The sequence below is a fragment of the Coregonus clupeaformis genome, unplaced genomic scaffold, assembly GCF_020615455.1.
Source record: "Coregonus clupeaformis isolate EN_2021a unplaced genomic scaffold, ASM2061545v1 scaf0107, whole genome shotgun sequence".
Lineage (NCBI taxonomy): Eukaryota > Metazoa > Chordata > Actinopteri > Salmoniformes > Salmonidae > Coregonus > Coregonus clupeaformis.
The window spans coordinates 525,992-596,937 of NW_025533562.1; the positions used below are offsets into that span (position 1 = coordinate 525,992).

General features: G+C 42.9%; 5 protein-coding genes and 1 pseudogene across 7 annotated transcripts; 4 read left to right on the forward strand and 2 right to left on the reverse strand.

Annotated features, from left to right (window-relative positions):
- The first annotated feature begins 5,229 nt into the window (after positions 1-5,229).
- LOC123483399 (protein PET117 homolog, mitochondrial-like) lies at positions 5,230-6,475 on the forward strand. 2 transcript variants are annotated; one of them, XM_045213379.1, is made up of 3 exons: positions 5,230-5,437; positions 5,761-5,913; positions 6,392-6,475. In XM_045213379.1, the coding sequence occupies exons 1-3, from the start codon at positions 5,342-5,344 to the stop codon at positions 6,392-6,394; spliced, it is 252 nt and encodes an 83-aa protein (XP_045069314.1). In that variant the 5' UTR covers positions 5,230-5,341; the 3' UTR covers positions 6,395-6,475. The 2 variants fall into 2 exon arrangements, with proteins under 2 accessions (XP_045069314.1, XP_045069313.1); XM_045213378.1 differs by having other exon boundaries at positions 6,389-6,472.
- On the forward strand, positions 6,416-13,448 carry LOC123480985 (cysteine-rich protein 2-binding protein-like). Of its 2 annotated transcripts, XM_045213370.1 has the most exons (10): positions 6,416-6,674; positions 7,042-7,163; positions 7,643-7,764; positions 8,011-8,192; positions 8,593-9,018; positions 9,408-10,015; positions 10,293-10,426; positions 10,919-11,094; positions 11,818-12,008; positions 12,861-13,448. In XM_045213370.1, exons 1-10 carry the CDS (start codon positions 6,416-6,418, stop codon positions 13,032-13,034), a joined length of 2,394 nt encoding a protein of 797 aa, XP_045069305.1. In that variant the 3' UTR covers positions 13,035-13,448. The 2 variants fall into 2 exon arrangements, with proteins under 2 accessions (XP_045069305.1, XP_045069306.1); XM_045213371.1 differs by lacking the exon at positions 6,416-6,674 and having other exon boundaries at positions 7,078-7,163; positions 8,573-9,018.
- Positions 13,449-15,961: 2,513 nt separating this feature from the next.
- On the reverse strand, positions 15,962-29,271 carry LOC123483402 (annotated as a pseudogene).
- Positions 29,272-29,820: 549 nt separating this feature from the next.
- Positions 29,821-37,541, forward strand: LOC123483397 (DNA-directed RNA polymerase III subunit RPC6-like). The gene is made up of 9 exons (XM_045213376.1): positions 29,821-29,966; positions 30,431-30,548; positions 31,223-31,290; positions 31,410-31,477; positions 31,826-31,938; positions 32,105-32,248; positions 32,625-32,732; positions 33,147-33,338; positions 37,330-37,541. Exons 1-9 carry the CDS (start codon positions 29,911-29,913, stop codon positions 37,405-37,407), a joined length of 945 nt encoding a protein of 314 aa, XP_045069311.1. The 5' UTR covers positions 29,821-29,910; the 3' UTR covers positions 37,408-37,541.
- LOC123483398 (serine hydrolase RBBP9-like) lies at positions 36,646-43,310 on the reverse strand. Its single transcript, XM_045213377.1, has 5 exons — positions 43,132-43,310; positions 40,901-40,943; positions 40,701-40,806; positions 40,513-40,598; positions 36,646-39,496 (listed from the first exon to the last, which is right to left on the reverse strand). The coding sequence occupies exons 1-5, from the start codon at positions 43,225-43,227 to the stop codon at positions 39,273-39,275; spliced, it is 555 nt and encodes a 184-aa protein (XP_045069312.1). The 5' UTR covers positions 43,228-43,310; the 3' UTR covers positions 36,646-39,272.
- A 2,011-nt stretch (positions 43,311-45,321) lies between these two features.
- LOC123483395 (gastrula zinc finger protein XlCGF57.1-like) lies at positions 45,322-59,142 on the forward strand. Its single transcript, XM_045213374.1, has 2 exons — positions 45,322-45,856; positions 56,935-59,142. Exons 1-2 carry the CDS (start codon positions 45,574-45,576, stop codon positions 58,527-58,529), a joined length of 1,878 nt encoding a protein of 625 aa, XP_045069309.1. The 5' UTR covers positions 45,322-45,573; the 3' UTR covers positions 58,530-59,142.
- Positions 59,143-70,946: the final 11,804 nt, after the last annotated feature.

A 70,946-nucleotide genomic window follows, 5' to 3' on the forward strand; every position in this document is an offset into this window, starting at 1 on the left:
GCAGTGAAACGCGTACTCTGAAGTGATGAATCGTGCTTCACCATCTGTCAGTCCGACGGACGAATCTGGGTTTGGCGGATGCCAGGAGAACGCTAGCTTTCCCAATGCATAGTGCCAACTGTAAAGTTTGGTGGAGGAGGAATAATGGTCTGGGACTGTTTTTCATGGTTCGGGCTAGGCCCCTTAGTTCCAAAGAAGGGGGGATAGGTATACAATGACATTCTAGACGATTCTGTTCTTCCAACTTTGTGGCAAAGGCTTGGGGAAGGCCCTTTCCTGTTTCAGCAAGACAATGCCCCTGTGCACAAAGCAAGGTCCACACAGAAATGGTTTGTCGAGATCGGTGTGGAAGAACTTGATTGGCCTGCACAGAGCCCTGACCTCAACCCCATCTAACACCTTTGGGATGAATTGGAACACCGACTGCGAGCCAGGCCTAATCGCCCATAATCAGTGCCCGACCTCAATAGAGTTCTTGTTTCTGAATGGAAGCAAGTCCCCGCAGCAATGTTCCAACATTTAGTGGAAATCTTTCCCAGAAGAGTGGAGGCTGTTATAGCAGCAAAGGGGGGACCAACTTCATATTAATGCCCATGATTTTGGAAATGAGATGTTCGACAAGCAGGTGTCGACATACATTTGGTCATGTAGTGTATGTAAGGTAAAGTTGTGGGTAAGAAGTTAAAGTTTTTAAATAGTTAAATTGAAGTGAAACTAAATTAAAACAGGCAATGCAGGGACTTGGGTGGATGTACATTAGTAAAATATGTCTAGTGAGATCTATCTATCTTCAACATCAGACTCGCAACTTTTCTGTTCACAATCTAGATCCGTCTCTTCACACTACACAAGTATCTCTCCTGGACCTAGTTTGTGTCGTCAAAGTAGTGTAGTGTAAAGAGGCACTTACTATACAGGCAGCAGGCCCGTCATACAGACCTACCTTTGTGCTGAGTACATTGACACAGCCTAGCTCCCTCCACGGGCCTCTCTGGGGCCATGGTGTGGACGACATGCCAGTGCCCTACTGGGGTAGATATGATGTTCAGGGGGGTGAAAAAACAAACATGTTTGTGGGTCATTTCCACCCTCCCTCTCTCGCGCTCTCTCTCTCTTTTCTCCTCCATGCAGAACTGGTAAACCTTTGCACCTCAGACTGTCATTCCACTTTAGAAGAGGATCTGTATTTACACTGATAAAGAGGTCGATTTTCAATGTTGTTCAAATGAACCTGGAGGAGAGAGGCAGAGGGAGAAATATGAGGGACTGTGGGTAATCAAAAGGTTTTCAATAGGTGTTTTATAGTAAACATCCTGGGAAAAACTTGATGAAAACAGTTCAATCTAAATGTTTATGCAATAATTATGAACTGATTCGGCACGTAGACCTCACATACTCAGGAATAGACCCAACACTCCACATTTATCTGATAGAACCTGGGAAAACTGATCATTGGGAAGATAATTTCTATTGGAGTTCTGAGGAGGACAAAGTACTTTTTTTTATTTGCCCAGAAGCTACACCATGGGAAATTAAGTGTTTGCTCAGCACGTTTGCTTGAAAACCATATTAGAGACTCCTACTAGTTTCTATAATTGTTGGTGGGTGCAGATGGATGCCAAAGATACACATGCCAAGAAAGTGACAGAAATTGCTATTTTGGGTTAGCATTGAATGGAATCATGAGAAAATAAGTAGGCCTATTTTGTAGTGTGTCATTATTTTAAAAAAAGATATGCAACAGTGAACATTTGGAGTAGGTTTGTTTGTAATCAAGTTCGCCCACTCCTAAGTGATATCCTGCCAAAAGAGCAGAGGTTTGCACAGTGCAAACGTGTGCCAAGAACACAATTATCAAATACTGCTGATTAACTGGTGAAACCTCTGCCAAAAATCCCAAATATGAGGCAGGATTTTGACTCGGTTTAGAGTACACTACATGGCATGCAGACCTGGGTCATGTTCATTAGGCACCAAATGGGAGAAAACGGACCCAAACAGGGAGGGGCTACTTGCCCTTGTCCAATAAGAAACGCTCATTCTCATTTTCTGTTGCAAAAACGTTTTAAAGAGCATTCCATTGCATGCCCTCATAAACATGACCCAAATCCCTGAGGCTCATGGGAAATGTGACATCTGGTAATTGCACTTTTAGGAAGTTAAACAGAAGAGGGGCATAGTTGGGGGCGGTCAAATATATTTGGGGAGTCTGACTGTTTGCTTTAGCTGTCACAGGCGTTGATAATGCCAGGGAAAAGTGCCCCCCCCCCAACACACTAGTGCAGCGAGAGGCTGGACAACAAAAGCAAAGGTTAGAAAACCTCTGGTACATAAATGACTCTAACATGCAAAAGGTTTGTCAAGACAAGATAAAGTTTAAGGTCTGGTGTCATCTTAGTAAAGCATGAACTTAGTGACTGCTTCGTGATCCTTTTCGAATATCAGATCAAACTTAATATTTCACCAACAACAAATGCAACAATGGCAGAGAGAACGGTTAATTTAGTTTCTGTATGAAGCACTTCGGCAATGATCAGTTCCTATTTCTGAGAAGCTTTCTTATTTTTTATGAACTTAAGTAGTACACTCAAAGTGTGATTCAGTTATTCCATCATTCAATTGAGCTACATCCAAAATGCTAAAAACAATATTTACCAAAGTCAACATGAAGCAACAAAAAAAATCTAACTAAAAAAATCAATTTCTGATAAATAATTCTTAGATGATGCAACACATCAGTCTTTGCAAGCAAAACGTATACTCTTTCAGGAAAATGCTGAGTTCCTGTAGCAGTGGGATTTGGAACATTGTGTACTGTGCTGAAACGTCCACTTAGGTTTTTAGCTCAAGACACATTGAGGGGAGGGAGGGGGATGTGGGATACATTAAAGAGTACAGACACATTCATGCATAAACTGAAACAAAAACTCTCAGACCGATCCTTTCAAAATTCAGTCAGAGCAGTGTTGCATATTCGGGACGTCTGAGTGCATGAATGAACATTGTTAGATAGGAGAGGGGAGGTGCTGTACATTTTTCAGCTTTTCATCCGAAAGTGAGTTGCCACGGCTGTGTTTTATGTACATTATTATGTAATGTTACATAATGTGCAGAAAGGGGAGCTCCTGTGGTTACATGTACCAGTAGAAGATCATGGGATAGGGACAGTGATAGACAAGAGCCATGTTCCCTCTACTTTTTTGGGGCCCTGAGCAAATTTTTGGTCTTGTGAGCAGAAACTTGAACATTGTGAGAACTTTGTGCAACTTCTGACACGCGTTTACACTGAGGCTGTACCCTTACAGTTTTAGACAGTAGCCAATAGGATATTGTGGCTATTTGAGTATAAGGTAGGCCTACCAACAAAACCAATGGAGCAAATCCCATAACATTTTCACATGGAAATAGCATGTAAGAAATGTTTACATTATGAAGGGCTTGACATTAATGAATGATTTTTACTTGGCCAAATAGGTGACTGTCAATTGCATTGTATTGTGTTGTATGATGTAAGAAACCACTTTACCAAAAAAAATGAATTATTATTACCATACAGAGAATTAGACAATGTACAGTAGGCTACCCCTCTGTCTATTGGCTTATTTGCATATTCAAGCCTGCTTGAAAATATAACACTGCCCCTTTAATTAAGACATAAGCTTTTTACCTGACTGCCTTTTGTGCACACGCGCGGCTTCTGCGCTATGATCTGAAGTGATCTGAAAAGCGAATTCACTCGCGGGTGATTGAGAGACGTGGGCTACCCCTGCCTATATAATTCTACTCCGGCTCTGCCTACAACAGAATCACAGACTCAATCTTGCAAAGTTAGATTTGGTTTGGTTTGTTGCATTGAAAGGGGGCTGGTATAATGTTGGTTCGATCACAGAAAAAACGTTGATCTAATGATCTCAACTAATGGTGTGAAGTCAGTGAAGTTCTATCTCTTGAGTCTCTGCGCGGCAGTCCTGGAGGAAGTGCGCGGCCACGAGTGCAAGACATGTCTTTAGTTTCACAAGGCTTTCTTCTAACTGCTTACTGTAGTTCTTCAGCAAGTCGAACTGAGTTTAATTTACTGAATGCTGCCTGTCCCTGGCTTTGTATGTTTTTTGGTTGTATGAATGAGCCAACAAATGTTTGAGATCCCAATATCACAACCAGCCCAGGATTGCCACCGTTTGTCATTGACAAATGAGTGGGGTGCAGTGTTGCCAACTCCTCAGTAAGGAAAGTAGCTATTGGCTGTCCTAAAAGTCGCTAAATGACGTCATCACCTAATTTGCCATGTGCATGTAATTGTGATGGACGCTGTAGGAGAGAGGAATAACGTGTAGGAGACAAAAAGTGAGCCCTTCCAGCAGCACATTGAGAAGAGTAAGAACGATAGGTGTTTTCACGTCAGTCTCCTAAAGTCTCCAATAACACCAGAAAAAGTCGCTAGATTTGTCGCTAGTCGCTTTTTTGAAAATGTGTCGCTAGAGGGGTCTGAATACTCGCTAAATATAGCGACAAAGTCGCTAAATTGGCAATACTGGGGGGTGGCAGTTGCATGACATGACTATCATAGCAAAAATCAATTAACCAAAACTAGCAATATAATTTTAGCGGATTTCAACTATATCTCAGGATATGTGTCTCAAAGTTTCTTTTTAAGTGACAGAATGATAGCAAGGCAGATACCTTTCATCTGTGTTATCACCTTCTGTACCCTGAAAGTGTCAAAGAGCACAATTATCAAATATGAACAATTTGCCTTGCATCAAATATTTACAACTACAAAGATTACAGTTAAATTACATTTAAGTCATTTAGCAGATTTACAGGAGCAATTAGGGTTAAGTGCCTTGCTCAAGGGCACATCGACATATTTTTCACCTAGTCGGCTCGGGGATTAGAACCAGCGACCTTTCAGTTACTGGCACAACGCTCTTAACCACTAAGCTACCTGCCACCTCATGGTCGAGAACATTTTCCTTTAATAAAAGATTTTGGATATGCATCAGTGTCCAGTGTGGATCACATCTAAACACTTATATTGAAGACTTTAAACACATTTTGTATGTTATTTCACATGATTTAATTCGTGTTTTATGTCCAGAATATTTGCATATAATAATAATAATAATAATAATAATTATTATTATTATTATTTGGATAATTGTTTAGAAAGTCGATTAAATCGATTTGTACGACTGTCTCCAGAGTCGGTACTCTACTCTACAGCCTAAAATCATCGACCTCGACACATTTCTGAGATGTCCTGTGCTGTGCTGACGTTATCCAACTCTAGTTTAGCAATTCCCTGTGTCTCCAAACTACATGCAATACTAGATAGCTAGCTATGTCTACAATCTCTAAAGTTGTTCTAGGCGTTTCTGTGATACTTACAGTGAGCACCATTGCAGGAGTGCATCTCAAGCAAAACTGGGACCAAGAGGTAAACAATTAGATAGCTAGCCTGCGGACCAACTCAATTACTGTACACTCCAATTCCTAGATAACGTTAGCTAGCCATATGTCATAGTATGGTGTCATAGTATGGTGCAAGGTTTCCCATGCAAAAGTCCGTTGTAATTTAGCTAGCTAGCTACATTGAGAAAGTTGTAAGCAGAAACATTACCTTTAGCCTAGCTAACTAGAGTTAGCATCTGCATGCTTTTCTGCTAGCAGACAGCTAACGGAAGCTAGCTAGCAACAACACCTCTAGCCATAATTTTAGACAGAGCAGCTCTTACAGTGGCCTTTTTGTTTGTCCATCAGAGACTTCATGAGGGAGTACTTAGAGACATTGAACGTTTGGAGAGGAAGAGCGAGAACCTGCGAGTGCTCGAACAACAAAGAAGTCTGACCAAGGAGCTCAAGGCAGAGCGCGACAGGAGAGAATCGGGGCGACAGGGCTCCGACCAACCCCAGGCATAACAACAACTACTTTGACAGCCTTCACAATTCTTATGTAGTGCAGCTATGGCTAATGTTCGTGTTGAAATATTGATAAAGCAATGTAGTACACCGTAGTTTGCTTTCAAACTGGGCTGGGCTGTCTTTATGCAAATGTTGCATATGTCTTTATGCAAATGTTGCACTGGGCTGGGCTGTCTTTATGCAATTACGGGTTTGGAGGAAAAGTAAACTAGCTGACACTGCAGAAGCCATTGCCACCCTTCTGGATAGCTATTGATTGTCACTGGTTTTGAAAAACATGTAGGCCTATGTGTGGCATGCAGTTAGTTCCCTAAAGGTAGGCTATACATAGTGTGTAGTTAGGTAGTAGGTAACGTCATGATTTCTCTGACAGAATAAGGAATCCCTGAATCATACTGCTTTCATTTTAAAATGTCCTTACACAATTGTGACTGGTAAAACTAAAACTAAACCTCTCTCTGCACAGCAGTAGACTGCCTCACTCCACCTGGTGATGATGGAAAGCGGTGGTGAGCAGAGGGGCCAAGTGGAAGATGAGGCCATGTGCACCTCGGCCTCGGAGGGGCTGGAGGAGGGTGAGGTGGAGGGCGAGACGCTGCTCATCGTGGAGTCGGAAGACCAGGCCTCGGTGGACCTCTCGCACGACCAGAGCGGTGACTCGCTCAACAGCGACCTGGGGGAGGACGCCGAGGGTGGCTGGAACGAGGACATGGCCTTCTACTGCGACAAGTGCCACAAGTGGATCCCCACCGGTGAGAAGCCGGCCAGGCAGCCCCTGGGGGCGCACCGACAGCAGGGAGGGAGAGCAACCTCTCCCTGCGACGGGGCATCGTTCTTTCTCAATATCACTTAACACTTGCAAATTTGCCAGTACGATTTGGACAAAGTATGTTTTGCGCAGTTATTTCCTCAGTGATTTCAGTGGGGTTGGCCTTATCTGTCCATCCATAGATATTAAAAAGTGCTGCTGCTTTTCTCTATAAATTCGCACAAGTCAATATTTGGATGTCATGTCGTGTCCTGTTGCACCGTACATGCTTTTCAAATAAAGAATGAGAATGAAATGAACAGAATGCCTTGTCTCTTAGCAGTCTTTTTATTCTCCTCCCCACCATTCAGCACAGCTGCATGGAGAGCAACCCAGCTACCTGAAAGGAGATAACTTCTTCAAGTTCACCTGCTATGACTGTACAGAAGATGGCAAGGAGACCTTTGAGAGGATGAGACTCACCTGGCAACAGGTACATGTGCCACAATGAAGCACTTTGGCAGTTTACAATAAAGAACTGATTTGCAGTGCAGTTTACATAAGCTAAGAACATGAACAGGTTTAAGAGGAACACCATTAAAAAAACGGGGCTTTACGTGAAAAGTAAATATAATTTAATTGTTCCATTGCATCTATTGGCTAAATATATGGGGCAAGATCCTTATCTACAGTATGGACAAGTATAAAATTGCAAAGTACTATATATTGTATATTGCTGTATTTTTTACATTTACATTTTAGTCATTTAGCAGACGCTCTTATCCAGAGCGACATACAGTTAGTGAGTGCATACATTATTTTCATACTGGCCCCCGTGGGAAGACAGTAGACTTTATTGCTTTGATTATATTTGTTCTCGGCAACAGCCCTCTGAAATGAGTACTGAAAGAATGTCATATTTTATTTTCCTGGTTTTCATTGCAGTTCGGTGTGTTTTCTGTTTTATTTCAGGTAGTTATGTTGGCCATGTACAACCTTTCGTTGGAGGGCACGGGGCGCCAAGGCTACTTCAGATGGAAGGAGGACATCTGTGCCTTCATTGGGAGACACTGGACCTTCCTACTGGGCACCAGGTTAGAAAGAAAACAACATTCATTTGGTTGTCAGTTGGTAAGGTTTTGATAACAATTTGCAATCAACCCTAAAAATATAAACAGAAAACCTGATAATCGTTCAGTCACTTATCAGAATATCAAGAGCGGACAGATTTGGAACTTGACCCAACCTTTGTGGAAAGAAGAGCTATGTTTTAATTTTTCTTTACAAGTCTAGTATTTTGTAAATGGATAGAGTTTTTGACGCCTCACCTTCACCTGCAGAAAGAAGACTTCCACGTGGTGGAGCACGGTGGCGGGCTGTTTGTCGGTGGGGAGCCCCACATTCTTCCGCTCAGGGGCCCAGGAGTTTGGCGAGCCGGGCTGGTGGAAGCTGGTGCAGAACCGTCCACCCACCCTGCGCCCAGATGGGGACAAGTCCTCTGTGGCCTCCCTAAAGTCGAAAGGTGAACTGCGGAACACTCATAACTAACCTTACGGTTTTTACATTTCAGACACAACCAAAGGATTATTTTGTGAAATTGAAATTAGAACAATGTCAGTGTTAAATAGACTTATTTAGGAAAAGTGAAGGAAGGAGGGGGACCTTGACTTTAAAAATGACAGGAATATTACAAATTAAAATTTGTGCTTGGTAGAGGTAGTTAACCCTAAGCAGTTTGCAGAATTGTGCAAAGTCTGTTGTGCAAATCAATTACATGTTTTTGAGGGATAACCAGCTACTGTTGAAGTGGAGTCCAAAATAAATTCACCCTTCCAGGCGACTGTAAATGCATGTGTTTTTGATTGAGCATTTAGAGCCCTTTTTGTTTAACCATTTGCTTAGCTGGTGTTTTACTTTCTCAGCCGCCTCCAAGCCAACCCTGGACCCCATCATCACGGTGGAAGGCTTACGGAAGCGCGCAGGCCGGAATCCGGTGGAGAGCGCCATGCAGCTGAAAGAAAAGCGCTCACGCACCCACGAGGCCAAGGACATCCGGCGGGCGCAGAAGGAGGCGGCGGGGTACATGGATCGCAGCGCCTCCTCCACACCCGTGAAGTTCAGCGGCCGTGGCGGCGGGCGGCGACCCGACTTGGTCCTGGAGAAAGGCGAAGTGGTGGACTTCTCCTCAATGAGCTCCTCGGACCGAACGCCACTCACCAGCCCCTCGCCGTCGCCCTCTCCGGACTTCTCTGCGCCCGGCACCCCTGCCTCCCACTCGGCCACGCCCAGCCTGCTGTCGGAGGCTGACCTCATCCCTGACGTCATGCCACCGATGGCGCTCTTTCACGGTAAGAAGTCAGGGTCCCCTTGATCTCTGAGTTTTTTGTCTAGATAGAAAATTCAAAATAGTCATTGTTTTAGTGGTAAGCAGTCCAAATTTGGCCCACAGGGGCAAGATGAGAAATGGTGTCTGATAGCATTTAATGCCACAATGTAAGATTTGTGGGTGGGCCCACCAACAAAAAAATGTCAACAATGGAGCAATATCTCAAGGTGCATTCCATGCCAATATCAATTGATTTCTATGATATACAGTATCAGTCTGTAGTGCTATAGGAATTAATGACTTTCCATGAGAGTATCATATCATATTCCTCAAAAACCAAGTGGTATATAATTAGTTGAAATGATCAGTGAATGGCTGGAAACCGTTAATATTTCTGATTTGGAACTCCAGATGATGAGGAGCTGGACGGCGAAGGCGTCATCGATCCCGGCATCGAGTACATCCCCTCACCCAGCATGTCCCTGGGCACTGGCGCCCTTGTCGTTCGCAAGAAGATGCAGCCAGGGGTGGCAGGGGCGCACATCAAGCAGGAAGCAGAGAGTGATGATGAGGAGGGCTGCGGCCAGGACGATGAAGACGACGAGAGGCGGGGGCGCGGCGAAGGTCAATCCAACGTGGCCAGGGGGGCGCGGGGTGGCGGGGAGAGGAGGAGGGGGGCCCTAACAGAGAAGGGGGAGGGTTCGTCTCCCTCAGAGCCCCGGTTTGCCCCCCTCAGCCTGTATGAGGAGCGCGTGCTGCTGCGGCGCCTGGAGGCCTGTCCGCAGGCGCTGGCGGTGACTGCGCAGGCCAAGCGGCTGCACAGGAAGCTACTGGTGAGGCAGGCCAAGCGCCAGAGAGGGCTCCCCCTGCTGGACATCGACCAGGCGGTCAGCGCCACCCTAAGTCTGGTGGGAGGGGTGTACGGGGCTCAGGAGGGGGGACAGGGCCGATACGGGGGCTCCGGCGTGGGGAAGTACCACACCACCAGCCACGACCTCCGAATCCTCGACCGCTTCCAGGTACGCCTTCACTACCACGAGCACAGATGTCAAATTCGTGCACAGATCACACACACAAATGTATGCACTCTCTGTACTGTTGATCGCTTTGGATAAAAAGTCTGCTATGTGGCATTTATTATTATTATGATTAAATTCCGATTTGTTATGAGCGGTCACGAACTAGAAGAACGAGAACGAGAGGAATGGTTGGAATATTTCCAAACACATTCCATCACATGCGTGATACATCTTTTGCTTCGATCACACGTCTATGGAATGCTTTTGATCCCTTTAGACGACGGTGTCCAGCAGAAGAGGGTACCACCAGCCCACAGTGTCCTTCTGGCACCGGCTCATGGGCTCCGACGCCAGCGTAGACCAGGGCATCAAGAGCCCGTACACCTCCCGCACCCTCAAACCCTTCATAAGGTATGCCACACCCTGTTACCTCCACATGCAGCCTTACACCCCTAATATGGGAAGAGACATTTGTGACCACCTGACCTATGACATTAACCTGTAATTAAACCCTGATACTCAAGGTGAGGTATAACAATCACAGCATGGAATATTATTTAGGCTCTATTCATCCCGTTTTTATCTGTAACGTGCAGTATGTAGCCCTCCTGAACGTGCCCCTGAACGTACCCAATATTTTTGTTACATTCAGATTGAAATACATTGTGAAGAATAGTCATTCCTCTCTGACACATACATTAAATAATCATGTTGGCTCTATTCATGGCATTTCTTTTCTATCCAATCTCCTGGGTCGTATTCACTAGACACCAAATCAAAACAAATGGACTGAAACGGAGAGTTACTACATGAACTTCTTCAATAAGAAACTTGTTTTTGTTACGAAATGTTTTCCATTGCAAAACGTTTTGCTACGGTGTGCACTAATGAATCCATCACCAGGAGGGACTATGAGAACAAGCCTATGAAGCTGAAGCTGTTGGCGGAGATCCGTGCCTACCCCCACAGGAAGGAGCCCCGCTGGGTCCCCGAGCCAGAGGCCCCCATTGACTACTGTTACGTCCGGCCCAACCACATCCCCTCTGTTAACTCCATGTGCCACGACATCTTCTGGCCAGGTAGGAGACTGAACAGGGCCATACTATCAAGTTTGGATTTTTATTTTTATTTTACTAGATAATTTGTACACGTCAGACAGGGAACTGAAAAGGGACATTTAATTAAAAAATGTAATAATAATAATAATATGCCATTTAGCAGACGCTTTTATCCAAAGTGACTTACAGTCATGCGTGCATACATTTTTACGTATGGGTGGTCCCGGGGATCGAACCCACTACCCTGGCGTTACAAGCGCCATGCTCTACCAATTGAGCTACAGAGGACCACAAGTCTGTCAGATGTTTCCAGACCTCAAAAGTAGACTAGTGTCGTTCCAGGCTATCTGTAGACACGTTCCAGGTCATCTGTGGTGTAGATCAAGCTATATGCCTCAATTCCAAATGAATGGAAAAGATGAGCACCATCTAATTTCCTGATTTTAGTCCATGCTTTTCTCTTCCATTCATTTGGGGTTGAGGCATATTGCTGCATTTACACAACCCATGTTGTGGGACATGGAGTCATCTTGACATTAGAATACTTATAAAACATCTGACAAACGTTGATTTAAAGTGTAATGTCCCTTTTAAATATGTACCTGTTAATGCAGATGGAAACATTGTCCTTGTAAAATAAATCACATGGAAGCATACAACAGTCTGCATATTTATTCTAGTTTTTAAATATTTCCCTCAAAGTTTTAGATTGACGGCTGATTTTCTCTCTGGCTCCCTTATCAGGCGTGGATCTCTCCGAGTGTCTCCAGTACCCAGACTTCAGCGTAGTGGTCCTTTATAAGAAGGTGGTGATCGGCTTTGGGTTCATGGTGCCGGACGTGAAGTACAACGAGGCCTACGTCTCCTTCCTGCTGGTGCATCCCGAGTGGAGGAGGGCTGGGATCGCTACATTCATGATCTACCATCTCATTCAGGTATGGTAACAAAATCATAAGAATGACTATTAAAAACAACAATACTAGAGTTGCAAGCAGCAATTAAAGGGGCACTATACTAGTGTCTACATAAAGTGGTGAAGTGCAGCTTTAATAGAGTCTCTAAGCCACATTGTATAGAGCTCTTTTCATGACAGACTGACCAGGTCAAAGCTACGATCCCTTAAGGGTGTTACCTGTTAAATCCACTTAAATCAGTGTAAATGAAGGGGAGGAGACAGGTTAAAGAAGTATTTTTAAGCCTTGAGACAATTGAGACATTGATTGTGTATGTGTGCCATTCAGAGGGTGAATGGGCAAGACAAAACATGTAAGTGCCTTTGAACGGGGTATGGTAGTAGGTGCCAGGTGCACCGGTTTCAGTGTATCAAGAACTGCAACGCTGCTGGGTTTTTCATGCTCAACAGTTTCCCCGTGTGTATCAAGGATGGTCCACCACCCAAAGGACATTCAGCCAACTTGACATAACATTGAAGCTTTGGAGTCAATATGGGCATCCCTGTGGAACGCTTTCGACACCTTGAAGAGTCCATGCCCAGACGAATTGAGGCTGTTCTGAGGGCAAAAGGGGGTGCAATTCAATATTAGGAATGTGTTTTGTACACTCAGTGTAAAGTCGCTGGACTGGCGGTTAGTGGTTTTTAGACCAGGGACTAACTTGACCCTACGGCTACATTATAATTAGTCAAGTCAGCTCGAGACTGCGAGAAATAACTATAAATAAATAACCATGAAATGCACTTAAATTTGGATCGATCTACAACAGCACAGGTTAAGTGGTCGAAAAAAGGGAAGATGTCTTTTCAGGCAAGGTTCTCTTTTCCCCCACAGACCTGCATGGGAAAAGACGTCACTCTACACGTATCGGCCAGTAACCCCGCCATGCTCCTATACCAGAAGTTTGGCTTTAAGACGGAGGAGTACATCTTGGACTTTTACGACAAATACTACCCGCTGGACTGCAAGGAGTGCCGACACGCATTTTCCCTGCGGCTACGGCGGTGAGACAGGAAACGGGACAGGCCAGTATCCAGGCCATAGAAATATAATTACTAGAATGGACATTCCCATGTAGGTTAACGTTCCATTGGTGAACTGGTAGCCATATTGAGTGTACTAGTCAAATTGTCATTGTCTGCGGAGCTTTGTCTGTTGTAGTATTTATATTTTTATAAAGGCAGCCAGTCAGAAGGAGGAAAGAAAACATCTGGAAGTGCCTGTGCTATTCAGTGTAGCCATTGTATGTTACACTGTTTCTTTGTGGTCATTATACTTGTGAGAACCTATGGTGAGGTGTTTTTTTGTTGATCCACAGAAGAGCCTGAAGGATGGTATTTTATTGTAATTTTGTACACTCACATTTTTGAACAATTCTGCAGCCCAAGTGGTAATTCTCATATAAAGACAAAATCACTCACATTCTGAATTCTGTCTTTATTTGCTTGCTGGAATAAGATAATGTCGATTTTTTTGCTGTTTTGGCTCTACTCCAGCACTGAGGTTAAAGTGCAGATTGTCAGCTTTAATTTGAGGGTTTTTTCATCCATGTCGGGTGAACCGTTTAGAAATGACAGTACTTTTATTTAGTACATAGTCCCCCCCATTTTTATGGAACCAAAAGTATTTGGACAAATGTACTTATGTGTATTAAAGTAGTCAAAAGTTTAGTATTTGTTCCCATATTCCTAGCACACAATGACTTCAAGCTTGTAACTCTACAGAATTGTTGGATGCATTTGCAGTTTGTTTTAGTTGCGTTTCAGATTATTTTGTGCCCAATATTAATGAATGGTAAATAATGTTCACTTTTATTGTAAATAAGAATAGAATGTTTCTAAACACTTCTACAGTAATGTGGATGCTACCAGGATTATGGATAGTCCTGAAAGTTAGAGGCATAAATATCATACCCCCGAAAAAATGCTAACCTCACCTGTTATTGTAATGGTGAGATGTTAGCATGTCTTGGGGGGTATGATATAAAATGCTAACCTCACCTGTTATTGTAATGGTGAGATGTTAGCATGTCTTGGGGGGTATGATCTTTGTGCCTCTAACTTTCTCACTCATCATTATTCACAATTATCCATAATCATGGTAGCATCCACATTAATGTCGAAGTGATCAGAAATGTTTCATATTCTTATTTACAATAAAAGTGACTCCAAAATGAAACAGTACATTACTTACCATTCATTTCAATTTGGCACAACATCATCTGAAACACAACCAAAACAAACTGCAAATGCATCCAACAAGTTTGTAGAGTCACAATCTGTAGGAATATGGGACCAAATACTACACTTCTTACTACTTTAATTAATACACATACAGTGCCTTCAGAAAGTATTCACACCCCTTGACTTTTTCCACATTGTGTTGTTACAGCCTGAATTTAAAATGTATTAAATTGAGATTGTTTGTTACTGGCCTACACACAATAGTCGATAATGTCAGCAGAATTAATTAGTTCAAAATGAAAAGCTGAAATGTCTTAAGTCAATAAGTAGTCAACCCCTTTGTACAGTGCCTTTGGAAAGTATTCCGACCCCATGACGTTTTCCACTTTGTTACGTTACAGCCTTATTCTAAAATTGATTAAATTAATGTCTTTCCTCATCAATCTACACACAATACCCTATAATGACAAAGCGAAAACAGGTTTTTTAGAAATTTTAGCAAATTTATTACAAATAAAAAAACGGAAATACCTTATTTACATAAGTATTCAGACCTTTTGCTATGAGACTCGAAATTGAGCTCAGGTGCATCCTGTTTCCATTGATCAGTTTGGAACCACCAAGATTCTTCCTAGAGCTGGCCGCCCGGCCAAACTGAGCAATCGGGGGAGAAGGGCCTTGGTCAGGGAGGTGACCATGAACCCAATGGTCACTGATAGAGCTCTGGAAATAGGAGAACCTTCCAGAAGGACAACCATCTCTGCAGCACTCCACCAATCAGGCCTTTATGATAGAGTGGCCAGACGGAAGCCACTCAGTAAAAGGCACATGACAGCCCGCTTGGAGTTTGCCAAAAGGCACATAAAGACTCAGACCATGAGAAACAAGATTCTCTGGTCTGATGAAACCAAGATTGAACTCTTTGGCCTGAATGCCAAGTGTCACGTCTGGAGGAAACCGGGCACCATCCCTAATTTGAAGCACGGTGGTGGCAGCATCATGCTGTGGGGATGTTTTTCAGAGGCAGGGACTGGGAGACTAGTCAGGATTGAGGGAAAGATGAATGGAGCAAAGTACAGAGAGATCCTTGATGAAAACCTGCTCCAGAGCGCTCAGGACCTCAGAATGGGGCCAAGGTTCACCTTCCAACAGGACAATGCCAAGACAACGCAGGAGTGGCTTCGGGACAAGTCTCTGAATGTCCTCGAGTGGCCCAGTCAGAGCCCGGACATCTCTGGAGATACCTGAAAATAGCTGTGCAGCGACGCTCCCCATCCAACCTGACAGAGCTTGAGAGGATCTGTAGAGAAGAATGGGAGAAGCTCCCCAAATATAGGTGTGCCAAGCTTGTAGCGTCATACCCAAGAAGACTCAAGGCTTTAATCGCTGCCAAATGTGCTTCAACAAAGTACTGAGTAAAGGGTTTGAATACGTATGTAAATGATATATTTCCATTTATTTTATTTTATACATTTGCAAAAATGTTTAAAAACCTGTTTTTGCTTTGTCATTATGGGGTATTGTGTGCAGATTGATTAGGGGGGGGGAAACAATTGAATCAATTTTAGAATAAGGCTGTAACGTAACAAAATGTGGAAAAAGTCAGGGGGTCTGAATACTTTCCGAATGCACTAATGGCAAGCCTAAATAAGTTCAGGAGTAAATGTGCTTAACAAGTCACAAGTTGCATGGACTCACAATAATAGTGTTTAACATGATTTCTGAATGACTACCTTATCTCTGTACCCCACATATACAATTACCTGTAAGGTCCCTCATTTGAGCAATGAATTTCAAACACAGATTCAACCACAAAGACGGGCACATGTTGGTACAGTAGATAGGTAAAAATAACAAAAAGCAGACATTGAATATCCCTTTGAGCATGGTGAAGTTATTAATTACACTTTGGATGGTGTATCAATACACCCGGTCACTACAAAGATACAGGCGTCCTTCCTAACTCAGTTGCCGGAGAGGAATATATATTTTCTGAATTGACCATTCAACAATTAAGGCCACCACGGAGGAAGTTTACATTCCAAATGTCACCCTATTGCCTATTTAGTGCACTACTTTTGAGCAGGGCTCATAGCAGTGCACTATAGGGAATATGGTGCCATTTAGGATGCAAACAGTTAATTATATGTGTCATCAGAATGCATCTAGGCTTGGGTGAGTCCTGGGTTTGACCAGTCTGTCTAGCATGCCCTGACCCATCTTAGCAGCTAGTAGAGACACCAAAGGGCTGCACTCTGACGTGACCGCCAAGTCATAGCCCGTCAGACCTCTGTCGTTCTTCTTCCGAATGCTGGCGTTGCATCTGAAAGGATTGGGATGGGATAAATGAATTGAGACTGGTTATGTACAGCAGGGTTTCCCAAACTCAGTCCTGGGGCCCAACCTGGGGGCACGTTTTGGTTTTTGCCCTATCACTACACAGCTGATTCAAATAACCAACTCATCATCAAGCTTTGATTATTTGAAACAGCTGCGTAGTGTTAGGGCAAAAAACTAAAGGTGCCCCCAGGACCGAGTTTGGGAAACCCTGATTTTGGAAATAGTCAATTCCTGACATGGGCTATGCAATGGCTAGGGGCTGTCCTAAGTGCGTGCACTAAACCGGAGCATACAGATATACAGCATATAGCTGGTAGTCTCTTACCCTAATAGTGTCTCTGCACACTGGAAGCCCTTACTCCCAAGAGCAGCAGCCTCGTGCAGAGCGGTGTTGTTCACCCTATGAAAGAAAGAGAGAAACGTAACCTTTTTTAAAGTGGGAAGAGTATTTTCAGCACAACATTTATACCGGTGCGATTAATGGTTGGATGCAGTGCATGCACATGTAAAGCCTAATACACACTACGCAGACGGAGCGTAGTTTGCATAGAGCTCTATGTACTTTTGTGCCGCTGAATTTTTCGGAACGGACCGTATACGGTGCTCCGTTTGCGTAGTGTATAGCAGGCTTAAAGTACTTTAACTTCCGACAAGATTCTCCGGGAGAATCTGAATAAAAATCTGAATTATGTAATTCACATATAAGAGACTGTCCGAAGTCATGATTTTATATTGGGTAGGTATAAACCAACCATTATTCCTCCTACCTATTTGTGTGCCCAATCCCAAATCGACTTTAATCCGTTAGCACTGTACTTACGGCCCAGACTGCTGGTTGACGTCAGCGCCCCTTTGTACCAAGCACAGGGAGGACCTCGTGGTGCTCGTGCAGCACAGCAACAACCAGGGCAGGGCGCCCGTCACACCCCTGGCATGAGGGATCTACACCCCTGGCATGAGGGATCTGCACCCTGGCACAACATCGCCATGTTAGGGACAATACAAGCAGAACCATTTTTACCCTACCATGCCGACCCGAACTATACAGTGCTGGCTCTGATATTCCTTTAACATGGATCTAACAAGATTCCAGCAACTCTGGTGAATGTACAACCAGGCCAGTGTAGTACAGTTCGGCTCGGCTCAGCTATATCAGCCGGTGTAGTTATTTCATGGTCCTAGCATCTCAATATGAACATTCCTTTCACCAGCTTTAATTAAAGTTACCTCATCAAGCAGTTGCTGGACCACAGAGATATGCCCCCTCCCGTCTGGGCCAACTTCCCTCAGAAGCAGACTGTCTTTGGATAGCTTGAAAATAGAAAGAAATGACTGTCATAACAAATGAAGGTCATTGGACATTAACACCATTCACTTACAGTCAGATATGCAGTGTCCTGGCACTATTGTGAATATGTGCATTGAAACAGATCATGGCCGTGAAATAATGCACTTGGATTGAACTGAACTGAACTGCACTTCAGAAAGTTTGCACTTATCCAAGACACAAATGACTGTAAACAAAAGAATGAAGCTATGGCTCTGTCCAGAAACAACCCCAATCCCTTCAACTCTCGGTACTTGTGGAGATCTGAAAGGATTTGACAGGCAAAAGCAATATGCCTAAAGTCTTACTAAGTCTATTGGAGGGCCGGGTGGCCCATATGTGATCCTCTCAGAGCTCCAAAAGGGCTTGGGGCTGTTTCTGGATTGTTCCGAGCCCGAGTCCGAGCCCACGCCCCAGCTAAGAAAAAGTCCAATTTACAGGCGGTTTCTGTGCAACGTCAGAGGTCCAACTCTGACTGAGGTTTTTCACTGTTTTCCTGGAAGCTCCAGACTTTGAGGTAGCGTTCTCACTCCCTACCAGCGTCATCACAGCCAGACAACATGAATATACATACAAATCTACCTCAAATAAATGAACATGAATAAAAAGAATGATCTAAAACAAATACAAAAACGAAACCAACACTTCTGAGACGTCAACGAATAACTAAGGGTAGTATTCTGACTTAAGAGTCAAGCATATAGTGCCGGAGTCTGGTGTAGCCATCTATGCTCCCGACTCCGGACCCCACATGCCCCCTGGCGACGGAAGTCAGGCATGTAACTTTAGTGAGTCTCGTAAAAAATCCTGATATGTGCCAAACTCTAGATACAGTAAAATAAATCAAATATTGCATAATTGCGTCAGATGCTTAATTAGGATCTGGGAGGAGAGGTTGAGAGAAAGATACTAACGCGACTAGCAAAGTCTCCAGTCTCCACCCCCCTAAACAGAAACGTAGTCTGTCCCCGAGAGATACAGTGGGGAGAACAAGTATTTGATACACTGCCGATTTTGCAGTTTTTCCTACTTACAAAGCATGTAGAGGTCTGTAATATTTATCATAGGTACACTTCAACTGTGAGAGACGGAATCTAAAACAAAAATCCAGAAAATCACATTGTATGATTTTTAAGTAATTAATTTGCATTTTATTGCATGACATAAGTATTTGATCACCTACCAACCAGTAAGAATTCCGGCTCTCACAGACCTGTTAGTTTTTCTTTAAGAAGCCCTCCTGTTCTCCACTCATTACCTGTATTAACTGCACCTGTTTGAACTCGTTACCTGTATAAAAGACACCTGTCCACACACTCAATCAAACAGACTCCAACCTCTCCACAATGGCCAAGACCAGAGAGCTGTGTAAGGACATCAGGGATAAAATTGTAGACCTGCACAAGGCTGGGATGGGCTACAGGACAATAGGCAAGCAGCTTGGTGAGAATTATTAGAAAATGGAAGAAGTTCAAGATGACGGTCAATCACCCTCGGTCTGGGGCTCCATGCAAGATCTCACTTCGTGGGGCATCAATGATCATGAGGAAGGTGAGGGATCAGCCCATAACTACACGGCAGGAGCTGGTCAATGACCTGAAGAGAGCTGGGACCACAGTCTCAAAGAAAACCATTAGTAACACACTACGCCATCATGGATAAAAATCCTGCAGCGCACGCAAGGTCCCCCTGCTCAAGCCAGTGCATGTCCAGGCCCGTCTGAAGTTTGCCAATGACCATCTGGATGATCCAGAGGAGGAATGGGAGAAGGTCATGTGGTCTGATGAGACAAAAATAGAGCTTTTTGGTCTAAACTCCCCTCGCCGTGTTTGGAGGAAGAAGAAGGATGAGTACAACTCCAAGAACACCATCCCAACTGTGAAGCATGGAGGTGGAAACATCATTCTTTGGAGATGCTTTTCTGCAAAGGGGATAGGACGACTGCACCGTATTGAGGGGAGGATGGATGGGGCCATGTATTGCGAGATCTTGGCCAACAACCTCCTTCCCTCAGTAAGAGCATTGAAGATGGGTCGTGGCTGGGTCTTCCAGCATGACAACGACCCGAAACACACAGCCAGGGCAACTAAGGAGTGGCTCCGTAAGAAGCATCTCAAGGTCCTGGAGTGGCCTAGCCAGTCTCCAGACCTGAACCCAATAGAAAATCTTTGGAGGGAGCTGAAAGTCCGTATTGCCCAGCGACAGCCCCGAAGGATCTGGAGAAGGTCTGTATGGAGGAATGGGCCAAAATCCCTGCTGCAGTGTGTGCAAACCTGGTCAAGACCTACAGGAAACATATGATCTCTGTAATTGCAAACAGGTTTCTGTACCAAATATTAAGTTCTGCTTTTCTGATGTATCAAATACTTATGTCATGCAATAAAATGCAAATTAATTACTTAAAAATCATACAATGTGATTTTCTGGATTTTTGTTTTAGATTCCGTCTCTCACAGTTGAAGTGTACCTATGATAAAAATTACAGACCTCTACATGCTTTGTAAGTAGGAAAACCTGCAAAATCGGCAGTGTATCAAATACTTGTTCTCCCCACTGTAAGTATAAGATAGACAGTAGATGGTATTAATATCTCAAATAAAAAGTAGGTAGGTTTACCTTTCTCACTTTCTCACCCAGGCTGGGTTGTCTGGCTGTTAGGCCGTTCATGCCTTCCGTCACACTGCTGAGGTTCCGGTTCTCTGATAGGATAAGGGGCTTCTCAATCCCGTCTACCTGACAGGAGTAAGAAAATATTTGTTGTGGGCCTTATGTTTGGCCTGAACTATGCTCCAGACAAGACAAAGGAGAATTGACTAAAGGCAATATTTTACACAGTACATAAGGAATTCCACAATATTTAGCAAATTAAAAGCGATTGACAGGTGACATGTTACAGTGTATAACAGAAATTTAAATTTAAATGCATCCATTTCAAAGTGTAATAGCATAGCAAAAATGAAAGACCTTGGTTTTTTCAAGTCCGGCGGAGACAAAGTTGATCCTCAAACTGACTTCGTAGTTGTCCTCAATCACATGAACATACATCAAAGATGATTTTTTCCCCATTGTCCTGGGGATAAAGAATACTTGTATGAATACCTTTGTTGGGGACATTTGCATGAATTGGAACCAATGCTACAGATAGTGTTTGGTTCCAGATAATGATAACACTTTACCTAATGCATTACGATACAGATATAATATGTTGTAAGACTTGTCAAACATCTGACACACTTTTTTAATGTCTTAGTCATCATGATGATCCGGTCTCACTTACAGTTATAGAAATACATAAAGGTTCATACAAGCTAATAAAACATTCTGTATCTGTTGGTTTTCAGTAAACTGTTACCAAGGTTACAGCCTGGATTAGTTAGAGAGGCTAGTCATGCGAGGCTCCCCTATGAGAGCTCGAAACTCGGTGTTGTTCTGAGTGTAGCTGCGCAGGTGAGCACACACATGGTCCAGCTGCTTCCTCCAGTACCCTAGAGAAGAGCGAGAGAGCGATAAAAGGGAGAACGAAAGTGTCAGAGACAGTTGCTAAAAAAAAAGAGTCCCCAGCATTTATCTTACTACTTCGTGGTGCAAGTGATAAAAAAAAGTTGAAGAGGTTCGGAAGGGCACTGGTCACCCCTCAGAGGCTGGTTCTTCTCTAGGTTTCTGCCTTTCTAGGGAGTTTTTCCTAGCCACTGTGCTTCTGCATCTGCATTGCTTGCTCGTTGGGGTTCTAGGCTGGGTATCTGTATAGTACTTTGTTACAACTGCTGATGTGAAAAGGGCTTTATAAAATAAATGGGATTGATTGAGAAAGTGGTCGGCTCTGTAGCGTTGCTTAGTGCTTGTGTAACCTCCATCTATGCAGGTGTCTTACTGACTCTGCCGGGAAGCCTGGGCTTTTGAGGCACAAAAAATTATCTCGCCCTGTGCTTTTGCCCTGTAACCACACGGTCGCCAGTTCAAGCTCCACTCCAGCTGTTCTCCCTCCATCGCTACATTAGGGTTAGTAGTGCTCTGGGATAACATTTCCCCTAGGATCAACTTCCTCTCCCCCAATCCTAACCTTAACCATTAGTGGGGAAAATGCTAAACTGACCCAAGATCTGTGTCTAGGGGCAACTTCACCCTACACCGGTTAGCAGTTATTTAGGCACTGGCGAGCGGTCACCTCTGCCTGGGCTTATAGCTGTGAGCAGTGGTCTGCGGTCCCTTATCTGCTCCTGTCTCCTCAGCTCCAGTGCCACCTGCTGGCCCTTCCTGTGGAGCTCAGTGCCCGATGGGTAGAACAAGCCCACAGTCTGAGTCTGCTGGTCCGCCCGTGCTGGTCCCGGGGACAACGCCACACCGGGGAAAACGGAGGAGGGCACAGCCTGCCAGGTGGCAGTGGCACCGTCAGAGGTGTGAGTGGACATCTGTTGATGCAGAGAAAAAGAGAGGGAGAGGGAGAAAAAGAAAGAAAGAAAGGGGAGGAAGCGTGATAGAGAGAGGAGGGGGCGAGAAATAAGGAGAGAGGGAGAAAGAGAAATGGAGAGAGAATTTTTTACGTTTAATTTGTGGGAAGGATGGCTCTAACAAAACACTCAGAGAATGTACCACTGTATCACATTTGGTGACTAAGAGTGTGTGCGCACACGTGCGCCCCTTTATACAAGGGTTGTTAGAATAAGGGTGGGGGTCAATTTCATTTCAATTCAGTCAATTCAGGAAGTAAGCTGAAATTCCAATTTTTCTCAATGATTCTCTGTGAGACGAATTTGTAATTGGAATTTAAGTTTATTCCTGAATTGACTGAATTTAAATGAAATTCATCCCCCAACCCTGTTTAGATATAAGTAAATATGGCAAGGCGAGGGACGTATTCGCTCCAACTCGCGACTCCCCCCTGGGCGGCCCCTCCAGAAACACCCCACAGGAGCCACAGAAGTTGGCATAGGGGTGGCTGCTCGCTCCGCACCGGGAGCAGATCAAACAGCTGACTGAATGGCCAGGCTGGCAGGGATGGGCACCAGTTAACAACAGAGAATGAAACGGACAGAGGATAAAAGGTACACTTTCGGAATAAAAGATGTGCGCTTGCTTCAGCTGTCTAAAAGTATGTTTATGGTAGTGGAAGAAGTTTAAATTGCTAGAGGCTAATGTTAACCTGGTGGAACCAGCCTCATCGCTGCTTTCAACATTCTGTTTTAGTGAAATGGATGGAAGGTTGAATGGATGGAGGAACAGTTGGTTGGGGCAAGTAGTATGCTTACCTTGGAACCGCACCAGTCACAGAAGCGCGCATCCGAGTGGTTGACCCGGCTGCACTTAGAACAGGACACCATCTTGCCTTCTCCAGATGGAAGCGGCGGGGCACTCTGACCACTCAAAACAGCCTAGAGAGAAAAATGTCAAAAAACCTATGGTAGCACCTTGACTTCTCAAGAAATGAAATCTAATGTGTACAATCACAACATGTAGGCCTACATCTGATAATGCACAAGACTCACAATGTCTTGTCTATCACAGTGTGGGTGCTGGAGAGCTACTGGATGTGCAGGCTTTTGTTCCAGCCCATCACTAACACCACTGATTCAAGTAGTCCAAACTGAAACCGTGACTAGATCATTATTTGAAACAGGTGTGTTAGTGCTGGGATGGAACAAAAGCCTGCAGACCCAGTGGCTATGTACTAGTAATAGTAGTAATAGTTTGACCGGAATGGGAGAAACCTGGTTGTATAAACTCCACATGGTAGTTCACGCTCTCAATATGTTGAGAGAGATACACCTCAGAAGGTAAGTGTGATATTCAACTATAAAATATTCGGAGTGTAGTTACATTAAGCTGGCTGTCTGTAGCATATTATACAATAACTAAAGTATATATGTACAGTATATATGTGTTATTGTCACACACCAGATAGGTGCAGTGAAATGTGTTGTTTTATAGGGTCAGCCATAGTACTACAGGGCCCCTGGAGCAAATTAGGGTTAAGTGCCTTGCTCAAGGGCACATCCACAGATTTTTCACCTTGTCGGCTCGGATATTCAAACCAGGCAGCAACCTTTCGGCCCTAACAGCTAGGCTTTCATCAAAATCCTATGTCTCGCAAACTAATGTGACCGCCCTCTTGAAACACCTTAGCCAGCTGCGCCACCGAAAGGCTAGCAAATATATGCTGCGGGTGGAGGTTTTTCAACTTGAGAAGTGAGTTTACCCAATTCAACTCGGTTACATATAGTTGTAGTTTGCTTGCTTTCTGACTAATTACATATCACAACAAAAACCTAGGCATTTATACAAGTCTAAACTAAGCCTAATAAGGATAATTTGGCTACTATAATACAATCAATGAGCTCTTACAGTGGGTGGCTGCAGTAGTTTAGATTCACAGGTGACACAATTTGAGATATGCGGAGGGTTTCCGGTTGGTTCCACATGACTGACAGATCACCCTGTTCTACAGCACAGAAAAAGAAAGCGAGAGGACAGGTGTACACACACACACACACACACACACACACACACACACACACACACACACACACACACACACACACACACACACACACAGACACACACACAGAGCAAGAGAGAAAACCAATCCATTTACACTGCTTTGGATTGATAAGGTAAATGTTAACACACCTGCAAATAAAGTATATGTCCAAAGTCACAAGGTGTTTGAAAGCGGAGTGTTTGTGGCAGTCAACTTCATATTTACCTGGAGTCTTAAGCTGGCTTTTGGCTGGAGCTGGGGGCTGATGGGGGCCTCACATACCACACATGTGGGGGTGTTGACAGGCACCATTGTTTTACAGTGGACACACAAGCCCATCTAAAGACAAAAGAGAAACCCAAACCTTTGAATTAAATTGAAATGCCAGAAAGAACACACAGGCCAAATTGAACATTGAATTGAAAGGCCTGAATGAACACAGGCCTGTTAGCCTTGGGTGACTTAGGGGGGGAAACTACTTAAAACACTGAATAACACTAAACTGTATTTCAATTTTGCAGCTATATAATGCAATATCTCCAAATCCTTTTCGTGATTTTTCTTGAAATCATATTATTTAGTGTTGGCATTTTTTTACATCTTAATAGGGTAAAATAAACACAGTAAGATGAACCTGTGTTAAATGCCACACTGTAAAATGTGCATACAATCAAAGAGTAGGCCATCAACTAAATGTTAACAACAGTAGCAGTTGTAAAAGGTGGTTTTAGGACTGGGGTGATACCTGTCCGCCCTCTGTGGGTGGCAGCCTCTGGCCTGGCACAGGCATCACAGCGGTGCCACACTGCAAAGGGGTCTGAGGGGCGATGGCTCAAGCACTTGGCACACCTGGGGAAAGGTAGAAGGTGCGAGAGATCATTCGCTTCTCCATTAGAAACAATCTCTCTGCATCTTTGTTTCATGCTTTTCCTCTTTCTTTCTCTCTGCTTCTGTTCACTCACCTCAGAAAGTCTGTCTCCCTTTGGATCCTTGACATTTGAGTGCTGGTCAGGTTTTTGAAGGGACTGTCTTCCAAGCTTGCATTCTGAAAGAGCATTTAACACCAAATAATTAATGTTCTGTGGCGTTCGAAGTAAGAAGCTGTATTTGCCTGTTTGTGCTGTTATGTTGATTGTCCATACAGAAAAAATATATTATTTTGGTATGCCAATGACCATAGGCTAACTTGGAACACCAGGGTTGTGGGTTGGATTCCCACATGGGTCACATTCATGTATTTGTTAACTCTTAGCGGATTGTGATAAATGACCATATTATAATCAGTCACCATCATCACCATAATAATGATATAATATAATCTATAATATAATTAAGCAATAAGGTCCAAGGGGGTGTTGTATATGGCCAATATACCATGGCTAAGGGCTGTTCTTATACCTGGATACAGCCCTTAGCCGTGGTATATTGGCCATATACCACAAACCCCCGAGGTGCCTTATTGCTTAAATAATATTCACAATATATTTTTTGTGAATGTACTAGTGTCTGAGAACGATGTGAAGACATGGGCTCCGGAGCAGGGGACACAAGCTCTAGACGGCTGCTGAGGAACCGTGGACCTTTAGGGGGCCTGTAGGAGTCTCCTCCCTTGGTCTTTGGCACTAAAGAGAACCCAGGACACACACAACTATTACCAAAACGTACACGCTCTTACACTGCATAAAATCCAGAAACTAGCAATAATCCTCTTTATATTATAAAGGGTATTACTGATAGCTTATGAATGTTATAAGGTTTATAAGTATTATGTGAATCTCCATATACAGTGAGGGAAAAAAGTATTTGATCCCCTGCTGATTTTGTACATTTGCCCACTGACAAAGAAATGATCAGTCTATAATTTTAATGGTAGGTTTATTTGAACAGTGAGAGACAGAATAACAACAAAAAGATCCAGAAAAAAGCATGTCAAAAATTTTAGAAATTCATTTGCATTTTAATGAGGGAAATAAGTATTTGACCCCCCCTCAATCAGAAAGATTTCTGGCTCCCAGGTGTCTTTTATACAGGTAACGAGCTGAGATTAGGAGCACACTCTTAAAGGGAGTGCTCCTAATCTCAGCTTGTTACCTGTATAAAAGACACCTGTCCACAGAAGCAATCAATCAATCAGATTCCAAACTCTCCACCATGGCCAAGACCAAAGAGCTCTCCAAGGATGTCAGGGACAAGATTGTATACCTACACAAGGCTGGAATGGGCTACAAGACCATCGCCAAGCAGCTTGGTGAGAAGGTGACAACAGTTGGTGCGATTATTCGCAAATGGAAGAAACACAAAAGACTTGTCAATCTCCCTCGGCCTGGGGCTCCATGCAAGATCTCACCTCGTGGAGTTGCAATGATCATGAGAACGGTGAGGAATCAGCCCAGAACTACACGGGAGGATCTTGTCAATGATCTCAAGGCAGCTGGGACCATAGTCACCAAGAAAACAATTGGTAACACATTACGCCGTGAAGGACTGAAATCCTGCAGTGCCCGCAAGGTCCCCCTGCTCAAGAAAGCACATATACATGCACGTCTGAAGTTTGCCAATGAACATCTGAATGATTCAGAGGAGAACTGGGTGAAAGTGTTGTGGTCAGATGAGACCAAAATGGAGCTCTTTGGAGGTGGAAACATTATGCTTTGGGGGTGTTTTTCTGCTAAGGGGACAGGACAACTTCACCGCAACAAAGGGACGATGGACGGGCCATGTACCGTCAAATCTTGGGTGAGAACCTCCTTCCCTCAGCCAGGGCATTGAAAATGGGTCGTGGATGGGTATTCCAGCATGACAATGACCCAAAACACACGGCCAAGGCAACAAAGCAGTGGCTCAAGAAGAAGCACATTAAGGTCCTGGAGTGGCCTAGCCGGTCTCCAGACCTTAATCCCATAGAAAATCTGTGGAGGGAGCTGAAGGTTCGAGTTGCCAAACGTCAGCCTCGAAACCTTAATGACTTGGAGAAGATCTGCAAAGAGGAGTGGGACAAAATCCCTCCTGAGATGTGTGCAAACCTGGTGGCCAACTACAAGAAACGTCTGACCTCTGTGATTGCCAACAAGGGTTTTGCCACCAAGTACTAAGTCATGTTTTGCAGAGGGGTCAAATACTTATTTCCCACATTAAAATGCAAATCAATTTATAACATTTTTTACATGCGTTTTTTTATTTTATTTTATTTTATTCTGTCTCTCACTGTTCAAATAAACCTACCATTAAAATGATAGACTGATAATTTCTTTGTCAGTGGGCAAACGTACAAAATCAGCAGGGGATCAAATACTTTTTTCCCTCACTGTATATATAGTAAATGTCAGTATGACAGTGTTTCACCATAGAGATCCTATTCTAATTCCTAATTCTATGGTATGCACTGACACAGAAGCTTGCACTTATTGAGACAAGCATTTAGAAACGCTGACATTGAGTTTATAACAGTCTTGTGCATTGCATATGAATATGATATTTAGTACTTACATTACAGTAATGACCACTGTATGGTCAAGTGTACACAAAAATGTTTGTGACACTAATACTTTTATAAGGCAGTGGGAAATAGCCCTTTAGGGAAATTAGGCTTGCGCTAACTTTGTAACGTTGTTTAGGCAGTATTGTTCATTAGTAAAAGTTATTAAATTAGACATACCTTGAAGCTTCAGTGACGCATCTCCAGAACCGTTCTCTGTCCCCATCTGTGAGAAACACAGTAACAGTATACTCGGCTTCACAGCTTGTTCAGAACACATATTGATGCAGATGGTAACACATTTGTTTGAATGCTCCATCATTGTAATGTCTACAGTTTTCATGAGAATGCCTTAGCGCTTGACGTAGCCTAACATGTAATAACAGTTATGTCAGTTATGTTACATGTAATTGCTAGACTTCCCCCAAAAAAATCAGTGAAGAAGCATGACGTTTTAGTAAAGTTTTAGAGCTTGATAGCAAATTTAAGGCAGACCGGCAATGTGACATATCTTGTCTAAAGCTGTCATTACATGTCAAACTTCAGACGACATTGAAATGAAGTGTTAGCATGCACATACTGTATACCTGTCTAGGGAGGTCTCGTTCATACTCCTTCAGAAAGTTCTCTTCATTGTCCTCAATGGAAGGTGGCTCGTTTGAGGGCACATTCTCCACCAGAAATAGCTTGGTGACAATGGCACTCTCTCGACCATCCCTAAGGCAAATAAACATAAGGTCAGTTTCAGTCATCAATTATCCATAATAGCAATTATTATAACATAACAGCACCAGACATCAGTCAAATAAGTCAAGTATTTAGGGTATCCTTGATTTTGCTTGGGGTTTGCACTTTTGGGACTATTATGTTGATTCCACTGTACAGGGAAAACTAAATCATATTTGACCCAGGACTGAATGGCAATGAAACAATAAATGTCTTTGTGTGATTTATTTTTGTAGAATCCTTTCACAATCCAACCTGGTGATGGCCAGAGTTTTGACTGACACTTTTCCTTCAGGTAAGCATATTGGTCTGCTATACTTCAAAGTGCTGTTCTCTCCAAACCCTGGTCTCTTCGTCACCTCTGGTTTAGTACCATTCAGAGTGTAGTAGATAGTGACATCTGGGGTATCTAGGAAGCAACATATGTTGTTTGTCAAAAAACGTTGAATCTAGGGCAGATGTTATCTACGAGTGCATGGTGGATATCATTGGAAAAACAGTGAACAATGTGAAAACAATGTTCAAACATAAATCTGCTACATAAGATATATTCATGTATGCACTAGCATCATCCACACATTATGGATACACGCATGTTTTCACCTGATTTGATCTCAACATGAGTTGTGGTGTCTATCTCGTGCATGGCTTTACCAGGAGGGGGGATTCGAATCGGTATGATGAGAGGCACCACAATGCAACCGGCTGTCATGTTCGGTCCTATAATAAAAATGCATTCAGCTATAAAAAACATGTTCATCAGTCCATTGCGAAAATGATATGTTTTATTATAAAGTCTTTAAGCGGGATAAAGGCGTTTTTTTTAACCTGATATAGCTGCGCTGATCAGTGACCGCAGACGTTACAATGCCTATGCGACGCAGCAACGGAGAAACATACTCCTTAGCAACCACCACAGCCAATGGCAGGATTCACAATGTTTTCTTTGTTTATTCTCAACTTTTATTATATTAGCTATTATTTTGCAATTCCTGAAATACTTGGAGCTTTGAATGCTCGCGCCATAGAAATGTAATCCATTGCGTTCTATGCATGTCTCGCACGCTCTTTCATTATAATCATGATCAAAGCATCTTTGTTATTGTTACAAAATGCACCGACTGCTTTGTAATCACTCACTAAATACAAAAATACTGATGACAATAGGCTGAATAAAGAAATCCAATTATAAATGAATTGAACTACAGTGAAAAGTATTTTCTACGTTTTTAACAGGCAATTTCCGGGCTTCTATATAGCCACCCAAATGCGACTTGGACCCAGAGTCGTATGTTCAAAATGTTGACGAATTGCATTGCTAGCTAGCTAACCAATACAACATTGTACAACTCTCCACGATGGCGGATGGGAAAGTAAAGAAAGAATCCACAGATGTTGTAGACATTGAAAACAGGTTTGTCGCTGTCAAGAAGTCCCTAGCATAGGCTAGCTCGCAACATAGTTAGCTGTCTATTTTCACTTGCTCAAATGGGCTACATTTGACCAACTAGCTAGCAACACTTAAATCAAGGGACTTAACGTTAGCTACTTTTAAATCTGCCTTATAAAACTAAACAAAGCTGCTCAAAAAGGCGTTTCAATTAATTCAGCCAATGTTTTCAATCCTAAACTCCTAATCCCACAAGTTTGACAATGACAGTTTGATGCATGTAGCTATAGTGAGCTAGTTAACTAACGTTACTTTATAGTACATGAACAAGCTAATGCTCTTCATCTACTAGTTAGACTAGCTATCTAGCTACATCAATCATAATTTATGAATAAGCAGTAAGACATTTATAGTTGAACTTATAGTAAACCTGATGTCCTGACTAGCTAGGTTGCTAACTAACGTTAATGTTCTCTTCTATTATAAAGGATAAAGGCGCTCTGTCAACAGTTTCCTCATGGAATAACAGACCAGGTGATCCAGAATGACATGCCTCAGATGGAGGCTCAACAGAGAGCCATGGCCATCAACCGACTACTGTCATTGGTAAGTGGCACAGGTGTAGCCTGGGTGCCAGTGTTTCTGCTCTCTTGGCGACTCCTTATGGAATTGTCATGCCAAACATGTTTGGCTTGACAATGACAATGGAGTTGACAAGATCAAACAGATCTAGCAGAGGTGTGGGTGGGTCTCTTTTATCCAGAATGCATAAAACTGAGAGTATATGTACACCTATAGCCCAAAGTCGTATTCCTATTGAATGGAAATAAAAGGGAAAATTAGGTTTTTAAAACGGTTAGACACAGGTTAGTTAAGGAGTGTGCATTAGCAAATAGGAATATAGGCAGTTTACTCAGAATGTCCACCGATGCGCTTCTCTGCTGAGCGCTGCCTGACTCTGTGCTTTACTGTCAGTCAAGTTGAAATAGGTTAGACTATCTTCTGTCACATCACGATGTCGTCACCAAAGACGATAGCTGTTAATCATCCTCAATAAATGATAATATCGTAATATCGCCCAACCTTAATATACATGCATTGGATGATCAAGTTGTTCATGTTGGTCAGTAACAAAAACATAATGCTAAAGAACATGATGCATGATAAATACATGTGTTCGTTAATGATCCGATTTTCAGAACATTGGCTCAATAGTTCTGGTTGATAGCGCAATGCTGAGGATAAGAATATTGTAACCAAGTTTGATTTTGTGCACACAGGGTCAGTTGGACCTTCTACGAAACAGCTCAGGACTTCTATACCGCATGAAGGATGCCCAGACAGCAAGGTAAATGTCAGCAACGTCATTAAACAATGTTCTTTAAATACATTTCTAAGGAAGCCATTAGGAAGGACTTTGATGTCTGGATGGTTGGGAACTTTAATTGTGTTTATTATGTCCCAAAGCAAAATGAAAGGCTCTGACAATCAAGAGAAGCTAGTGTATCAGGTCATTGAGGATGCAGGAAACAAAGGTAGGAATTTCAAGGCATCCTTTCCAGACAACCCCTTGCCCCTACCCCCTTACGTGGCCTACTTGGGTAGATCAGACAGAATTGGGTAGGTATAAGCAAATGCTTCACCTTTCCCTCTGATAGGTTACATTTCCCCCATATTGTTTACATCTATCCAATCCTCTCAGATCTACCCAAGTGCTAGGGGGTAAGAGATGGGTTTTGTCTTTGGATGGGGCCATCAAGTCCATTCAAACCTGGCCAACTCACAGTGTCCACCACCACAACATTATTTTCCTTGATTGTATTTCTTTGTGCTATGTTCTTTCCATTTGTATATTTATGAACTGTCCTCTTCCTTTCACAAAGGGATCTGGAGCAGGGACATTAGATATAAGAGCAACCTTCCACTGACAGAGATCAACAAGATCCTCAAGAACCTAGAGAGCAAGAAGCTGATCAAGGCTGTGAAATCAGTGGCTGTGAGTCGAGCTCCAAGCACTAAAATACATGTTTTAAAAACCAGAGATAAATAGTTGAATCAAGAAAGGTACCACTTAATAATATGAATGCATCAGCAGTCATGCTATCCAAAGTCTGTAATAAGTGTTTAGTCTCACCTATAATGAGTTATTGTTGTTTGTCCAGGCGTCAAAGAAGAAGGTTTACATGCTATACAACCTGCAGCCAGACCGCTCTGTGACTGGGGGAGCCTGGTATAGTGACCAGGACTTTGAGTCTGAGTTTGTGGAGGTTCTCAATCAGCAGTGTTTCAAATTCCTTCAGAGTAAGGTGAGGGTTCCACTGAATGGGAGTGGGACAAATGTCTTACAATGGACAAGTCACAGAAATTAAATGGGTATGTTCTGTACTGTAAATGTTTGGAAATAAGTTACTAATTACACTGATTTTATATGAGCACATCAACGTTGGGAACAGTGTGAAGCATGCTTCAATCTAATAGATTATGCCATAAAGAAAATCTTTCCGGCTTCTGGCCCACATGCATTTGGTTTGGATTGTACCCTACAATTCTTCCCATTCTAAATGCAGGGCTGGGTGACATAGCCAGAAACAACTCTGGCTCCTAGTTACAGGCGATCTGGCAACCAAGAGTTTACTAGAACATCATTTCTACGGTCATGTTGGTTTGTTTGTCACCCTCCAGGCCGAGGTGACGAGGGACAGCAAGCAGAACCCCATGGTGCAAAGAAACAGCTCCTTCGCCACCTCTCACGAAGTGTGGAAGTATATTTGTGAACTCGGCATCAGCAAGGTGAGACTGCAGCTGGCTACATTCTGTTTGGTTTTGACCGCAATTTTGCCACGTTTTTGCAGATAACGGACAAAGTTGTCAAGACCAGGGTGGAATCCTCCACTTGTTGGTCAGGACCGGGGCATATTTGCACACTTAGTACTCTTTTCACACTATTGACCAAACAGAGCTGTACTGTCTGCACTGGCCTGGTTATGAATCTGCCATAGTTGCAGGTAATGGGCTGGAAAGGTCCATGCGAAAATAAAATATCAGATTCAGGAAAGTATGGTCGGTACTCTATACAAATATGGTGAAAAGGGTACAATGTGAGTGGGTCAAATGTAACAACTGTAACAGTCTCACCTTTCAGCATACAGTTGCTATGTATTTCCTATGGAGGTTGTAAGTCTGAATATTGCACTTTGTGTACAGGTGGACCTGTCTATGGAGGACATTGAAACTATTCTGAACACGCTCATCTACGACGGCAAGGTGGAGATGACCATCATCGCGGCCAAGGAGGGCACTGTGGGCAGTGTGGACGGCCAGATGAAGCTGTACAGAGGGGTCAACCCCATCATTCAGCCTACGGGCCTGGTCAAGGCACCCTGTGGCCTCTGTCCGGTGAGCCCTCCTCTACAGGCAACAAGAGCCAAGTGGCTCCGTTTCAATATCCATACCAGCATGTCACTTGGTATTAAACATCGCATTGGGGATATACAGTGAGGGAAAAAAGTATTTGATCCCCTGCTGATTTTGTACGTTTGCCCACTGACAAAGAAATGATCAGTCTATAATTTTAATGGTAGGTTTATTTGAACAGTGAGAGACAGAATAACAACAAAAAAATCCAGAAAAACTCATGTCAAAAATGTTATAAATTGATTTGCATTTTAATGAGGGAAATAAGTATTTGACCCCCTCTCAATCAGAAAGATTTCTGGCTCCCAGGTGTCTTTTTATACAGGTAACGAACTGAGATTAGGAGCACACTCTTAAAGGGAGTGCTCCTAATATCAGCTTATTACCTGTATAAAAGACACCTGTCCACAGAAGCAATCAATCAGATTCCAAACTCTCCACCATGGCCAAGACCAAAGAGCTCTCCAAGGATGTCAGGGACAAGATTGTAGACCTACGCAAGGCTGGAATGGGCTACAAGACCATCGCCAAGCAGCTTGGTGAGAAGGTGACAACAGTTGGTGCGATTATTCACAAATGGAAGAAACACAAGATAACTGTCGATCTCCCTCGGCCTGGGGCTCCATGCAAGATCTCACCTCGTGGAGTTGCAATGATCATGAGAACGGTGAGGAATCAGCCCAGAACTACACAGGAGGATCATGTCAATTATTTCAAGGCAGCTGGGACCATAGTCACCAAGAAAACAATTGGTAACACACTACGCCGTGAAGGACTGAAATCCTGCAGCGCCCGCAAGGTCCCCCTGCTCAAGAAAGCACATATACAGGGCCGTCTGAAGTTTGCCAATGAACATCTGAATGATTCAGAGGAGAACTGGGTGAAAGTGTTGTGGTCATATGAGACCAAAATCGAGCTCTTTGGCATCAACTCAACTCGCCGTGTTTGGAGGAGGAGGAATGCTGCCTATGACCCCAAGAACACCATCCCCACCGTCAAACATGGAGGTGGAAACATTATGCTTTGGGGGTGTTTTTCTGCTAAGGGGACAGGACAACTTCACCGCATCAAAGGGACGATGGACGGGGCCATGTACCGTCAAATCTTGGGTGAGAACCTCCTTCCCTCAGCCAGGGCATTGAAAATGGGTCGTGGATGGATATTCCAGCATGACAATGACCCAAAACACACGGCCAAGGCAACAAAGGAGTGTCTCAAGAAGAAGCACATTAAGGTCCTGGAGTGGCCTAGCCAGTCTCCAGACCTTAATCCCATAGAAAATCTGTGGAGGGAGCTGAAGGTTCGAGTTGCCAAACGTCAGCCTCGAAACCTTAATGACTTGGAGAAGATCTGCAAAGAGGAGTGGAACAAAATCCCTCCTGAGATGTGTGCAAACCTGGTGGCCAACTACAAGAAAAGTCTGACCTCTGTGATTGCCAACAAGGGTTTTGCCACCAAGTACTAAGTCATGTTTTGCAGAGGGGTCAAATACTTATTTCCCTCATTAAAATGCAAATCAATTTATAACATTTTTGACATGCGTTTTCCTGGATTTTGTTGTTGTTATTCTGTCTCTCACTGTTCAAATAAACCTACCATTAAAATTATAGACTGATCATGTCTTTGTCAGTGGGCAAACATACAAAATCAGCAGGGGATCAAATACTTTTTTCCCTCACTGTATGTACACTGGGTGTACAAAACATTAGGAAAACCTTCTCTTTCCATGACTGACTGACCAGGTGAAAGCTATGATCCCTTACTGATGTCACTTGCTAAATCCACTTCAATCAGTGTAAATGAAGGGGAGGAGACAGGTTAAAGAAGGATTTTTAAGCCTTGAGACAATTGAGACATGGATTGTGTATGTGTGCCATTCAGAGGGTGAATGGGCAAGACAAAAGATTGAAGTGCCTTTGAACAGGGTATGGTAGTAGGTGCCAGGCGTACCGGTTTGTGTCAAGAACTGCAACGCTGCTGGGTTTTTCACGCTCAACAGTTTCCCGTGTGTATCAAGAATGGTCCACCACCCAAATGACATCCAGCGAACTTGACACAACTGTGGGAAGCATTGGAGTCAACATGGGCCAGCATCCCTGTGGAACGCTTTCGACACCTTGTAGAGTCCATGCCCGGACGAATTGAGGCGGTTCTGAGGGCAAAAGGGGATGTAAAGATATCAGAAAGGTGTTCCTAATGTTTTGTACACTGTGTATTCTAACACCAAAACTACATCACTAATGTTGCGTATTCCTTCGTTAGCGTTGTGTAGTCTGCTACACCAAAAGCAGCAAACGGAGGCACAAATCAAAAGCGCCAGCCACTTTATCAGTTGAGAATGCTTCAGAGGGACGTGTAGAAGACACGTAAACACACATGCCCAGTGTAGTTTGGCCGTAAGTGGTTTGCTAGTATGGACGTTGGAGTGCCCAGTCGCTCGTCAAATACTAGAAAGGCATGCTTTGACCTAGGGCTGCGCAGAAAGAAAGGAGTCCTGCAGACAGTTCTGATCCTAAATGTTTTACTATTTCTATTCAAAGTACTTCACCTGTAGCCAGATCAGAGCATGTGAGCGGAGTTGAGTGGTTGGAAATCCCGCTCGATGAGCGGTGCGCACTGCTCCTGCACTCCATGTCCTTTCCTACCGCCCTGCTAAAAACCGCTCAGCGCTCACAGGGAACAAAACTCCAGCTCCAAATTCGTTCCATTCATTAAAATCACAATTTAACCAATACCCATCTTTATTTTTGTGACTACCTAGATCTACCAATTGGTTTTTAAGTATTGAAACCAAACCATATGGATTTGAATGAAAAGTATTTGAATAAACATGAAAAGGTGAACATAATTTCAAATAGGCTACATGTCATATTAAACAGCCTATAAACACTAAATAGGTCAGGAGCCAGACAGGGAGCCTAAGAATAAATGGAAATTAATTATTTGGGCTATATTATTAGATTTATTTCAAGGCTATAGCCTACAAAGAAATACATTGTGAAGCATTTGCGAGTGCAACACCATAGACTGGTAGGAACATAAAGAGCTCAGCATTTAAACAACATTTTGTTGTATTCGATCATTATAGTCTATAAGTTTGCAAATAGAGGCTTTGACTTACTTAGAATTAAATACAAATTAAACAAAATATTACTTATTAGTGCCTTTTGAATTAATTTTTAGAAACACAAGTTTGGCCAGTCTGTGGCTTCCACTGGGGATCTTAAACACCATTTTGACCACTCTTCCTGGGCAGAGATGCAGAGTTGTTTTTTCATTTAAAAAAATGATAGGTAGGCCTAAAGGTTTTTAGGCAAAATAACCCAATCAAAACGAAAAGCTCCTTGAACGTGGGAATATGCCAGCCCTAATGGGTCAAAATCAATGATGTCCTATTGTATAGATAATAGAACGAAAAGTTTGAGATCTGATTTTTTGTTTATAAATACTTTGCTACAATGACACACTTAGTTATCTACCCACCTCCTTCCTTTCTTTTAGCATGTGCACGTAGTAAGTATATCGTCGTGCTTTTGGGATGAGTGTCTTTTCAGATTCCACAATTATTATTTAGTTGTGGACACTACATCACCGCACTCCCTCTCTTGGTCCTCATCTTTGTAAGTCACCTTGATTTAGCACCTGTGTGTTTTATCCGTTTTTTTATGAAGATATTTAGCGTACTCCAAAACAGTAGCTAAAGTAAGGGGCTATAGGAGCGCACAAGTAGACTACGAATGTGTACTGGGCATGCCCTGAGCTCGTGAAGTGAGCGATTATTGGAGTGGGCGAGAAGGCCGAGGCACCAGCCTTTGGGAATCTCCCTCCACGCTCTGCTCCAGCTCCGCTCACATACTCTGAGCCAGATAGCCATCAGGAAATGCTAGAAAAAGGGAAAGTAAGTCATGTAGGTTTGATGATGCACTATTCTTCCAGGAGTATACATAATTTTTTTCTGTCTCTCTTCTCTTAGGTGTTTGATGACTGTCATGAAGGAGGCGAGATATCCCCCTCAAACTGTGTGTATATGGCAGAGTGGCTGGACCTTTGACTGGTGTCTTGGCTTGTTTAGTTTTTTTTTCTCTGTGGAGAAAGTGTTTCATGTATATTTTTCTTCTAGCAATCTTTGATGGCATCTGAAGATACTTTTATTTATACACGGCTTAATAAATCCTTTAAGACTGACTGAGAACGCCGCCTCTCCTTGGGAATGTAACAAGCTCAATTGTATCCTGCCACTACATTTCCATCTAGCACGCATGAAAGTGTTGAAGATGGACAAGTTTTGCAAAAGCATTCCCTTTGCTCTGGAAATAAACATAGAAATTGTTTTACTTCTACAGCACACATGATATAACATAGCAATAGCCTAAAGCTTTTTGTGTGAGACATTTCTATACCCCTTCTGCCAATCTGAATATTACCTGTAGCAATAGCAGTCATACAGCCGCCTACATTGCAGTCATGTTGTGCTAAATCGTATTGATGGGATTCCTGGTATGTTCAACCATATTTCAGCATTGGCACAGATCTGATTGGTCTCAGATCTCTGCAGATGCGTACGGTGGTTTACATTACAGAAACCCAATCAATGAAGCAAAACTTGTCATGTTCTGTTCTGTTTAAGCATCAGACAGGAGCATTTCAAAATGGAAGAGATACCACCTGAACCTTTTTTAGCTTCAAAGGTCAAGTCAGTCATTTAGCAGACACTCTTATATATAGTGACTATAGGGCATTTAAGTAAAACTAAATCACAATTGCAGGTAAAACCTTGAATTATCTGCTAAATCTAACCCAGAACTAAAATCTTGCGTAATTGTCAGATGCTTGATTATTTTCTGGGGGGAGATGTATGAGAAAAGATATTAGCAAAGTCTCCACCCCCTTAAACGGAAACTCTCAGCCAAACACAGACAAATGTAATATCTCATAAACTAAAGCTGTTAGTGTAATGTGTTTGCAATCAAAATGTGTGTCTGCAAGAACAGATCACCCGAGGCAACTCTTAAATAGACTGAGCGTTATGATGTTGCTACAAAGCCCTTGCTTACAGATTGAAGGGTAGTGCTTCAGACAAACCCACACTTGCAATCTTGGAAGATTGTTGGGAATATGAAGTATCTCAACAGAGGGGTTTTGGCCGGGTGATTGGAAAAAGGGTGGAGGAGTATGCTACCAGAGATCTAGTAGGGCTGACTGGTATGTTCCTTCATGACTCTGAAGGCCTTATGTGGATCTCAATCTGATTGAAGAAAAGGAGTGGTATTATGTAGATCATTTGGGTACACTAGTAGATCACTAATCAGTTATATTCCTGTTTGGCAATGTTGGATTGAAGGGTCTCAATGGCATGTGTTTTTATACCGGAGTTCGATGTTAGCCTGTGCAAGCGATTACTCTAATGTATATTCTGTTCGAGCGCAAGCGCCAAGACCAGAGTGGGCTGTTAGTTGCAGACTTTTTGTGCTGAAAACCATCAACATAGTTAAGGAATGGAAACACATAGAACTTCTGTTTTTTATTAGTTATAAAAAGGTTATGACAGTTCTTTTTACTTGCACTACGTCATTACACACAGTATTTTATTCGCAAGAAGCCAGTTTGATGGAAACTCACGGCTGTCAGTAAAATGTGCACATGTGTGTGAATCAACAAACTGATAGAAACCCAGGGGAATCAAAACTGGCGAGTCTTCCATAGAGCACTCAAAGTAATGGCGCAAAAGATAAGCACATTGATGACATTGTGAACTACACTTGATGAATTGGAATATCCAGCATATCTTAATCATAAGGGTCCACATGAGGATTCCCCAGAGGGACACAGTGAAGGGAGCAACTGAACAGAGAATTGTAATTGGGCCATTGTCCTCATTGCTTGTCATATTCCAATGGCGGACAACTCTGCTGCTTTTTAAGCAGCTGTTCTCAGCTTTCGCACTGCGTCAATGAGCTCAGGGAATTGTGTGTTCTGGAAGTGTCCTCGCTCTGTGTACTTGTGCAGCTCCGCGCCCAGGCCCTCGGCCACAGCTTGCTGCTCCTTCCAAGGCAGGAAGGGGTCATCCGTGGAGCCAAACTGAACAATGTGCCCAACATTTCTTCTCATTTGCTCCCACTCCCATGGCCGGCTAAAATATCCTGAGTGAAGAGATACACAGGGAGACATAACGGGCGTATTCCATACTGCCTACATTGCAGTCGCAGATGATCAGATCATTAAATTATATTGATGGGGTCTCTGCAATGTCAAACACTACTTTCACATTTGCAGATCGGATACAAATCGGATTGGTCTCAGATCTCTACAAATTAGGAAATGGGGTTGTACATTAAACCAATTCAATATGATTTACGATATGATAATCGGCACAACGGGACTGCAATATAGGCAGCCTGGGATGTGGCCTCTGTTTCAGTGACTAGAGGTGGGGGATGGATAAACCACTGGTGAGTGGTGATTTACATTAAACTGGATTTAGGGACACTATTGACTGCAGCTTTTCTGTGGCGCTCTTGTATCCCAATTTAGAAATGAACACTAGGCTGGTCTAAACACCTGGGCCCAGTTTTTCCAAATCAGACTGATCTGGATTCTGTAACCCCCTATTTTGCAATCCAGGATCAGATCAATCTGGGTGACTTTGAGCCAGAAAATGGTTGGATAGGGTCATTCTGATCCAGACATTAAAATCTCATCACAGAATCTGTATTTTCAGTGCTTTGAATAGGCCTACACCTTGCCATGTACTGGACAGGTAATGTACAGATGACTAAACTACATTAATAAAGATATTCATATAAATTATGGAGCTTGCTTCTCTTATCACTTGTAAGTACATGCTTTTATTTAACACTTCTCAATACAACAACTGACACATTACCTATACTGCAGTCAATATAATATAATGGAAATATTTAATGATTAGTAATCTTTTTTAATTTCTCTGTTGTAATACCTTTCTAAATCCACCCTTCCAGTGGGATCAAGATTATCCCGATTTTCATCACTACACACCGAATGATCATAATCAAATTTTTCAGTTTTGAAATACCCAATTCCAAGATTGAATCCAACCCGAATGCTGGAATCCAATTAGAAAAGTGGGTGTTGCAGTTAATTGGAAGTGACACTGGTAAGAAATCAGTAAACTCACCACTCTCTCTCTCATTCTCATCTCCCAGGTCGGAAGTATAGGCACCCACCAGAATGAGGCCAAACACTTTGTGTGTTTCTGCATACCTGCATGGTACCACAAAGTTAGGTATAGTCACTTTCGACCAAACAAAAGGGAAGAATATTTTGCATGAGGAATATCCTCATTCTTTGTAATCACTATCCTACCGCATGGCTGCAGCTGCCCCAGAGCTGTGGCCAATGATAACAGTCTCCTCATCACATTGGAGCTCCTCCTGCATGAATGGCAGCCATATGCTCTCTCTGGCTGTCACTAGCAAAAGAAAAATACAGTACTAGCACTTCACAGTAATGAAATTGGAGGCCCAAAATGAATGGGTTTAAATACTTAACTTAATTCTACATACCTGGGTCAGGCATGTTTCTCAACAGGCAGGTCATATCCGGAATCTACAGGACAGCAAGTTAACTATTAATACCTAATGACGTATCAGTAAGTAAAGGTTGAAAATGGGCGATTCCACGCCAGGATAGCCCAAAGATATTTTGCGTATCTCAAATTGTTCTGGAAATTCTCACATAGAAACTTATTTGGGAGGAAGGATGTTTGATAGGCTTTTTACATTTGCATCACAAACCATTTCTGAGAAAAGCATGATGAAAGTGGCAATTTTAGGCCCTTTTTAGACCTATACCTCTTGTAAGACCCTATGATCTGTGAACCGCACATGATACAGCCATCTTGGTTTCATTATACTCCTTATAGTGTGCTCTAAAATATGGAGTATGTCGAAATTCTTAAATGCAATTTTTCACATTAATTTCTTCAACATTGAAAATGTTAATATGAATATCTCAAAAGTACCCTTTTTGATATAGTTTATTTTTAGACATTGTTTGGAACAATATACTCTTCAAACACATCACATTTCCAGATTGGGAGCTTTGCTACTTTTGAAGATATTACCCATTTTATACATAGAAATTGACATAGGTCATTAACCAATCATATTTCAGCAAATGACCAGCAGAGGAAGTTCCCTTTGAATCAATTTTCCCCATTCACTGTGTCATAACTTCAAAAGTAGCAGAGCACCCACTGGAAATGTGATGTACTTGATGAGTATATTGTTTAAAACATTTGTCTAAAAATTAACAAAATCAAAAAGGGTACTTTTGAGATATTCACATTACTATTTGTAATGTTGAATACATTAATGTGAAACATTTTATTTCAAAATCTAGACATACTCCATCATACTTGTCCGTCATATAATTCTCAGAAATGATTTGTGATACAAATGTAAAAAGTGTATCCAACATTCTTCCTTCCAATGAAGTTTCTATGGGATTATTGCCAGAACAATCACAGACCGTATCTCTTCCATGCATTGCACTTATCAATTAGAACCCTGTATGGAGGATATCCATCCATCCAAAATGCAGGGCTCTGTCTAGAGCTAGCTTATAACATGATATCTGAGGAATCTAGGCAAGTTTATAATGTGATATGTGAGGAATATAGGCTACATTTGTGGTAATCTGTCACTGAATATAATAATAATACATTATTTGGTGGGTATTAATACGCATGTGTGAATGTTTATTTTTATTTTTATCCCAACTCCCCAAGACACACTCAGAGAGTGGGGTCACGACCAGGGTCACCACCAGGGTCACCATTGTCCAGCGCCCCTGCAGCAATTAGGGTTATGGGCCTTGCTCAAGGGCACAGACAGACATTTTCGGCTCCAGGATTCAACCTGAGTGAGTCCAGGCAATTTATGCACATATTATCCCATTTTAAAGGGGCAGTCTGCAGTTCAAACAAAGCAAATTTTTTTTTAAATCAGGAATGGGGCTGGAGAAATTTTACCACTCAAATGTATAGATGAGCTATGGATGCAAGGACTGACCATCCATGAGATCAAAATGATAATTTTAACCATGTTTTTGAAGCTATACAGTGTTTACAATTACATTGTTTAGCCTACAAACATTGGAGTAAAACTTGCCAGAAGATACCAACCCTACAATTACGCTTATTTACACTGCGCTGCACTGGGGTCAGAACGCAATCATGGTTACATTAAGACACCGTGGAGCCGGGGCAAGATATGGGTCGGAAAACGTACCTCAATGCAGAGATGGGATATACCACTGTACTCCAAATTTGACCTTTATCCACACTGCTCCATCGAGAACATTAAAATAGTGCAAGTGTTCCCGGAAAACTGCAATTTTTGTCATCATGCTAGCTAGCAGTGTCAGCAAATCAGCTCCGTTGTTGTTCAAAGCCACCTTGCCATTCAATAATGGCTGCTGTGGCCACTGCTGGCTAGTATGAGGATGAAAAGGGCAGTTTTTCTGGAAAAAATATAAGTATTTAAATGTTCTTGAGGTACCATATACCATATATCGCACTGGCGCCATGCTTTCTTAATGTAACCATGATTGCGTTCCGACCCCATGTCAGCTCAGTGTAAAGGTAGGGTCGGTATCTTCTGGCAAAAGTAAAACAAGTGGTTCTTACAGTTTAAAGCTCATTTATGTAACAAGCAGAGTAACCAATACATGAAAACGTTTTCAACATCATAGGAGCCACATAACGCACATCTCGTTTGGGGAGCATGCGCACCTTATTTATCTGTTTTTTGGCCCAGCCATACCAATTGCACCGCTCTACATCTCCAGCTCCATTTCCTGGGACAATTATCGCTTTCGTCAATGGCATTTTCTCTTATCCACGTTGTCTTCTGTCGATGTTTGAAAACACTTCCCTAACAAATGCTGCCTGTGAGTAGTCATATGACTCTTATCAGTGCATGTTCGAGTGCGTCAATGTTGCGCATCGAATGGTTGCGTTCCAGATTGACCATAGACTCAACCTGTTTTAGCATGGACATTGCCATTGAGGGAGTTCGACTAAGTGAAGTGAACGGGCAAAAGCGATGAGGGAGGTGCACCCTTCTCAAATCAAACAACTTCGCCGTCGGCCAAAACGGGGAACCTGGCTCACGCCTGGGAGGCAGCCCGGTTCCGAAACCAATGTAACCCGGTTCACCAGGGGCAGGTCTGGGGCATTAATCGAATCCCTTCATTTTTTAAGTAGTCAACTGGGTGGGGATTCCTATGTGTTGGGAGCGATCAGCCATTGAGCAGAGTATTGTCTTCTTCTTCAAATAGGGTGCTATGGTTTGTAAATGGATTTAAGCTATATCACCGCTATCTTGTGGCCACAATAAATGAATGACACACAAGATTTGGTTGAGGACTACAGCACCGCAAGGGGCCCTTAAATCAACAATATTAGCTTTACACTTTTTTCAAACACAAAAGAATAAGAAAATGGACTACTTTAAAGGTCCAATGCAGCCGTTTTATTTAAATATCCAATCATTTCTGGGCAACGATGAATTACCTTACTGTGAGTGTTTTCAATTAAAATGGTCAAAAAGAAACAAAAACAGTTTCTTAGCAAAGAGCAATTTCTCAAGCAAATCTTTTGCTAGGACTGTCTGGGAGTGGTCTGAGTGGGGAGGGGAAAACTGTTATTGGCAGAGAGGTTTGGAACTCTCTTTCTTATTGGTCTATTAACTAATTTACCGCCTGGTGACATCACCAGGCAGGCCAAAACCACATCCCACCAAAACAGGCAGAAATTTCAGGAAATTTCAGGTTTCAAACAGCTCTTACACTAAAAGGGCATTATCGTAATTTTTACAATTTCACAGTATTATTCCAACCTCATAGTGTGGACATTTGAATAAAACACAGGATAATCACGTTTTTGACTGCACTGGGCCTTTAAAATGGAGATAGACTCAATGGCGCTGCCCATGCTGTCACAGACACCATAATGGCACAGATACAAAGATGAGACCTCTTTCCATCTCTGAGATAGGCCTACACAAATGACAAAATAATTATATCATTCCATCACAAATTAGAAAATATTTCAACCATACATTATGGTAGTCATACAGTAGATCCAGAATACATGGGTATAGGTTAAAATCAAAAACCAATTGCTTTAAGTAGGCTATTCATATGGAAGTTTAGTTGCTAATTGTTTCCATCAAATTTGGACTTGAATGTTGGGCTGTATATCATATGAGGTGCTCCCTTTATGTCCAGAGGTCATGTCTGGACAATTTTTCTACAAGTAAAAATATGGTCACATTTTGTATAGGGAACACATCTTAAGGTACTTTGCCCTTATTAATCCAACATTGAGACAGCATACTAAGAGTCTGTTTCTTGTGTAACTTGCCCTTTATTAGCTATTAGTACGCCTTTATTATGGCTATGAGGTTATTACGGATTGACCAGTAAATACATTACTTATAATGTTTGAATAAGAAACACTTAATTAAGGTCTACTAATAAGACATAATAAAGGCCTTATTAGCTATATAAACTAACAAATGAGAAAATAGAGGCTAATATGTGTACCTTAAAATAAAGTGTTACCATTTACGTGACAGCCAGGTTCTGAATTCTGTTTTGTCTTTTTTTAATCTTATTTAATGTATCATCATCTAATATTAATTTAATATGTTTTAACAATGTAATGTGTGTTTAAATGTGTCAATCGAATTTCCATTAATCAACACATGCACATGTTTGCCTATATGTACGCAGTATGCTTCATAATGTCATATTAATCTTAGAAAAATAAGTATTTGAAAGCAATACACTTTTCTGTCTGAAAATAAAACGAATATTTTCCTCAACTGGGGTTATGCACTCCAGTCAGCAGATGGCGATGTGTGTATATCTGTAGTGGACGGCACGGTTCTTTTGGAAGTTTCAACAACAACAGCAACAACAGATCCCACCTCCGTAGCTTGCTGCTATCCGACATTGCCGAAACATTGAAGCTTTTTAGACCATTTCGGTATACTAGTCACTGTGTGTTTTAAATACACTTTTATCATATCTAGTAGTTACCTCGTGAATTTCATATTTTCATATGAATCAGCAAGCTGGCTGACAACTATAGGTTATCGTCAACCTAGATTAGCACTAGCCTAGACCCTAATGATAGCTAGATTGCTAGCTAGCTAACATCCCGACCATGAGCTCTCTTAGCTACTTCCCCACTGCTAAAGAAGAGGACGTCTACCGGACAGAGAAAGAAGCTCTCGTGAAAAGGGAGAAGGAAGAGGAGGCTGTCACAATAAAAACATTTTTTGAGGAAGTTACAATGAAAGAAGAGGAAGAAGCTTTCAGAGTGAAAGAGGAGGAAGAGAATGAGGAGGATACAGTGGTTGGAGTGAAAGATGAGGAGGGTGAGATGACTGTCTCATTGACAGAAGAGGAGGAGGGTGACAAAGAGGAGACTGGAGATCTTAACACCAGTGAGTACTGTCTTAAAACGGCCAGAAACTTAAACTGATGTGTGATTTTAAAGTGGCATCCCACAGAAGTTCTACACTTGAATATGTTGTTCTATACTGTAGGAATTGTTAAATCCACATATTTAGCCTAGAGCAGGGGTGTCAAACGTCCGGCCCGCGGGCCGGATCAGGCCCGCAAACGGGTTTAATCCGGCCCGCGAGATGATTAAAAAAACAAAAAAAAACAAAAAAAAAACAATTTATAATAATTTTGCAATGATAAAAATGCACTGCAATTTTTCAATAAAATAAACTGCTGTTCCAATTGCGTCCACTGGATGGCGCAATAGCAATTGTGTTAAGCAAGCAAACTGTTTATACCGGGGCAGAGCAAGTAGGTCAAGCACGTGCAGCCATGAGCTACTTTGTTTTGCCCGCGATATTTATTACGGCTTCTACTTTTAACATTATGTGCTTTGGCACCCTCATTGCCCCAATATGTGTCTGTCAAAAAAGAGAAAAGTGGACGCAGAGTGTTCCAAGAAAAATGGTCATCCTATTTTTTCACGGATTTGAATGGGAAAGCTGTATGTTTGGTGTGTTCAGAGCATGTTGCAGTGCTGAAAGAATATAACCTTCGTCGCCACTATGTGAGTCTTCATGCCGACAAATATGACAACTTTCAAGGACAGCAGACATGAGAGAAGGTGAATGAACTGTTGGCGGGTCTGAAGAAACAGCAGTCTGTGTTTACTCACAGCCGAGACATCAGTGACGCTGCAGTGAAAGCTAGCTACCTCATTGCTAATGAAATCGCAGTGGCTTCAAAACTATTTAGTGAGGGTGAATTTGTAAAAACATGCATGATGAAGGCAGCGGAGATTGTGTGCCCTGAAAAGCGGCAGGCTTTTGCAAATATCAGCCTGACAAGAAACACAGTTGCAGACAGGATTTCCGATCTTTCAGTGGATTTGGACAGCCAGTTGAAGCAAAAAGTAAAGTCATTTATTGCGTTTTCGGTTGCAATTGATGAAAGCACGGACATTACAGATGTTGCACAACTGGCCATTTTCATCCGCGGAGTTGATGACACATTGACCGTCACCGAGGAGTTCGTGGAGTTGGTGCCGATGACAGATACAACGACAGCAGCTGATATTTTTACCGCACTCGTCGGTGCGCTGGACAGGGTCGGAGTGGACTGGTCCCGCACTGTCAGCCTGGCTACAGATGGTGCGCCCTCAATGATCGGGAAAAAAGCAGGCGTTGTGACAAAGTTCAGAGAGAAAGTGCAATCTGCAAATGGAGGACGTGATTTTTTGACTTTTCACTGTATTTTGCACCAGGAGGCTTTGTGTTGCAAGTCATTAAAGATGGATAATGTCATGAAGGTGGTCATCCAAACTGTTAATTTCATCCGATCCAGAAGCCTGAATCACCGTCAGTTTGACAGCCTTCTCAGAGAGAAAGACCACATCTATGGCCTGCCATACCACACTGAGGTAAGATGGTTAAGCCGAGGTGCTGTGCTGAGGCGTTTCTTTGATTTACGAGAAGAAATTGAACAGTTCATGGAAGAAAAGGGCAAACCAGTGTTAGAATTTCATTCCGCAGAATGGATGCAGGACCTTGCATTTATGCTGGATATTACAGAGCACCTGAATAACTTGAACAAACAGCTGCAAGGGCGCAACAAAGTTGTCACGCAGTATTATGACAGCATACGTTCTTTCAAGTTGAAGCTGTCATTGTGGGAGACGCAACTTGCCGGTGGTGATGCAGCTCACTTCCCCTGTCTGAAAAATGTGTGCGCGACCCAACATGTGGCAGACATGAAGCGGTTCAAAGATAAAATAACGGGACTGTTACGGGAGTTTGAGCAACGCTTTCAGATTTATGTTTATATGTTTTTATGTTGATGTGCTATTGTTTTTAATTGATTTTATTTTATTTGTATATTTAACCTATTCTTGACTCTGTGGTTCTTGCACTTGTTTGGGGAACAGGATTTCATTATTTTTATCTACATTTCTGCCTGAGAAATGACACCCTGATATAGTTCTGTGATCTGTGATATACTTCTGTGAATCACTGAGGCATTGTGTGTTTGTTTGTTCTTTGTCCTCAGAACTTTCAAATAACTTGAGGTGTTTTATGATTAATAGTGATGTTGTGCTTTTGGACACTGTCCTCAGGCTCCAGCTTTATGTTTATACAGTGGGGGAAAAAAGTATTTAGTCAGCCACCAATTGTGCATGTTCTCCCACTTAAAAAGATTAGAGAGGCCTGTAATTTTCATCATAGGTACACGTCAACTATGACAGACAAAATGAGGAAAAAAAATCCAGAAAATCACATTGTTGGATTTTTTATGAATTTATTTGCAAATTATGGTGGAAAATAAGTATTTGGTCAATAACAAAAGTTTCTCAATACTTTGTTATATACCTTTTGTTGGCAATGACACAGGTCAAACGTTTTCTGTAAGTCTTCACAAGGTTTTCACACACTGTTGCTGGTATTTTGGCCCATTCCTCCATGCAGATCTCCTCTAGAGTAGTGATGTTTTGAGGCTGTCGCTGGGCAACACGGACTTTCAACTCCCTCCAAAGATTTTCTATGGGGTTGAGATCTGGAGACTAGCTAGGCCACTCCAGGACCTTGAAATGCTTCTTACGAAGCCACTCCTTCGTTGCCCGGGCGGTGTGTTTGGGATCATTGTCATGCTGAAAGACCCAGCCACGTTTCATCTTCAATGCCCTTGCTGATGGAAGGAGGTTTTCACTCAAAATCTCACGATACATGGCCCCATTCATTCTTTCCTTTACACGGATCAGTCGTCCTGGTCCCTTTGCAGAAAAACAGCCCCAAAGCATGATGTTTCCACCCCCCATGCTTCACAGTAGGTATGGTGTTCTTTGGATGCAACTCAGCATTCTTTGTCCTCCAAACACGATGAGTTGAGTTTTTACCAAAAAGTTATATTTTGGTTTCATCTGACCATATGACATTCTCCCAATGATCTTCTGGATCATCCAAATGCACTCTAGCAAACTTCAGACGGGCCTGGACATGTACTGGCTTAAGCAGGGGGAAACGTCTTGCACTGCAGCATTTGAGTCCCTAGCGGCGTAGTGTGTTACTGATGGTAGGCTTTGTTACTTTGGTCCCAGCTCTCTGCAGGTCATTCACTAGGTCCCCCCGTGTGGTTCTGGGATATTTGCTCACCGTTCTTGTGATCATTTTGACCCCACGGGGTGAGATCTTGCGTGGAGCCCCAGATCGAGGGAGATTATCAGTGGTCTTGTATGTCTTCCATTTCCTAATAATTGCTCCCACAGTTGATTTCTTCAAACCAAGCTGCTTACCTATTGCAGATTCAGTCTTCCCAGCCTGGTGCAGGTCTACAATTTTGTTTCTGGTGTCCTTTGACAGCTCTTTGGTCTTGGCCATAGTGGAGTTTGGAGTGTGACTGTTTGAGGTTGTGGACAGGTGTCTTTTATACTGATAACAAGCTCAAACAGGTGCCATTAATACAGGTAACGAGTGGAGGACAGAGGAGCCTCTTAAAGAAGAAGTTACAGGTCTGTGAGAGCCAGAAATCTTGCTTGTTTGTAGGTGACCAAATACTTATTTTCCACCATAATTTGCAAATAAATTCATAAAAAATCCTACAATGTGATTTTCTGGATTTTTTCCCCCTCAATTTGTCTGTCATAGTTGACGTGTACCTATGATGAAAATTACAGGCCTCTCTCATCTTTTTAAGTGGGAGAACTTGCACAATTGGTGGCTGACTAAATACTTTTTTTCCCCACTGTATGTTGATGTGCTATTGTTTTTAATTGATTTTATTTTATTTGTATATTTAACCTATTCTTGACTCTGTGGTTCTTGCACTTGTTTGGGGAACAGGATTTCATTATTTTTATCTACATTTCTGCCTGAGAAATGTGACGACCCTCCCACTCTGTCTGCCGTATTCTCTCTTTGCTCTTGTTTCCTTATTAGGATGCCGGTGGGCGGAGTTGGGAGGGTCGTCAGCTACATGGGAAACACCTGGGCCGGGTGTGTCCCAGTATAAATGGACCTCTTCCACATTCATGAGGGAGACTCTCTCCAGGCAGATACTTTGACTTTGGTTGTGATATTTTTGTGGCTTTTTTGGTGGTTTGCTTTGGCACCTCTCAACACTTTTTCATATTACATTTATGCAAGCAAACACTCACTTACACTACTGATTACTGATTACACACCCCATCGTTATTTGATTTAGTTTACTTTAGCTAATAAATATATATTTTGGGTATTCCTTGTCTCCACGTGTCTCCCTTTTGTTACGAACTTGAGCCGGTTCGTGACAAGTGGGGGTTCGTCCGGGATCTTGAACTGGTTGTGTTTGGGAGAACGTGGAGTTAATGTCCAATTCTGTAGGGTCTTTCTTTGTAAATTTTTTTAGTTTGTTTGAGTTTGATAGGCCCAGTATTGGTTGCCTTTGGGTTTTGTACTGCGTTGGAGAGAGTACATTGGTTAGTTTCCAGTCCCTGCCCAGCCTGGAAACTCTTGCTCTACTCGCTGTTGGGACATCGGTCTGAGGAGGTGAGTACAATCGGCTGTGTACCTCAGTGGGAGATTGGGTAGGGTAGTGACATTTGCTACCCGGAGCTATAGCTTTTTCCCCTGATAGGCTTAGTGACGTGTTTTGTTTTGGGATACGTTGGGCATGGTTAAATGTTTGTTATTTTTGTGTGGTGTCAGTGGACTGAGCAGTTGTCTCGGGGCACATCCGTGGCTTGGGGAAATCTACCAGCGTGCTGGGGGGTTTAATTCCTTGCCAGCGGGCTACAGTGCGTAATTACCCACCGCGAATCTACACGAAGACTAGGGTTGAGTTATTGTAGGTTATGGGGAAGCTCCATATCCCATCTCTCTTCTGTGGTGCTCGGTGTGATTGTCATTTCTCTTGTGTCTGGTGTGCTCAGCAGAGGGGTTGAGCAAGATTATTATGATATATATATATATAATTTTTTTTTTTTCTTGATTATGGCGTCTAATGTAGACGAGTTCATTCGCTTTCCATCAGAAGAACTGTTAGAATTATGTACTAAAGAACAGCTGTTGAAGGTTGCTGAACACTACAAGGTTGAAATTAGTGATAAACGCCAAAAAAATTATATTCGGTTAATATTGAAGGCCAATTTGATGGAGAGTGGTATTCTGGATGTTACCACTGGGGCAGCCTCTGCTGAGGACACGTTGTCTCCCCGATATGTTACAATGACCGCTCCATCGGTTAGTCATAGTGGTCTTCTTTTTGAACAGCAGAAAGAACTGCTTCTGTTACAGCTAGAGCATGAAAAAAATGGACAAAGAGCTAAAATGGAGCATGAACAAGCTAAAATGGAGCATGATCGTGTAAAATATGAAAGGGAATTGGAATTTAAACAGGATATGGAGCGTGCTAAAATCAAGCTGCAACAAGAGCGACTAGAGTTGGTTAGAGAAGGAAAGCTCTCAGGGGAGAGTTTGCTCTGGGAAGGTGACCCAGAGTTACCTAGGGGTCGTTCCTCTTTTGGTCGTAATCCAGACACATTTGATGTTGTAGGGAATTTACGGTTGTTGCCCCAGTTTAATGAAAAGGACCCGGAGACATTTTTTCGTTGTTTGAGCGTGTTGCTGACGCTAGGAGTTGGCCTGATTCTGATCGCACTTTGATGTTGCAGTGTGTGCTGACTGGTAAAGCGCAAGAAGCATATTCAGCTCTTAGTGTAGCAGACAGTGTTAGTTATGAGAAGGTTAAAACGGCTGTGTTACAGAGTTATGAATTGGTCCCTGAGGCTTACCGCCAACGATTTAGAACTTTAAAAAGGGATGATCAGCAGACTCATGTTGAGTTTGCGCGAATATTATCTTCACAGTTCAATCGCTGGTGTTCTGCCTCTGCAGTTATGACTTTTCAAGGGCTGTGTGATCTGATTATGTTAGAACAATTTAAGGACACAATCCCTGATCGTATAGCGACGTACATTAACGAACGAAAAATAAAGACTGTCGCTGAAGCTGCGGTTTTGGCAGATGAATATGTGTTGACTCACAAAAATGTTTTGCAGAACCCCGTATTCGGAGTGAGTGGGGGCGTTCGCAGAGATTTGGGCCGCGCTCGCCGAGATACTTCGGTTCCCGGGCAGAGTTTCATTCAACTAGGGTTGAGCCTGATACCCGTGGTAAAACTGACGTTGGTCAAGAGTGTCACTACTGTCAAGAATTAGGTCATTGGAAAAATGAATGTCCGATTCTTAGGTCTAGGGGTAAATTCAGTACAGGTGCTTATGGTAAATCGAGGCCTGCAGCTCCTGTTCCACATCAGTTCACTCCTGACGCATTGTCTCATGCCCAGAGCCAGGTGAAAGGGTATATTGATCCCGACTATTTACCTTTCGTTACGGAGGGTTTTGTGTCTATGGTAGGAAGTAAGAACCTAGTGCCAGTAAAGATCCTAAGAGACACAGGTGCCTCTGAATCATTTGTGTTGGAATCTGTGTTACCCTTCTCTGCGGAGACGGATTCGGGGAATAGTGTTCTAATTAGGGGAATAGGTTTGAACACTCTGTCAGTTCCATTGCATAAACTGATGTTGGATTGTGGACTGGTGAAAGGTGAGGTTGTTGTGGGGGTGCGTCCTTCATTGCCTATTGAGGGTATTGACGTGATCCTTGGAAATAACTTGGCTGGGGAGCGTGTGTGGCCTATCGCGTTTCCATCTTTAGTGGTTTCCACTAAGCCGTCAGTTGTAGGAATTCCTGATGAGAGTGCGCAGAATTTCCCAGAGGTGTTTTCTGCGTGTGCAGTGACGCGTTCTATGATCCATGACGACCTGGTCACGGAGCTGGCTAACGAGAATACCACAAAGAAGTCTGTTACTGTTTTCCCTGTTATCCCGTTATCTATATCCCGCTCCGATTTAATCGAGGCGCAACGGACTGACCCTACATTAGAAGAGTTGCGGGACCAAATTGTGCCTGTGGAACAGTTGGGAGATGTCGCACAGGGCTATTTTCTCCAAGAGGAGGTCCTGATGAGAAAGTGGATGTCTCATGGTAGTTGTTTTCTGGGGGAGGCGATTAGTCAGGTGGTGGTACCAGTTAAGCTTCGTGAGTTGGTGCTAACAACTTCTCACAATGACGTTGCTGGGCATATGGGTGTGAGAAAAACCTACAATCGTATATTACGACATTTCTTTTGGCCAAGATTAAAGAGGGATGTTTCTGATTTCATCAACTTGTCACACCTGTCAATTAACTGGTAAACCTAATCAAGCTATTAAGCCGGTACCACTGTTCCCTATTCCTGTACTCAGTAAACCTTTTGAGTATTTGATTATTGATTGTGTTGGTCCTCTGCCTCGTTCTAGAAAGGGTAGTAATTATTTGTTGACTGTGATGTGTCAGACCACTAGGTTTCCTGCTGCCTATCCTCTCCGGTCTATCACGACTAAGGCTGTGTTAAAAGCTTTGACTCAGTTTCTCTCACTGTTTGGAATCCCTAAGGTCATTCAAAGTGATCAAGGATCTAATTTCACCTCTAATCTCTTTGGTCAGGTTCTCCAACAACTCCATACTAAACACAATTTGTCTAGCGCCTATCATGCCCAAAGTCAAGGAGCACTGGAACGGTTCCATCAAACACTTAAGTCTTTGTTGAGAGCTTATTGTACTGAGATGGAAAAGGATTGGGAGGAGGGGTTGCCTTGGTTATTGTTAGCTGCTAGGGAGGTTTCACAGGAGAGCACAGGTTTTAGTCCAAATGACCTAGTGTTTGGACATCGGGTGCGTGGGCTTTTATCTGTTCTCCAGGATGACTGGAAGTCTCCCGAGCCTCCTCAGTCCCTGTTATCATATGTGGGTGATTTTCGGCGACGCTTGTATGCCGCTGGTGAAATGGCTAAAGAGAAGCTATCATCTTCACAGGACAGGATGAAGAGCATATATGATCGCCGAGCTGAGCCTCGTCACTTTAGTCCAGGTGATCGGGTTCTGGCTCTGCTGCCAATTGTTGGTTCTCCTTTTCAAGCCAAGTTTCAAGGTCCATATACAGTGGTGCGCCAGTACACTGAGCAAAATTATCTAGTTGCCACTCCAGAACGGAGGAAAGCCCACCAACTGTGCCATGTAAATTTGTTAAAACCCTATTATGCACGTTCCTCTGAGACTGAACAGTGGGAGTCTACAGAGGACGGTAAGGCTGTTCTTTTGGCTGATACTGTTTATTCCAAGAGTTTTGGTCATGCTAGGTCTGTGCAGGAGCGGGAAGATGTTTCTGGTCCTGACGATTGCATACTGCAGGGTAGATTGAAAAATTCAGAGACACTGGAGATTTTAGATAGCCTTCTTACGCATCTACCTGTTGATGGGCGGAAAGAGATAGTTGGTTTGATTCAGAGATTTCCAGGGTTGTTTTCTGATACACCTACACGTACAAACTTAATAGAACATGATATTGACATTGGAGATGCTGACCCCATTCGTCAACGGTTCTATAGAGTTTCTTCAGAGAAACTGCGTTGTCTGGATGCTGAGGTCCGGTACATGCTGGAGAGTAAAATAGCAGAGCCTTCTTTCTCCAGTTGGGCTTCTCCCTGTATCTTGGTCAGTAAATCGGATGGAACAAATAGATTTTGTACGGACTACCGTAAGGTAAACGATGTCACTAAGCCGGATTCATTTCCTCTTCCTCGGATGGAGGACTGCGTTGATCAAGTCGGCGCAGCTAAGTTTGTGAGCAAATTTGACCTGTTAAAGGGCTATTGGCAGGTGCCACTGACGAGTAGGGCACGTGAAATCTCTGCCTTTATTACACCTTTTGGTCTGTACTCGTATTCGGTTATGAGTTTCGGACTGCGTAATGCGCCTGCCACTTTTCAGCGACTTATGAACAGGGTTGTCTCTGGTCTGGCCGGGTGCGCTGTTTATCTGGACGATGTAGTGATATATGCAGATACTTGGGAGGAACATCTGTCCCGTATTCAAGCCTTGTTTGGACGTCTGGCCGCGGGTCGCCTCACGATAAATTTGGCTAAATGTGAGTTTGCTCAGGCGACTGTTACATACCTTGGAAAGGTGGTTGGGCAGGGTGAAGTGCGTCCTGTTCGGGCTAAAGTGGTAGCTATTGATGCTTTTCCAGTACCAGCTACTAAAAAGGAACTGATGCGTTTCTTGGGAATGATTGGGTATTATCGTGGTTTTTGTAGGAACTTCTCTACTGTGGTCGCTCCCTTGACAGATTTGCTGAAAGCTAAGGCTGTGTACGTATGGTCTTCTCATTGTCAACAGGCTTTCGAAGATGCAAAGAGGTTGCTTACTTCAACTCCGGTACTGGCTGCTCCTCGTGTGGATTTGTCATTTACCTTGCAGGTGGATGCTAGTCATGTGGGGGCGGGTGCAGTTTTGCTGCAAGCAGATGTGGCTGGGGTTGAGAGGCCTGTTAGTTTCTTTTCCAAAAAAGTTTAACCATTATCAGTTGAACTATTCGGTCATTGAAAAAGAAGCATTAGCACTTATATGGGCGCTACAACACTTTGAAGTGTATGTTGGGTCGGGTGTAGTACCTATTGTGGTCTACACCGACCATAACCCTCTCACCTTTTTGAGGTCCATGAGGTGCCCTAATCAGAGGATAATGAGATGGTGTTTATTTTTGCAATCCTTCCATCTAGATGTGCGGCACATCCGGGGGACTGATAACGTGATTGCTGATGCGCTCTCTCGTGCGCCCTGTTCATGAATATTGATGTGACCGACCATGGTTTGATTTTGTCATGTTCTATCTTTCCTGTTTGTCCCTTCCTAGTCTTGTGTTCTTCTTTCCTCTTAAAGGTTGCTTCCTGTGTAAAGGTTGCTGAGGTCTGGAGAGGAGGATGATGGGTGGGGCAAGTGGAGGTGTGAACATGTACAATTTGTCGGTTTGGGACGCAGGGGCTGGTACGTTGGTCCGGGGTCCTTGTTGGTCCCCGGTCTTATGGGGGGGGGTGTGACGACCCTCCCACTCTGTCTGCCGTATTCTCTCTTTGCTCTTGTTTCCTTATTAGGATGCCGGTGGGCGGAGTTGGGAGGGTCGTCAGCTACATGGGAAACACCTGGGCCGGGTGTGTCCCAGTATAAATGGACCTCTTCCACATTCATGAGGGAGACTCTCTCCAGGCAGATACTTTGACTTTGGTTGTGATATTTTTGTGGCTTTTTTGGTGGTTTGCTTTGGCACCTCTCAACACTTTTTCATATTACATTTATGCAAGCAAACACTCACTTACATTACTGATTACACACCCCATCGTTATTTGATTTAGTTTACTTTAGCTAATAAATATATATTTTGGGTATTCCTTGTCTCCACGTGTCTCCCTTTTGTTACGAACTTGAGCCGGTTCGTGACAGAAATGACACCCTGATATAGTTCTGTGATCTGTGAAACAGTTCTGTTAATCACTGAGGCATTGTGTGTTTGTGTGTTCTTTTTCTTTAGAATTTTCAAATAAACTTGACGTGTTTTATGATTAATAGTGATGTTGTGCTTGTACTATTTTGGACACACTGTCCTCAGGCTCCAGCTTTATGTTGATCGTATTAAAACAAAGAAAACAATCTGAAGTTGTTGTTTTTAAGTTATATATACCATGATTTTTCCGGTCCGGCCCACTTGGGAATAGATTTTCCTCCATGTGGCCCCTGAGCTAAAATGAGTTTGACATCCCTGGCCTAGACCATCAAAGAGGGCTACCATCAAAATATTAACAATGGATCAAATGCGTCCTATGCCATTGATTGAAATATTGTAGTTCTCAATATCAATTTCTGCTCAGCCTAAATACATCACATTTCATGAGAGAACGATTAGATTTGAAGCTCCACATAATTCGTTTTTTAAAATCTCAATGGTGTTGAAGGCCACCAAGTAAAAAAAAAAAAAAAGAGCCTAAATGTTCTGAAAATACAGGTTATTGAGGGATCTGATTTGGATTGAACCGAATAGGAAGATGGATTTATCATGTAGAGGTTTCATTCAGGTCTCGCTGTTTAACTGAATACTCTGTTTGTCTTTGGCAGGAGAGAGACCAGACTCTCGGTCTGAGAGTGGGAAGAGTCCTTCAGAGGAACCAAACTTAGAGAAGCCCAAACCAGCCAGGCCACATCAATGCTCCCACTGTGGAAATAGTTTTACTTGGTTAGTGGACCTGAAAAGGCATAAGAGCATACACACAGGAGAAAAGTTTTACCACTGCACTCAGTGTGGAAAGAGCTTTTCAACATCACAGTCATTACAATTGCACCAGAGAGTACACACAGGTGCAAAACCTTACCACTGCTCTGACTGTGGGATGAAGTTCGCGCTGTCAGGTAATTTGAAAAGACACCAACTGGCACACACAGGAAAGAAGTCTTACAGCTGTGATCTATGTGGGAAGAGTTTTACTACATTCAACTCCCTGATAAACCACCAGCGAATACACACTGGAGAGAAGCCTTACCACTGCTCTGTCTGTGGGAAGAATTTTAATCAGCCAAGCAACCTGAAATCACACCAACGGAGACACTCAGGACAGAAACTTCACCACTGTTCAGATTGTGGAATGAGTTTTACTACTTCTAGAGAATTAAAAATTCACCAGCGAACACACACAGGAGAGAAATCTTACAGCTGCTCTGACTGTGGGAAGTGTTTTGCTAGATTAGATGGACTGATGGTACACCAGAGAATACACAGAGCAGAGAAACCTTTTAGCTGTGAACAATGTGGGAAGACATTCACTCAGTCAGCACACCTGGCTCTACACAAGAGAATACACACAGGGGAGAAGCCTTACCACTGCTCAGACTGTGGGATGAGCTTTACTAACTCAAGCCACCTGGCATCACATCAGAGAATACATACAGGAGAGAAGCCTTATGGCTGTGATGAATGTGGGAAGTGTTTTGGTCATTCAGGATCCCTGGTTAAACACAAGCAAACCCACACTGGAGAGAGGCCTTTCCATTGCTCTGAATGTGGGAAGTGTTTCGTTAGGTCAGCGCATTTAAAATTACACCAAAGAATACACACAGGAGAGAAGCCTTACTACTGCTCTGACTGTGGGATGAGTTTTACTCAGGCAAGCAACCTGAACAGCCACCAGAAAACACACACAGGAGAGAAGCCATATCACTGCTCTGACTGTGGAATGCGCTTTAATTTCTCAAAAACCCTGACTATACACCAGAGAACACACACGGGAGAGAAGCCATATCACTGTTCTGACTGCGGGAAGAGATTCACTCAGTCAGGAACCCTGGTTAAACATAAGAGAATACACACTGGAGAAAAGCCTTACCACTGTTCAGACTGTGGGATGAGCTGTACTTCTTCTAAGGATTTAATAGTTCACCAACGAATACACACCGGAGAGAAGCCTTATGGTTGTGATCAGTGTGGTAAGAGATTCACTCAGTCAGGAACCCTGGTTAAACACAAGAGAATACACACAGGAGAGAAGCCTTACCACTGCTCTGACTGCAGGAAGCAATTTGCTCAATCTCAGCAGCTGAAATCACATCAGCGAACGCACACTGGAGAAAAGCCTTATGTTTGTGATCAGTGTGGGAAGAGATTCACTCAGTCGAGAAGCCTGGCTGAACACAAGAGAAAACACAACACTGGTGGGTAACCTTCCCACTTTTGTTAGCTCAAGCAAGTTGATGGTAGACAAGTGGACACACATAGGAGAGAAGCCGTGCCTTCCTGTGACTGGTGGGAGTTTTGCTACCTCAAGCTTTCTTAAAGTGCATCATTGTGGCCTTCATCTGTGTGATCTATGCATGGTCAACAAGGTGCCAGCCCTCTCAAAACGTGTCAGCCTTTAACAGTTACAGTATATTGAACATTGGGTAATGAACTGTGTGTGTGTGTGGAGGGGGTGGGGGTTGGATATCCGGTTTTCAGGGAGAAAACAGAGAAGAGGCGAAGCCTCAAAACCTGATGCTTCCAGTTTCTCTGACCCCGCTCAAGCGTTTATTTTACGGCTGCTACGTTAGGTTAGTGTTGTTTAAACATTGTAGTAGTAGGTGTTTTTCAGCATTGTTTTAAATAGTTTTTTATCAATAAATGGCCTCATGCATTATTCAACATTATTATTCAACACTAGTGATATAGGTTGATGCTTCCTATTGTTGAGTGGAGACCAGGCCCGGCTCCAGGATGACATGTGTCACGGTTTCTGCCGAGGCTGCTCCTTCTCCTTGTTCGGGCAGGCTTCGGCGGTCGTCGTCCCCGGAGTACTAGCTGCCACCGTTCGTTGTTTCTGTGTTCGTTTGGTTTGGTCTGTTTTGGTACACCTGTTTCTCATTTTGTCTTGATTATGTGTCCTTTAAGTTCTCGTTGTTTCTGTCTTGTGGTTGTGTGTAGTTGTTCATTGTCAGCAGGTGTTTCCATGTCAGTTTGTGCTCTTTTTCTGTAGAGAGTCCGCACTGTTGTGCGTGTTTTGTTTTTATACGCTGAGTGCGTTATTTTTCTTGTGCCTCCGGCTCTGTTTGTAGCCATTCATTCTGTGGACTTTATTAAAGTATTTTGGACTAACTTCTGTATCCTGCATCTGATTCCCACACCACACCTACGCCCGCTCTGACAACATGCCTGAGGGGACATTTTATATCCATGGGGGTGGGGCACAACTAGCATTGCGAGTCCTGATAAAACAAGGTAGATTGGTCCTACTGCAGTTCATATGTACAACAAATTATCTGAAATGTAGCCGTACACAACAACTGTTGTTTTATATTTATTTAACCTTTATTTTGACAGGTAGTCAATGCTGAGACCAAGGTCTCTTTTCCAGATGAGCCCTGTACACATCAAAATACAATAAACACATTCAACTACACATTCATATACACATTAAAATACACATTATTATACACAACAATACACAAAAAGCAAAACAAAATCAGAAAGAACAGACACATTCTTCAGTAAAAAGGTCCCTTAACAACTGTCTGAAATGCCATAGACACCAATTCCTCCAATTTTAAAGTGTATTGTACATCATTCCACATGTAAGGTGCAAGGAAATTGAAGGCTGATTTACCTAACTCTCTGGACACGAAAGGAGTCGCCAGAGTTAACCAACCCTGTGAACGGGTTTGATCACTTGTAATTTTAAATCTTAACAGTGATGTTAGGTAAGTCAGAAGTTTGTTGAGCAGGGCTTTGTGAAAAAAAAAGAGCTTAATGATGTGATCTATGTGACTTCAGAGGTCCAGCCAACCTTTTGGTAAAGAATACAGTGATGAGTAATACAACTGTCTCCTGTGATAAAACGAACGGTGCTATGAAAAACGGCATCCAAGCATTTAAGAGTAGAGGCAGATGCTCCATTGAATAAAATAGCATGATCAACAGCATCAAAAGCTTCTGACAGGCCCACAAACAAAGTAGCACATTTCATTTGAGTGTCTAAAGCATTGACAAGATCATTAACAACTAAAGTGGTTGCTGTAATAGTGCTATGCCCAGGCCTAAACCCTGACTGGTTTACATTCTAAATACATTTGTTAGATAAAAAAGATCAAAGTTGTACATTACCAAAGATTCAAGAATCTTAACTAGACAAGGAAGCCTTGAAATGGGGCAATAATTATTAAGATAACTACTATCCCCGCCCTTATGGAGTGGCAGCACAAGAGCTGATTTCCATACTTTTTGAATATTTCCTGATAACAATATTAAACACAAATGGGGGTTATTGAGCCAACAATGATGGGCGCTGCACACTTAAGCAGACTGGGATCCAATTGGTCGGCACCTGTGGAGTTCTTGTTGTCTATTGCTAGCAAAGCATCCAGGACCTTTTCTGTCAATAGCCTAAAAGAAAAGCTTTTACTGTCATTTCTCTGAACATTCAGCAAGTTTCCCCTATCAGCATCCAGCCCAATATCATTGTGAATAGGCTTAGAAGTTCTTTCAAAGAGAGCCCACTGAAATAAAATGGTGATACAGTAAATGACTCAATGATGGCATTTCTTTCCGTAATGAGGGCTGTGTCTGAATTAATTTATTGTGGCAGTGAGGAGGAATAACCCTCAGTTGATTCCTCAGTTGCTTAAAAGCTTGCCAGTCCGGGCCTAAGCCTGTGTTCCTGGCCTTGACCAAAGCATCATCTCTTTAACGAATGACCTAATAATTCCGGAGTGTACCAGGCATTCGATCTACCTTTAACTCTTCATTTTATGAAGCGAGCATGATTATCCACAATAGTATTGAAGACATCTGCAAAAAGGCTGAAAGCTAAATCAGGTTCAGGGATAGCTCAAATACAATCAAGGTCACTAAAATAAAGATAATGTAAAAAAAAGCCTGTTCACTGAAGTTTTTAAAGATCCTCTTTGTGATGACACGAGGCTTAGATTTTTGTATTCTCACATCTCTAACACAAACAACTGGGCAATAGTCACTAATATCTTGGGCGAAGACACCAGTAGAAACATAGTTCTAATAACACAAAAAAGATATACGCCCCACTACGACATACAAGTGTATCCAAAATGAAGCCATAGCTGCTGTAGGCATACACATAATTTGCGCCTACCAACATGCACAGATCAGCTCGACAGGATGAGCACCACTAGGCTATCAAAGATTCTTACAGCCATGAGCAGGGAGGTTTTGTAGGAGAGGATCTTCAGATCCACCGACTCCAGAGGCTCAAAGGGGGCCGCACACAGTGCCTCCAAAACCAGCGCCATGTCCCATGCGGGCGCAATAGGTTTAGAGACCGGTCTGAGACAACATACACCTTTCAGGAACTGCACCACCAGGGGGTGGCTCCGTCAATTCCCACATTCCCACAATTCCCACAATTCCCAGTTGTACACTTTAAAAGAGGAGAATGCTTGAAAAGCTCCTGTATGAACATAAGGATGTCCGTCACTAAATAGGAACCAGCCCTTTATCTTGGCACCAGAGCTCAAACGCTTGCCACTTACAAGCATACAGTCCTCTCGTGGAGGGCGCCCTTGCGGAATTAATGGTAGCAATAACATTCGGAGGTAAACCTCTAGCCATCAGATTGGCCCTCTCAGGGGCCAGGCCCATAGGTCCCTCATCGAGAAAGATAGACGACACTGCGCGTTATCTTGCGATGCGTAATGATCTACGTCGGCCCTGCCAAACATTTCCTATATCAGGGAGACCATCCAGGGGTGTAGCCTCCACTCCTGAGAGAGAGAGGGCCCCACCTGGATAAAAGATCTGCAACCGAGTTGAGGCAACTGGAGACATGCGGCACCAGATGCGAGAGCATGTGCTCACTGCTCCCTAGCAATAGGGAGCGAGCCAAAGTTAGGAGGGAGTCTCTCCCTGTCTGTTGATGCACGCCAACACTGACATATTGTCGGTTCTGACCAGCACAAGCCGGCCCGACAAAAGCAGGGGGAAGTGCCTGAGCGCCAGATACACCGTTAGGAGCTCCGGGTAATTGATATGCAGTGCGCTCCGCCAAGTGGCGATTTTAGCATGTAAATCTTGGTGGGGCAAACAAAACACGTTTTTTGGGGATGCATGCCAGCAAAGCCACTCCACAACACAACACTAAACAATACTACAGTAATTGCACTATAACGGTGACAAACAGTGCCCACAAACAGCAGAGGGGACGATGAGCGGATAAGAGGCAATCCGTAATTTCGATTAAGACATTAATGAGCGAGCTAGGACGGACGTAGTCAATGTAACTATTTGTTCAGCACTTTTGAAATGTACAGCGACACAAGTCAGAACCGTAGGATAAATAAAGGGGGCATATAAGCAGACAATGAAAGCTCTTACAATATTAAATGATGGCATTTCTCTAAAACAGGCTATAGGCTAAATGTGCACCACCAAGTCAGAACAGTAGGCTAAGTTATGAGGGGAAAAGGAACCAAATTATTAGGTTGAGGCACATGGGCTACTAACAGCTTACTACACAACACACACTTAGTATTACTTTCTTAGCTACAGTAGACATATCTCCCTGGCATATTACATCATTTATGCAGCAGCATACAATACATTTTTGGACTCACCTTGTTGTGCTGTACTCACTTGAACAGGAAGGAATGAATAATTCTGGCACGGCGGCCAGGACCATAAAGGTTGTAGCTTACCATTTAGAAGAGCTGCAGCCTCCTCAATGATGTGCTGAACCTCATGAGAAGTTTCTGATTCCATTCTCCTTCCTGACGAAATGTACTTGTCAGGTCCCTCTCAAAAGCCAGCTGAACAAACTGTGTCTGTGTTCACTGAATACGTTCTTCAGGACGGAGAAGGAATTTTTACACATTGCTGTAGATGCCCCAAATGTTAATTCATGTTTCAGTGCCAGCAGCACAGTCGGCATTGCTGACGAAGGCCTGCAGTACCAAGTCCATTGGTTGTTGCTGGCTGTGGTTGCGATTTCACTTTGCAAGAATGTGCAAGCCACAATAAACTCCACTTCCACTAGTTCAGTTTTGGTTAGATCCAACAATGGCTTGACCTTGTTTACATCCAAACAGTTTGGGCTCTCGGGATCCATGGCACACAGAGCTTCCACCAGTTGACTATTTCCTTTGATAAATCGTGATGACATTTCCCCCAGCACGCCATCCAAAGTGCTGAGAAACTGTCGTTTATATTCTCATCTCCATTATCATGTTGACCCAGTGTTCTTTCAACTGCATAGTCTTTCAGCATTTTACTCATGAGTCTCCGTAATTTGCTTGGAGCTGGTGTGCTTGTGCCTCCTGACATGCCTCCCAAAGCTTTTCGAATTCAGCATCACATCGCAGTTTTTCAACGCACCCATACGTACTGCGGACAAGTTTGACACCGGTGTGCAGATCAGTAGCTTCAGACTGCAGTAACTTGTTAAGAGGGTCAAGGAACCCCAGGATGTTGTGAGTCATCTTAAAACTCGGCTCTGTCACTGCTTTCAATAAGCCTGTGGCCTCAAGTCTCACATCTGTGCCATATGCATGAGTAGATTTGATTTCACCGAGCATCTCTGTGATGTTGTCACTTGATTTCAAAATGACTGACACTGTGGCGAGGTGTCCAGTCTATCTCTGATCAAGAAGTCTTTTCAGTTTTTCCCCAGTGTAATGTGCAGCCATCGTGGGTTTCCTAAAGAAATTGTACTGGGAGCTACACACATTGAAAAAGTCCTCTATCGCCTCCTCAGACGACATAGCATACACCACAACCAAATGCAGACCTTGAACCAGGCGGTACTAAAAGCCCACTTTCTCCCACTGAAAATGTGTCTTGGGTAAGTGTCAAGACAAACCTGTACTGGCTCCTCATCACCGAGGCCGTCAGGTGCTAGTGGCTGGGGTAACGGAGGTGTAAGTGCTTGTTGTGATGTTACCCTCGTGCTGCTGGTGCTAGGCCCTGGCTCTTCTCGATCTTGTTGGTCAGCAGGCGGCGTGGGGGATGGATGGGTATTGCAGTTGCTGCTAGGCTCCTCAACCTCTGTGGTCGGGCTAGCAGGCTGCTCGGTGAGCTCGGCATCGGTCTCGACATGGTGGTCCTCAGTTCTTTTGCTCTTGGCAGTGCCCGGCTATTTCTGGATATCCATCCTGATCAAAGCTTAGCCAACTAGCTATAATTATTCAGTGCGCCACTACCAGAACTTAATAAACCTAGCTGTAGCTGTCTGTGAGAGAAAAAAAAACGGTGAATTTGACAAATTCTATCTGGGAGGTCCATGCCCGGCTTTGCCACCCCGTAGAGGCGGCCCTGGTGGAGACGAAGAATCAGTTAAACTTATTCTTAGTGATATAACATGACTGAGACTTCTTGTTCACAAACATCTTGTAATATTCTAGTTATCTCCTTATCTACACACACACACACACTCAGTCTCTCACACACACACATACAGTGGGGAAAAAAAGTATTTAGTCAGCCACCAATTGTGCAAGTTCTCCCACTTAAAAAGATGAGAGAGGCCTGTAATTTTCATCATAGGTACACGTCAACTATGACAGACAAAATGAGAATTTTATTTCCAGAAAATCACATTGTAGGATTTTTAATGAATTTATTAGCAAATTATGGTGGAAAATAAGTATTTGGTCAATAACAAAAGTTTCTCAATACTTTGTAATATACCCTTTGTTGGCAATGACACAGGTCAAACGTTTTCTGTAAGTCTTCACAAGGTTTACACACACTGTTGCTGGTATTTTGGCCCATTCCTCCATGCAGATCTCCTCTAGAGCAGTGATGTTTTGGGGCTGTCGCTGGGCAACACGGACTTTCAACTCCCTCCAAAGATTTTCTATGGGGTTGAGATCTGGAGACTGGCTAGGCCACTCCAGGACCTTGAAATGCTTCTTACGAAGCCACTCCTTCGTTGCCCGGGCGGTGTGTTTGGGATCATTGTCATGCTGAAAGACCCAGCCACGTTTCATCTTCAATGCCCTTGCTGATGGAAGGAGGTTTTCACTCAAAATCTCACGATACATGGCCCCATTCATTCTTTCCTTTACATGGATCAGTCGTCCTGGTCCCTTTGCAGAAAAACAGCCCCAAAGCATGATGTTTCCACCCCTATGCTTCACAGTAGGTATGGTGTTCTTTGGATGCAGCTCAGCATTCTTTGTCCTCCAAACACGACAAGTTGAGTTTTTACCAAAAAGTTATATTTTGGTTTCATCTGACCATATGACATTCTCCCAATCCTCTTCTGGATCATCCAAATGCACTCTAGCAAACTTCAGACGGGCCTGGACATGTACTGGCTTAAGCAGGGGGACACGTCTTGCACTGCAGGATTTGAGTCCCTGGCGGCGTAGTGTGTTACTGATGGTAGGCTTCGTTACTTTGGTTCCAGCTCTCTGCAGGTCATTCACTAGGTCCCCCCGTGTGGTCCTGGGATTTTTGCTCACCGTTCTTGTGATCATTTTGACCCCACAGGGTGAGATCTTGCGTGGAGCCCCAGATCGAGGGAGATTATCAGTGGTCTTGTATGTCTTCCATTTCTTAATAATTGCTCCCACAGTTGATTTCTTCAAACCAAGCTGCTTACCTATTGCAGATTCAGTCTTCCCAGCCTGGTGAAGGTCTACAATTTTGTTTCTGGTGTCCTTTGACAGCTCTTTGGTCTTGGCCATAGTGGAGTTTGGAGTGTGACTGTTTGAGGTTGTGGACAGGTGTCTTTTATACTGATAACAAGTTCAAACAGGTGCCATTAATACAGGTAACGAGTGGAGGACAGAGGAGCCTCTTAAAGAAGAAGTTACAGGTCTGTGAGAGCCAGAAATCTTGCTTGTTTGTAGGTGACCAAATACTTATTTTCCACCATAATTTGCAAAAAAAATCATTAAAAATCCTACAATGTGATTTTCTGGAATTGTTTTTCTCAATTTGTCTGTCATAGTTGACGTGTACCTATGATGAAAATTACAGGCCTCTCTCATCTTTTTAAGTGGGAGAACTTGCACAATTGGTGGCTGACTAAATACTTTTTTTCCCCACTGTACATGTACATGCACACACTCAATCAGGACCTCCTCCCAAGCTTACTTTTAGAGGTCCGACTGACCCAGGTCCAGCCATCAAAGACTTGCTTAAGGGTAATACCAGGAAATACTTGACTATGCAGATCTGTTTATAATACCAGGAAATACTTCATAATTCAGTAACAGCTTGGGTATTGAATAGCTTTTGGTTACATGAAATGGTGGTTACACTATGTAGTTCAAATGAGAGACATGTAAAGGATGCTAACATGAAATGTATCCAACTGCTTTACAAATAGCCCAGAGCAGTTCAGTGTCCCTTGTTATTGTTATTAAGAAACTCTGTCAGAATACTGTTGTATTTTATTTGATGGTTCAACGTGAGCACTGAGTGAGTGTGCTTATGGAGAGAGATAGAGGGAGGGAGGGAGGGAGGGAGGGAGGGAGGGAGGTGAGGGGCGGGAGGGTAAGGAGGGGAAAGGGAGATGAGACAGGTGAGGAGGCCTGGTAGGGGCGAGGGACGTGAGAGGGTCGGGAGAGTTGAGGGGGGCAGGGAGGAGCAAGGGAGGTGGTTTTGGCGGAGGAACAGCTGCCTTCTTGTCTCGCAGACAAAATTAATGTATAGCAGAAAACATGATGTTTTTAATCAGATGCTTTTTGAGTGTCTCTTGACTTTTTTTGAAACCATTTAAAACCTGTAGTCTTCTTCCTAAACACTACATTAGACTACATAACATTTAAGTAGTGATGTGCGAGCGTTTCAATAAGATTTTCGTACCTGAATCAGTACTCTATTAGTATGGTCTATCTATGGATACTCGGATAGTATTTTGTGAGGGACAACTAAATGAGTGATGTCACCTGCAGGAAATGGATGTGATGGTCTGAGTGTGGTAGCTTCTCCAGCTCAGCATCTCTCGTCCTTAGCTCAGCTGGCTCCTGCGCCACGTGCTCTTCAGCTTGTCTCACATCAGCTTTCTCCTGGGCTCTGATCAGTTCCTTCACCTCAGAGCGCCTTCTCTAAATGGAGCGGAGCAGCTCAGTAAAGATTCACTCACCGTCCCCCCACTGCCTTCTATGCAGAACGCTGTTAGGACACACACACACAGAGAGAGAAGAGGGGTGTCCATTGCAACCAGTCCATTCACTCAGCTCTCACCAAGACCCCAGATAGCCTGTAAATGTAAATATGTATAATGTAAATATAGATTGCTGTCCCCAACTCTCACCTTCAGAGTGTCCACAGCCTGTCTCAGCTCCTGAATCTGCTCTCTCTTTCACTGCTGGGATGTCTGTTGTTTCTCCTCTAACTGCTTCTGCAAAGAAATAAAGCACAATGGACATGGAACGGATCTAAAGACGTATTGTCAGGTACCCTGTATCTTACAAGAAATCTCTGAAAGTTTATTTTCTAATATTGGCAGGTTTTGTAATTGTTTCTACCATATCATGTGTGTAATGTGTCAATTTATTACTGTATAAGGACAGTAAACAAATGACTAAATTGATAATAAACATAATTAATCCCTAATCCCTAAACTAAAGGGGTAGTTCCACTCTTCGAATGTTATAATGTTATTTTTTACTTATTTAGGGTGTTTTCATCTCATCCAAACTGGATCAACCAGTTAGCTATGCAGTAAGCTAAAACATAAAAAGTGAACTATCTCTTCATACATAATTTGATTGTTAACTTTTATCTCATTCTAGATTGTTTTGTGTAATTTGACATTTCTGATTTTCTAACTCTTCAACATAGAAGCACTTTAACTTGATATCATTACATTTTTTTTACATTTCAGTCATTTAGCAGACGCTCTTATCCAGAGCGACTTACAGTTAGTGAATACATATTTTTTTTATACTGGCCCCCCGTGGGAATCGAACCCACAACCCTGGCGTTGCAAACGCCATGCTCTATCAACTGAGCTACATCCCAGCCGGCCATTCCCTCCCCTACCCTGGACGACGCTGGGCTAATTGTGCGCCGCCCATGAGTCTCCAGGTCGCGGCCGGCAGCGACAGAGCCTGGATTCGAACCAGGATAGCATTGCAATGCAGTGCCTTAGACCACTGCGCCACTCAGGAGTACGAGATATATTGACAATATGAAGGTTAAGAAGAAATCTAAAAATATGTTTAAATATAAATATGTGACATCTGAAAGTGGAGTTCTCATCCTCACCTGCTTCTCTGTCCATTCTGCTGCAGCTAAGACTGTATCATGGCATCCATGTCCATCTTACACAGACAGAAATGCTGCTAATCGGTATAGTAAACCTCAGAGCAGCCCTTTATTGGTCATTCCACCAATAGAGTGCCTTTTGGGTAGTGTAATTTGGTTTTAAAAAACTATTTATTTACTATTTACTAATTTTTACATTCTGTCATAAAGAGCACATATTCATTTAATTAAAGAAAACATTTTTTCCCATCTCAAGGGTTTAAATCAAGAAAAATGACTAAAAGTGGCAATTATGTAACAGGGTTGACATAACAGGTATGAAGTTTTCATTTTTTAAATCAAACATAACTCCTTGTGACAGGGGGAATGAAAGCATGTTGTGTGCAACAGGGAGGGGCAATTGAAAAAAAAAAATTTACTAGGAGTTGGAAAAACATGAGGAGGGACAATGTCAAAATGCAGATATTAATAGAAAAAATCTGATTTATTGAATTTTCCATGTGGTCTATATTAAAAAGCACTTAATTTAATATAACAGGCTTGAAAAGTTAAATATTGGGGCACAATTTCTACTTAAATGATCTAAGTGGACCGACCCTTATATAGTCCATACAATAGCTGTATCCACAGGGAATAGTCACTGGATCCTTCAGTAGATCCAGACAGATTGAAAAACAGATAAAAATGTATGCACACATGACTGTAAGTCGCTTTGGATAAAAGCGTCTGCTAAATGGCATATTATTATATTATTATAAAGTCCATGGCCTCTGCCATGTTGATAAACAAACTAACAGTCTAAGCAGCAGTGTCAGTATAAGTTATAACTGTTTATAAGTGTTTGTTTTGAGGAGTAAGAGGGACTTCCGCTAAGCTCCCGTGTAGCTCAGTTGGTAGAGCATGGCGCTTGCAACGCCAGGGTTGTGGGTTCGATTCCCACGGGGGGCCAGTATGAGTTATTATTATTTTTTTATGTATGCACTCACTAACTGTAAGTCACTCTGGATAAGAGCGTCTGCTAAATGACTAAAATGTAAAAATGTATACTGTCAAAGGTAACTTCCTGGTTTTGTGGAACCCTAACCCTAAGGACAGAAAGTAATTGCATTGGGTTATACAGTAAATAAATGACTCCTGAGGGATCATCCAGCAAGAAATGTGTTGTTCTGATTTCTCTCTCGATGCATACTGGTCAAGGGAAGCAGACACAAACAAGCTGCAGTCTGCTGAAACTGCAGCTGTAGCGGTGAATCACCTATGTGGAAATGATTCATCAGTGGAATTCTGGACCAGCTGAACACAATAGATGTGAAAGTGAAAGAGAATCACCTGATGCTATGTTTCGCTTGAGCAAAGAGGAGGACGGCATATCCTCACCACGGTGAACTAGAATAGCTGCTAGAAGATGACTCAGCATTCAGGCAGCTGAACGCTGAACTCTCAGACGATATTCATATATTGAAGATAAACCTGTTCTAAACCTGCTCTATTGTTCAGTACGTGCTGTTTCAAAACATGCAGGGTAGCTAGTCCTGACGCCTCTAATATGCTTAGTTGGCTTTTTATGCCAAATAGAACAAATCTCTAATGGTAAAATATGTATAAATATGCTCTCTTGCTTCCACAGACTTGAACCGTACAGTGATGACTGCTTTGCGCACAATTCTTGCGGCACTCACCATGATCTCTTGTGTGTTGGGGGACAATTCCGGACAGTACTCCTACGGCTCTGATGTCACAGAGGCAGCCAACTTTGCCATTGATTTCCATAATCGCATGAGCAAGTATGCCTTTGCGTACAAGGTCGTCGACATTCTGTCTGCCACACCACAGGTCAGTAGACTGCGCACTTGCACACTGCTCTGAAGAAAGTATTGGAATAACCTTTTATAGTACCTGCAGTAAAATATAATTTGTTTTATAATAGTTATAAATACTTCATAACTAACTGAACTGAAAAATTACTTCATAACTAAATGAACTGAAATTGTAATTATGTCCTCGGATTTGGCACTAGAACTGAAGGAGAATATTAAAAGTATAAACTTAGATTAAAGGATTCATGTTACTGAATATTTCTGTTGACTTTTAGATTTACCCTCCGGCTCGGGTGAAACACACCATGACTGTCAAAGTGGGACAGACTGTGTGTAAGAACGAAGCCAATGTAAACTTGGCTGATTGCAGCCTGCAGAATTCTCTGGATCTCAAGGTAATATATAAATGACCTGTTAAATCACCATTCACCTTGAAGTAAATAGTTAGCCTACAGTATATATGAATAAGATTACCTGAGCTTTTATGATATACACAGTATTGGCCAGTTTCCCAGACCCAGATTAAACTTAGTCCAGGACTAAAAAGCACTTTCAGTTGAGATTTTACTTTGAGCATGCTTTTTGGTCCAGGAATAGGCTCA

Bases quoted from the DNA above. Each gene is read 5' to 3' on its own strand.
- LOC123483397 (XM_045213376.1), top strand. From the start codon at position 29,911: ATGGCGGATGGGAAAGTAAAGAAAGAATCCACAGATGTTGTAGACATT. The intron at 31,939-32,104 runs GTGAGTCGAGCT...TTGTTTGTCCAG, and splicing joins AGGCTGTGAAATCAGTGGCT to GCGTCAAAGAAGAAGGTTTA. The intron at 32,249-32,624 runs GTGAGGGTTCCA...GTCACCCTCCAG, and splicing joins TCAAATTCCTTCAGAGTAAG to GCCGAGGTGACGAGGGACAG.
- LOC123483398 (XM_045213377.1), bottom strand. From the start codon at position 43,227: ATGCCATTGACGAAAGCGATAATTGTCCCAGGAAATGGAGCTGGAGAT. The intron at 40,944-43,131 runs GTGCGCATGCTC...GCTGTCCTGTAG, and splicing joins CCAAAAAACAGATAAATAAG to ATTCCGGATATGACCTGCCT. The intron at 39,497-40,512 runs GTGAGTTTACTG...CTCTTCACTCAG, and splicing joins TGAGAATGAGAGAGAGAGTG to GATATTTTAGCCGGCCATGG.
- LOC123483395 (XM_045213374.1), top strand. From the start codon at position 45,574: ATGAGCTCTCTTAGCTACTTCCCCACTGCTAAAGAAGAGGACGTCTAC. The intron at 45,857-56,934 runs GTGAGTACTGTC...TGTCTTTGGCAG, and splicing joins GACTGGAGATCTTAACACCA to GAGAGAGACCAGACTCTCGG.
- LOC123483399 (XM_045213378.1), top strand. From the start codon at position 5,342: ATGTCTACAATCTCTAAAGTTGTTCTAGGCGTTTCTGTGATACTTACA. The intron at 5,438-5,760 runs GTAAACAATTAG...TTTGTCCATCAG, and splicing joins AGCAAAACTGGGACCAAGAG to AGACTTCATGAGGGAGTACT.
- LOC123480985 (XM_045213370.1), top strand. From the start codon at position 6,416: ATGATGGAAAGCGGTGGTGAGCAGAGGGGCCAAGTGGAAGATGAGGCC. The intron at 10,016-10,292 runs GTACGCCTTCAC...TGATCCCTTTAG, and splicing joins GAATCCTCGACCGCTTCCAG to ACGACGGTGTCCAGCAGAAG. The intron at 12,009-12,860 runs GTATGGTAACAA...TTTCCCCCACAG, and splicing joins TGATCTACCATCTCATTCAG to ACCTGCATGGGAAAAGACGT.